The sequence below is a fragment of the Lotus japonicus genome, chromosome 3 (assembly GCF_012489685.1).
Source record: "Lotus japonicus ecotype B-129 chromosome 3, LjGifu_v1.2".
Taxonomy (NCBI): Eukaryota; Viridiplantae; Streptophyta; class Magnoliopsida; order Fabales; family Fabaceae; genus Lotus; species Lotus japonicus.
Genome location: NC_080043.1, coordinates 22985799 through 23057887, shown reverse-complemented (window position 1 = coordinate 23057887; position 72089 = coordinate 22985799). Strand labels below are relative to the sequence as shown.

Sequence of the window (72089 nt, the reverse complement as noted above, 5' to 3'; positions counted from 1 at the left end):
TAGTATATAGCTAGTTTTCACTTAAAGTCACGATGGAAATTAATTCCAAAAATCTTCAGAGAAATGTTAGAACTTCTCTTATTCCTTATACGACAATCGTTTCAAGGAGAAACTCTAGAATCTACGAACGTCCGATTCCAATCATCGGAAGTTTGCCGAAACTAAAACCCTGATAGTTCGAAAACCCTAGAATCAACCGACGATGAAGAATTTTTCTATTCAGAACATCAAATGAAGATTCCACACGCGTACACCCATTTCTCTTGATGATTTCAATCTTTCTTCCGAAGGAAGTTTTCTATTTCGACATCCGATGCAAAAAGCAACTTATCGGGTAAAATAGTTTTACACCGACTTTGCATTAGTTACCAAAAATACAAGGAAACCTCTTTTGAGTTTTGGATTTATGTCGCCAAAACCTATCTTAGAATTCACGGAGAATTAAGCCGGAAAAATCAGATTCGCGAAACTTTCATTTTCCCGCGTTTTGCCAACCTCTATATATAGCAAGAAAATGAGGAAAATATCACAAAACTCACCCATTTGCTCCCAAGAAGGCCGTGAGTTTGCTAGGAGGAGGAGAAGAGAAGATTTTCTTCATTTCTTGCTTGATCGTTGATCCAACAGTTGCTACTTCAAGGTACCGAGGTATAGTCGCTAATCCTTACCTCTGATCGCTTTTTCCAAAGCTTTTCTCTATGTCTTTCCGTGCTCATAGTTTTGAGGTTTTGCAAAACTATCCTAAATACTTCATTTTTGATTCTAAACATCTTCCCTACATGCCCAAGAGCACTTCTGTCAGATTAGTTTTTCCGTTATGTCGCCGAAATTCCGCCGGAATCAATTTTTGCATCAAATACCCATTTTTAAGCAAAGTCGCAACCTTTGGGCTGAAAACTATCGCCCTAGCTTAGTGCTAGTAGGATTAGTTGTCTTAAACTTCGTTGGTGACATCCCCATCCAATTTTCTTTTCGAAATTTCAGTTTTGAATTTCTGAGCTAAAAATATGACCAAAATACCCCTGCGACAGTTTTTGATCCGATAATTTTTCCGAGTTTAGAATACCCTTAGTTACGGCTAATAATAGCATAGGAACCAAGTTTGATCAAAGAAAAATCGACCCACCTATTTGTGAATAGTGGCCGAGAGCTATAGAGGAGGAGGAGGAAAATTTCTTTTTCAAAAACTTGTCCTTTCGTGCTAGATTATCGTACCTCGGAGTATGTACTACTTCGTGTAACCTTAGTGAGTATTGATAGCTTAGTTTCCGATAGATTTTGATAGAGTTCTGTGGTTTTACTTTAAAGGTTCATTTGAAGAGTTTCCCGAGGAGCAAGGCTTTGCTTGTGAAGAAGAGTTAGAGGACCATCCTGGAGAATCTACAGGTGAGGGCTACTCACTGAATCGTTAGTTAATGCTTAGGGTCGAATGCTTTCGACATTGATTTACTGTTTATGCACTTGTTTGTGTTTGATTGAAAAAAAATGTTTTCTGAGGCTTCGGCTGACAATGTAGATGATTCATCTACTGAATGTTTTTGAGATTGAATTACATGGAACGTGCTAAGTGGGTAATCTAGGATGTGTGATGCATGCTTTATATGCTAAGTGCTATGTGGTTATTTTGGAATGCGTTGATATATGACATGTTTGTTGACTGTGCTAATTTACTTATGCCTTTTAATGGTATCTGTGATTCTGAGTAGTGAGGATAGCGGGCAGGTCATGCCGATTTTATTTTGAGAGTTTTGAGAGAGTTTGATAGGACGAATGAGATTCGGGCCTTGTCATGGTGTTTCATGGATCGAGACATTCTCTGGAGTCATTTGGGGATTAGGAGATCCCGAGAACTTATAAGATTTGCGATAAGACAAAAGTGGAAACTATTTTGCAAGGAAAACTCATAAGACATTAAACAACCTTTAAACCGTTTAAGTAATGATAACAATCTCGAAGGGAAGCTTGGAAGTCAAATCTTAGTTTTTGGAAAACGAGAAGTGTCGTCGGATCCAAGTGTTGAGAAAGTTGATAAGTTTTGAGTATGTTGATACTCTTGTGCTCTGGGAGCAGTTGTGTTGTTGGGCTATCCGGGGGATAAGTCCGGGAAACAGGTAGTTTCCGAGTATGTTGATACTCTTTGCTCGTTGAGCAGTTTTGACCATCGGATGGAGATGAGTCGGATGATTTGGAGATCATCATGAGTTATCGTGTTGTTGAGAAGAAGTGTCTTTTGTCGCAGAATCGACTTTACCTTAGGGTAAGCTTTTAGAGACATTAATTTAGCTAGAACACGTGGCGACGTGTCGAGTGAGGTCGGAGACGTTGTTTGGCTAATCACTGCATTGCATGCACTCGTTAAGTGGTTTAAACACGGTGAGATGCCGGACCACGGCGGATTCCAAAATGGTTATAAGACCCGGATTTCCGCGTAAGAGCGCTGCTAGGTGACTCTTAGTAGCAGACCGAAATGGCAGGCCTTCGGGTTTTATGCTGATCTGACTACCGTTGTTGTTGGTATAAGAGGCACGCGGGCCGAAATGGTCCCACCGTGGCTGGTGCTAGGGCTGATCCGTTGATGTCCATCCGTTCCAGAATGCATATTGGTTGACTGGGTTAACCTGCATTGCATTTCATGCAACATGCATACTAACTTAGTTGCTGAGTGTGATTGTTACTTGTTAATCCTAATTGGAACATGTTATTTGTTATTACTGTCATTTATGTTCATTATGGAAATATGCAACCCTAGGATGTTACCTCTAGCTATAAGCCTAAGTGGCTAATCTCTTGTATGTATCTATTGGTGGTATTATTTACGTAATTCTTTGGAGTTGACCCTCGCGTCTTCTGTGTGTGTTTTGGCGGACAACGCCTTTTGTCAGATGTCCATTGCGGACTGGTTCACAATGGTCCACCCTTCGGGGGGGATTAGATACGAGATGATAGATCAGGACGACCCCGGTTCGTGGGTGGTAGACCCCGCTAGCCATCGTGCGACCTATACGGGGCGGATCATGGAGGATCGTGTGGATAGTGGAGGACACTTGGTGGAGGGAGTGTTGAGGAGGTGCACCGTCAGTTTCAACCTGCCGCCCGGCGTGTATTGCGGACCAGGAGCAGGAGGACCACCACCACCACCGTTATCTTCAGATGAGGAGGACCCCTCAGAGGAGGAGCCGGTGGGAGTGACTTCTTCAGAGTCTAGCTCACCTGCCGTTGCGATCGTTGATGATCAGGGTTCGGGCCCTAAGCCCGTGAGTCCAGCACCGGAGCGTATCGCTGTGGCGAGAGGAGGACGGGTAGTGTACCTAGACTTAGTCGTTCTGGATTCAGATTCAGACGACGATCATGCTAGCACGTAGGTTTTGTGCTGGTGTGAGCTCCTCGAGATAGGATTAGTGTAGGAGTAGAGTCTTAGCTCTGACTGTCATTTGTTTCTTTGGGGACAGGGTAGTTTCCCACCTATAGCTTTTTGTGTGGTTTCTTTACGGGAATCACAGAGAGTTGGTTGGACTTAGAAAGCTTTTTTTTAGGCCGATGGGCCAACTTATTCTCATTTTTGAAGGTTTGTGTTGCGGACACTTAACCTTACCTTTTGGGTTGTACATATTGCCTACGGGCGCTACTTTTCTCACTTCCCGTCACTGGAGGTTTACTCGTGACGTGGTTAGCTACTTACAGCGGGGGCTGTGATTTATATTGTATATTAGTTCTGATTATCTTTTATTGTTGAGTTTCATTTCTCTCAGTTTCTAATTATCTTATAAAAAAAAAATATTCACGTTTTTCCGCATTAAGTCATTTTTGGTTACTAAAGTGACGCCACCGAAATCGGGGTGTTACATTCACACAAGGAACCAGGATGCCAACGTGATTGGATAACATGCACCAACAAAGAGGATAACACAGATTTAGCTAAGCACGCCCTTTCGGCCCTATTCAAAAGCTTATTCTTCCAAGGTGCGAGTTACCCTTGTCAATTATTGGGGCAAAGTGCTCTTTAGTGACCCGAGCCTTTAGTTGTGGGAGATCAAGGTACTTCCCAAGATAACTAGCTCTTGTAATACCTACAATGATGGATAGTTCCTGTTGCTTCCTTTGATCTACAACATTGGAGCAAAACATCCTTGATTTCTGAAGATTAACCTTCATCCCTGACGCTTCAAAAAATTCTTTTAGAGTTTGTGTGATCAGCTGTAGTTGTCAGTTAGACACGGGGAAAAACAAAAGAACACCATCCACACAAAAAAGGTGAGATATACCGATCCCTTCCTTTGTGATGCATATAGCAAAAAGCTTAATTTTTTTCTTCATACTATGTTTTTTTTAGAGATTAATTTCTATGCACCGACGGTGTACATAAGTTTTACACCATTATTCAATCACATCTCTCCATTTTGTTAGCTCACAATTAATTTTGAATTTAATAATATCTAAAATAGAAAAATGGAAGGTTGTGATTGAATGATGGTGTAAAACTTTTTACACCGTCGGTGCATAGAAATTAATCTCTTTTTTTATGGTAATTTTAACTTATATTTGTGAAATTTTGTTGTTGTAGAATCATTAATTAGGCAATTATGTGAGTATGCAATTTTTAATTAATGTTAGTTAGTATTAGTAATTTTAAGAATTTTTAAAATACATTGGATTAAGCGAGCCGACACTAATACACCGGTTTGGCCCGTTATCCATTACTCAGTATCCTGACTGAGTTGCCGACAAGTTATATTGATAAATTAGTTAGTAAATGTATAATTTCAAGCTATTATAATAAAAATCTAACCCAGCCTAAAAATAATAAAATATTTTTATATTAATATTAATATTTAGTTAAATAGACATGTTTGTTAATTATATTTAGATATCTTTTTGAATAAATTAAATATAGTTTTTTTAACTAAATAAATCTGGTCTTTATTTATTAGGTCGAATGGACCTGGTGTATGTAAGGTTATTGGCCCTACGAGAGGTGTGTGACACATTTACCTACAACAATATTGAGGTAAATGCACTCACATCTCCTGAGGTTTATCATTATTGCACTGACCTCCCTCTATTAATTAACAAGACATTAATCACTCTTTTTTATTTGAAAATATTGCACTAACCTTCCTTAAAGTTTATCATTATGACACTGACCTCCCTGAGATTTATTTTTTTAACACCCATGACCCCTCTATTTTTCAAATTGATATATGAAGGAGGGGAGATCAATGTATTTTGCAAACTAGAGGGAGGTTAGTGCAATAATATTAAACCTCAGGGGAGGTGAGTGCAATTACCTCTTTATTTTAAAATGATATTTAGCCCACACTACAGTAACGATTTATGCAAATATTGCGCGCTTGTGATGGTTTAAAATTGTCATAAAATAAGTGTTTCAGAGATCAATTTTTAGAGGGTTAGGGTGTGACTTATCTTTCTGATTTTTTTTTTAATAGGCTTAAATACTCTGTAGGTCCCTAAAATTGTACCCCGTATCAAAATAAGTCCCTGAAATTTTTTTTCCGATTCCGGGTCCCTAGAAAAATTTGTTTGATCAAAATAAGTCCCTACGCCGGAGAAGACAGTGGTTGCCTCCTCATTGTTTCCACAAACCATGAAATAACATGTTTAAAACACTCCTAGACCTTCATATATCTGATCTGGGCGAAGAAATCGCAAGAAACAAAGCTAAAACGAAGAAACCGAGAAGCTCCATAAATTCCGGCGAGAAGAAATCAACTTGCGACTGACCTTTTCTCTTCAACTGTGACGACCCAGCCCACGAGACCACCACCACTGAGTTCCTGAGGACGAGACGAAGCCGGCCCAACACCCTGGTCGTAGCGCCGCCATGACCGCCGTCGTCAACCACCGTCTTCTCCGGCGTAAGGACTTATTCTGATTTAAAAAACAATTCCAGGGATCCGGAATCGGAAATTTTTTTTTCAGGGACTTATTTTGATACGGGGTACAATTTCAGGGACCCTTAAAGTATTTAAGCCTTTTTAATATGCAAATGTTAGTTGTTAATAATGTTAGTAAATTAGTTCTCCTCAGGGTTCGAACCTTCAATTCTTCACCATTGATTCCACATAACCCTTATGTATATAACTCTTATCATTTGAGCTATTATCTTTCTCATGTAATAAACAAAATGAGTGTTTAGACACTATAGTGATGTGCTAATTGATTTTTTTTGTTCAAACCGAATCTGAGATAATAATTAAGAAAAATGACAATTCTGCCACTAAAATAACTACATGTGGGTAATTTTAATTAGTTATAGCAAAATTGATCAGATTTTCAAATTAAAATTGAAGGCGCGTGCTTAAATATGAAGAATATGGATGGCACGCAGAGGGGGCGTGTGAGACAACAGTTTGAGTGACGCTTACACGTGCCTCACTCCTTCATCTCAATTTTATTTCCCACGTGCCACAGCCAACAGACCCATCCACGAGTAAGCTTCATATAACACAAATTTTATATAATAATAGGAAATATATATTGAATTTCTATCTCAAGCTCTAGTTCTAGAAACAACAAGCAGCAACCATATCCTACAAATAAATAAATCGATAGAGTAGGTAGGGTGATATATAAACTATTTTATTTTATCCATGTCAATGTCTGTTAAGTTTCATTTGACGTATGCTGCTGCAGCGTGCACCATTCCATTCTTCTTCTTCTTCTTCCCCATGAGTCAACCCTAGCTCTGTCCATTCTCAAACATTAATCCGTTGGCAACTATGTGAAAAATAAGGTATATATAAACGAGTCAAATAACATGGGGTATTTGGAAAACCGTTAGCTTTAACAAAAACCTAAAAAAAATAAAAAGGCTTTCATCAACCCAAATTTCATAAACAAAATTCTTTAACTTTAGTGCATTAAAATTCATGAAATGAAAATAAAAGCACTTTCACCCTCAGATGCAAAAAAAAGCACATTTTACAATAGAAAATGTGAATGGAGCTTCTTAGCTCCATAAAATGAAAGGGCTTCTATTTGAAATAACACAAAAGAATGTGTTAGTATACTTAGAGGTGATACAAACACATTCAAATTTTCGGTTGGATCTTTATTTTTACTTTTGTTTTGTATGCCTTATGTGGCTGATCGGGGGAACGACCAAAAACATCCGGGAGTGGGTGGAAGTGTGATGGGGAGCGGTGGAACGCTGAGCTGAGAAAAGTGGGTGGTGCAGCGCCTGAAACTGGAAAAAGGAGGGGGGTGGGGAAGCTGTGCCCGAGCACTGTGGTTGACCCCTGGAGCGAGTCCTACAAAGGCACTCCAATGCTTAAGTTAGTTCAGGAACCGGATGAGAAAATCTCTAAGTGTTGGAGTTAGAATATCCTACCTTGGCTCCAGGTGAGGGAGTCTTTTTATATCAATCTAACGGGCTAGGGTAGTCTCAGGTAAAGCCATGAGTGCCTAGGCCCTAGGCGACTCTCTGTCGTGGGACTCTCTAGGGCTCCTGCTAGCCTCAAAGATCTGACAGCTAGGGGTTCCTAGTAACCAGGGGCTAAGCCTCAAACATCGTTCCTAGCCATCTGCAGTTGGAGTTTAGGGTCAGCGATGAGATGGGTGAGGTGATGCAGATCTTATTCTCAACTGTAGTTAGTCGACCTTGACACGATCGTCTCATGGAGTAATTAGTCGAGAGCGATCGTCTCGGGGTCGCAGTCGGGGTATGGACTGGTCGGGTGAAGGTGGTCGGTCTTCCCAACTCCCATAATAGTAGTCTCATAGTTCTGGTCCACCAGGATTGTAGAGCTTGAACTAAGGTGGTGGCCGGTCTTCCCGACTTCTAGAACAGTGGCAGTTGACAACATTTTCAATCACATCATCACTGCAACATTGAAAAAATTAATGATGACTCATGAGCATTACGTTCATGCATAAGTTCAATACCAAGGTTAGCTCGATTAATAATATCAGCCCCAAAAAGTTAATCATAAATTGTTCTCTCCATGGAAGTGCGTTTAACCCCCACTAACTAAAGAAAAAAAATGAATTTCAAGAAGCTTATATTACATGTTTGTGGAGGTTTTAAAACCACTACTAGTTAAAGAAAATTGTGATCACCCTGAATGCATCCACATCAAGAGAATTAGAAATAAATGAAAAAGAAATAAGTGGCATGATATTAATATGTAATGCTAGAAAAAGAGGATAAAACGATAAAATGTATGAAAATGAAATAATAAAAGAAACTGAATGTGAATGAATCAAAATCCACAATAAACAATAGTATAAACTCACATCAGATCACGATCAAAACTTTTACAGTAGATAATAAGCTGATCACTTGTTTTTCAAGTTGTAAACAAAAAGATTATAAGCTCATAACTTTTTCTGTTCTATTGAGAGCCCAAGGAGGGAGTGCACCATCACTCTCATTCTTATTCATTTATTCTCTAATCAATTTAGTGCATGTTTAGTTCCACATTTGGAGTTCACATTACATCTCAAAATCATGTTAAACTAGAAGCTACAATATGGGTAATGTGTTTTGGAATTTGGAGTGTGTGCCCTGGACACATCCAAACATGTACTTGTAAGTATCAGTGTGCCTTTTGTTTTCTATATTAATTCCACCCAAAAGCATTTAACAACTCAACTTTTAAACAAACAACCTTATGCAGTTGTAAGGGACCCAGCTGTACTTTACTTTTTCAGCACCTTTTAACCTTGGAGATGCAAACAAAGTAGCAGGCACCAATTTGAGACAAACAAAAGCGGCGGGTGCAAAAGGAAATAGCAGCTATATTTACAAAATAAACTGAGCAATAACACTTCATTTCAGAGCAGTCCTTGTAACCAGCACATAAGATTCAATTTACAGAGAGTAATGGACCATAGGGACCACACCGGCACTATTAGCCCCCCTTTGCAGTGAGTAACCTGTCATTACATTTTCACTTCGTAGATTTACAGAATATATCACATGAATATGTGTAGATATATACTATCATGTTGCATTCAAACAAAAGCTAAAATGTAGCAATTTCCCTACCAGCATGTTTGAAAATGAGAAAATCCTTCGACTTTTCCAGAATCAATTCTGACATGGGCAGCTTCTCAGTTTCATAATTGATTCAGAGAAATCATTCCAAACATGCTATTGATTCTAAGAAAATAGAAATTGATGTAAATATACTAGAAACATGATTTCTGATAGCTATTGGAAGCTGTGTCACAAGATGGTTTTTGATTGGATTATAACTCGAGCTCCGGAAGCAAGCCTGTTGAGTTAAAATCAAACTTGTCAACAACCAATGACTGAAAACGGAAGGGCAACTGAAGCAAAAATCAGGTGAAACAAAATCAAGTCGTACTTAACTTTCCTCTATTCTGATCACCTTCTCAACTTCACCAAATGAGTTTATACTCTTAGATTGAATTTTCTTTGATGAAGGTTCAGTGATTCTTTTGCTGCCGAACAAGTCACCAATTCTATCCATGGAGTTTCTTCTTGATCCATCAGAAACAGGAGATCTCATTGATTCAATTGGTGGCTGTTTCTTCAATGAAATGCGTTTAGAATTTCCTAAGGATGATGATTCCGCTATTTCTTGTGATTTCAGCTCTTGATATGTCCTGCACATTTGTGCTAAGGTTTTGTTATGCATGAAGTATTGGCTAGGATTTGATGATTAACATGTTCCTATCCTATCACATGACAATCAAAATCAATTACAAAACTATAAAACATGAAACCACAAATGTAGCCACAATAATTCTTGATCCCAAGCCATGTTTAGCAACATATGATATAAGAATACAAGATAAACCTCTAAATAAAGCAAGATTGATCACATTAAGATGAAAGGCTGGACAATTATTGAGGAAAAGAAATCCTTAAAGTGCAATAATATACAAGTTACTACTTATTCCTATGGAGTTTCAACATCAACTCTTTGGGTTGCGGACTGCGAGTGTGTTTGTATTTGGATCAAGTTAAATGCACTGCTAATGGAGCTTGAACGCTCCTTTCATGTTTCATGCTTAGGAAAGAGGGATTTCACTTAAACTAGAAGGACTTTCCATGTAAACCAAACACAGCACATGTCATCAAAACATGATATTATTCTCAACATTGTTTCAGGAAGACAGCTATAAAACCTGGATGATAAATGCTAATAATCTTTACTAGTCCACATGACAACATGAAACAGGTTAAAAAAAGAAGCCACGACAAGATTCAAATCCCCATTGCCCAGCCTTTGGCTTTTATTTTTTATTACTTTAATTTATTCCCCCACTGTGGAGTGGGTTACAGTCTGAAATTGGATGTTCTAATGAAAGCTTCATCATAAAGAAATAAAGCCCCTTCTTCAAGGCTTTTGAAGCTTCTGTTTCCTTGTGAGATCTTGTCATACAATCATTAATGAAGATCTAAACAAGCATATGGCAACACTTGCATGTTTAGAAAATTTTCTACTATAGATTCTAAAGCCAAAATCAAATTTGAGGAGAAGCAAGTAGCTTTTAAGTGTCAGAATTGATCTTGAAGATACAAACATGCTAATATTCCAATATTCCTTTAAATAATGTTTAGCTTTAAAAAGCAACTTGCAAAAGAAATAAAGGCAGTGTCAGGGCATAATTTTAGAATCTTTTACCTTAAAACAAAATCAGTGCTGACAAAGTGATTGGAGGGATAGAAGAGCTTCAACTGATTTTTTTTTATCTAAAATCAGTGCTTAAGTGATATTGTTTAAATCTTACAATCAATGAAAGGATACGAAAAATAAAAAAGTGAGCAGCAAAGTTTAGACATTGCATCTGAATTTTGAACTGGCAATAGCAACCAGCTCAGTGGATTGTTGTGTTTATAATAATGAAATAATTCATCAAATGAAGAATTTAGCTCACTCGGGACAAAATTCAGTCTGGCAGAAAAACTAATAGTAGCAGAAGCATTCTAACACCAAATTCAAGCATTTTCCACCTATCTGGTTATTTAGTCTAATCTAACAGTAAAGAAGGACTATATGCCAACAATGAGTCCTACCTCTCATCACTGAAAGAAGAAGAGCGTTTCTGAACATTATGTCCATCCTCTTCCTTCAGCATTTTAGACTCAACTAAGCTCCCACTAAAACATTCTTTGTCTTCCGATCTGTGGCCCATCACCTTTGGATTCTCTGCTAGGTAATCAAATTCCCCCAACATAGCAGATGTTGAGAACAATGGGGAGGGGAATTTTGAATGTGAAAACCTCGCCTTATAGGAAGAAGGAATAAGGTCCAAACTGTGGTTTTTCACTGATAAAGATCCGCACGAGATCAGTTGCATCAGCAAATTTGAGGCCTTCGTCCTTGTGTTGGTCTGCATTGCAATGCTCTCCCCTTGTAGGATCCTAAAGCTGTTCATTTTACTCGCATCGGCTCTAATCAGGGATTCTAAAGTTTCAGTCTTCCCTCCAGAAGAGGATGGACTAGAAATTGAGAGAGGTGGAGAAACAGTATCGCTACAGATTTCTGAATTATCTTTGACTTGTGGCACTTGGGTTTGACATGTTTCTTCGATTTCAGGTTCTAATGATACATCCTCAGTTGATACACCCCTAGTACAAGTTTTCTGGATTTCGTGTCCACTAATATTGACTTCTGTTTGGGTTGAAGCATCTGCAAACCCATCAGTCTTGTGGATTTTGTCATCTGTCAATTGTGAACTTAGAGAACCTCTGTTTCCAGCTCTAGATTCTGGAGAAACATCGGAGGAACCAGCGCGTTTTCCCGGGGAAGGATCATCTTCATCGGAGTTTCTAGTCTCTTTCTCATTCATGCTAGAAGAGGAGGAAGATTCATCATTTCTCCTAGAAGAAACTGGCTCCGGTAACTTCTTCAGCCTCTGTGTTTTCACATTGTTACTGGGACTGAAACCATCTGTAAGGCAAAATCCACAAAGATTAATATTTCATTCAGGGCCTACAAAAACACAACATTAATAAGATAAACAATACAAGCTTCATTTTAAATTCTTGACCTGAATTCGATTCGTGAAATAGCTCTGAACCTTTGAGGACATACTCATTTCCATGTGCAGGTAGAATTATATCATCTTCAGAGAGATCATGCCACACAAATCCGTTCTTGTAGCTTCTGAATTACATTACATAATCAACAAAATACATAAATATACAAGGTCAAAACTCAATACAAAGTACAAACAATTTAGTCACAGTCTGAAACAACACAAAACTTAACAATCTTGATTGCTTCATCGAACTTAAATAAACAAGGGATGGCGAAATCAATGGCGTGTTTGGATCATCATTTTTATCATTAGAATAAATTCTGAGACCTAGAAGCTACTCAAACAACTTCTCCCCAAAATTGATTCTGAATTTGGAATAGAAGGATTTCCAAATATCACTAAGAAGCTATCAAGTCTAATCATTTGCTTTTCCTTCTCTTCATGTTTCTCACCATTCAAATTGAACACAAATAGGAGAGAAGATGGTATATGAAAAACTTCCTGACCTCTTACAAGACCATGAATACATGGCAGCCATGCCTCTACCTCTCAAAGCATCAAGTTTATCAATCACATCTGCACACAAAACAAACAATCCCTCAAAAAACAAAACACCCCACAAACATTAAAACATCAAAAACAAAAAAACAGTTTTGGGTTTTGGTTGTTGTTGATTTTCTCACCTCTCAAGGATAAACCATGAGGTGATGAAAGTGGAACCTCCATGAAATGAGGATGCTCTAGCTGCCTATTCCGGCAAAGATAATAAACCACCGGCACCTTGCGGTGCTGGTGATACTTGGGTGACTTCTCCGTCCACACTTTGGCCCTCTCCGGACTTAGTTGCCGGTACTTCTTCACTCTTGCTTCCATTCCCAATAAAAATGGAAACTCTTTCCACAGACAACTTTAACAGCAATGTTTCTGGGTGGGAATTTGTATCAAACATATAATATGCATTCTTATTGAAGGAAAGAGCTTTATTGAAAAACGAAGTACCCAGTTGAAGGTGGTACGAGAATCTATGGAGGGGTTGCAGATTGTGAGAGGGGTTGAGGTTTGGAGAAAGTGGGGAGGTTTTGCGAAGTTTGAAATGAAAGAGGTTGAAGAGTGTGAAAAGGAGACAAGACAGGAAGTGAAGAGAAGCTTAGAAGAGAACAGAGATTGTTGTACCTTGTTTGGCGGTAATCCTTTGGCTTGGTTGATTTGATGGAGAGATACGCAGTTAAAGCTCACTCGAGCTTCTACCTTCTTTTTGCTTTTCCCTTTTTCACTCTTTATACTTTTTAGTCTTTTTTTTTTTTTTTTACTATATAGGAAAGATAAATTGCGCCTGCCAGGATTCGATCTCTGGACCCCCCTACCTAACTCATATGTCTATCAGGCTCTTACCACTTGAGCTATAATAGATAGTTAGTAATTAGTTTGACTAGGTCAGTAATTAGTTTCCTACTTTCATGCCAGTAACGTTAGTGGAATAGGTATTGATTGTTAGTTCCACTCCTTATTATTAGCATTCAGTTTCTCAATTCTTTGATGTATATATTCGTGTATATTGTTTTACCAAATCAATACAAGGAATTATCAATTCAATTCCCTTCTCTACAAGCTATCATACTAGGACAAATGCATGGAATATACTTTATACTTTTTAGTCAAACCAACATAATATTTTTTCTCCCAAATAAGTTGTGGTTGACATCTTTTTCGTTACGTCACCCGTTCAGTTAAGAGTTTTTATCTTTCTCTCATAGTATATTGTATGAGAATCAAACTCGGTAGCTCTTCTCACATACTTTGTCTGTGTTGCCAACTGAACTACCTCTCTTGAATTTAACACTCTTTCACCCTGTTTTATAAGAGTAAAATTAGACTAAGAAATATATACCTGATATTATAAAAAACTAAGAGATAGAAACAAGAAATGAATTTAATTGAGATTGAAGAGAAATGAGAGTTGAATGCATCAAAACTCTTCATTTTCCATACAAACAATCTCAATACTAGTTAGTGTTTAATATTTTTATTGACAAACGGTATATATTTTAACCCTAATGAGATCACATTAATTAAAATATAAGGTCTTTTTTGTAATTTTGGACTGCCAGTAATGTGCATTGCCTAAAAAATAATTGTTAAATACTAATTTTCATATTGTATTTTTTAAAATACATTTCAAGAAACTAAAATATGGAATGTATGACACTTGAGGCCCACGTGGGTGGAGAGTGATCACAGATGCAATGAGAAGACACGAATAAGAAGCGACTTCTGACAATGCTTCAAAGAGAAAGGGTACATGAATGAATTGATCATGCACCTGAACTTAGGTATTTCGAGACTATTTAGGTATGAGGCTATGTAACTATGGATGACATAAAAGATTTGATTGATACAACTCATGACAATAAGATGCATCTCATTTTTCGGGAACACAACTCATAAAAACTCAAGGTTATGATTTCCTTGAAGTAATATTCAAACGAGTGTCCTCCTTGAAAGTTATTTCGGGAAGCGCGTCAGTAATGACAAAGCGTGTTGGAAAGACTCTTGTTGTTAGCGTAATGTCTGTCAGATGGGGATGTTTAGAATGTATATATTCATGCATTTAGTTTCTAGTATTTTTAAAAACACATTATGGAAATTAGTTTTCGACATCAGCTTTTTACTACTTGAACCAGTATATGTCTACTGAATATTGACTTTGTTAGAAATATAATCATTCATGTCATTTATCCAATAATTTAAGTTTTTGAGATAATTTGTTTTTAACGTGGTATCAAAGTTTTTATGACTAAGTAATATAGAGTTCAATATTTGCCACCCTCAATTATTCAAATAAAAAAAAAGTTGAACTTCAGCACATACTAGATAAATCTGTGTACTGTTTCTAGGTCGATCTATGTATCATTCACGCTTCAAATCCAAATAAATTATTGTGTGAGAGATATGTTAGAAATATAATCATTCATGTATCATTTTTATGGAATAACTTACATTTTTGGATAATTAGTTCTTGGTATAAACGAGTTCAGAATTCAGATGCAGTACAAACAGGAAAATGAAGAAAAGGGGATAAAGAAGAGGAGTAGTGTTCATGATACGATGGAAGACACTTGTCAATGACTCTTTCTAGCTAAAGAACAATTGGAATATTTTGTGTTTAGTCTTCTTTTTATCACTTTATCTTCTTTACTAAGCAAACATAGCTTGGACTAATTAATGAAGTTTAATCTATGTGTATAGCAAGCTTTCACTTTGTTCTAGTTTAGTAATTTCTAAAAGTTGTTTGCTGTCTAGTGACTAGGGAGCTCCTTCTAACTTTTGGTAGTTTCTCGATGGGCAATAGGTTTCACTTCCCTCACCTACTCTGTTCCCCCCTTAGCAGCACAGTTAATACCATTAAACACCTGCTGAACTTCATGGTAGATTGGGAAGCTTAGACATAGCATCCACAAATCATGAAAATATCTAAATTTTAAAAGTGCCTACACTGATTACTTAATTGACTTGACTAAAAGTAAGGCTAATTATATTTCAACTGATTAGAGATAATGCCATGGCCTCATGAAGGTTGTTCCTCTTTGCTTAACAACTTTTTGCATCAATTAATTTGATAAATTACTTGCTTGAACATATGCAGATTGTATCAGGTAAGCACATCTGTCACAAAGTAACTAACCAAATGCAAAAGGAGAATTGGTTATGTTGTGTCAACCAATTGAATGAATTGATTAGATATTTATAGAGGTGCAGATTTAGAGTTATATTCATTACTTTTTGAGTCCTCAATAATTTATAGAGAAAGAAAAGTATATCAAAGTACCCAAAAGATAATGGTTTAGTTTTAGATTATCTTAGCCAATTGTAAAGAATTTATTTTTTACTAAGATGGTTTTAGACATGTAACAGGGTGGTGAGATATCAAGGGTTGAGATTTTAATAGCCAGGTAGAATAGTTGTTTCCTAGTCACTGCCAAAGGTTCCGCATATGGTGCTGAGGAATCTTGATTGTGACTATGAAGATCCATATATAGCAATAAGGTATCGGTTTATGCAGATCAAAACCATTAGTAGCTCCACAAATGGATCACTCTGATGGTATGCTTTCAATTCAACCACAAGTGGATGAACATTTATTCTGTCTTTATTTTATGAAAGAACAACGTTATACTATAAAAAGCAGGATTAGTTGTTGTCCATTCGGCTATTCCTATTCAATCTCTACTCAAGTTTCAAAATGATCTTAAAACTACTATTGCTGGACTCTTTAATGCCGAGCATAGTTCCGTTATACAGCCAAAGCTTATACAGCCAAAGCTTTCCTGAGATAAGAGAGTTAATTATGTTCGAGCTAGAAACATCACATTATAATAGGAGTTAGTTCTCTCAACGGACTTTTTCTATATGCAAAACTCAAATCAGAGACATTGTTAAAGTGGAAACAAACATGTATCACTTGAACTGAGTCAAAGCTTTCGTGCATAGCATTAATTCGATTTGATGTGCATATGCCCAATTCATCAGGGCAAAATGAAGTAAAGGTTATGTAACAAGCCCTGCTTAAGCAAGGCCCACAAATCAATTCAGGCCATTAATTCCTTTGAATAGCCAGCAAACTTTTCAAATGGGAGATTATTCAGATTATAAGCTACACACAATTGCATCAATTATACAATCAGGAAACATGATCCGCTACTTGTTTCTAACTTTTTTGCTTAGGTGTGTGACATTAAATTCTGGGGCATACCATTATGAAGATGTAAGTCTTTGATGCATCATACCAGTTGCCCACGTTAATGGCAACTACACCAACAAGGACCTGTGCGTGTTCAAAGAGACAGATAGGAACCCGATTGGCTCATAGACAAGGAGGGCTCTTCCTTTCTTCAAGGGCAAACAATTACAATAGAAGTTTGAATGGATCTAGCAAGCACTAATTAACTTTTGGGAATAAAGGAAGATAGCTAGAGATTAACAAAGTTAAGAGGAAAGACATGCACGACTGTAAAACTGTACTGACACATTTATGCAGTTTTACAACACTTGGGAAATAATTGCCATATGGGAAATAATTGTTATATATACTAAATTTGACGACATACATTAGACACACGCATTACTGTGTTTGTGAAAATACAGAATCTCTGAGGACCATTTACTGAACATAAGTGGACAGAAGTGAAGTATAGGGACTTAGTTGTAAACACTGATAGTTAGTGCTCATAGCTGAGCTGGCAAGTAGCTGGCAAGTAATTAGTGTTAGTTAAAACTGATTAGCAGTTAGTTACAAGTTTGTTATTCTGTTTTAGTATAAATAAGCTTTTGTCTTTCTTCTACATTGTAACGAAAATCACATTCAATCAATTAAACTCAGATTTCAACTTGTTCTTCAAGCTTCTTCTACAAGCTTGTTCTCTCTTTTCTTTGATGGTATCAGAGCCCTAACCAGGGTTCTGCCATCACCGATTTCCGCTGCTATGGTGCGACAAGCACAGAACAACAACAACAATGGAGTTCCTCATGTGGTTCTTGATCCGTCGCAGAATCCAGGATCGCCGTACTACATTCACTCGAGTGATAATCCTTCGGCGACCATGGTGAATCCACCTTTGAATGGCAAGAACTACAATGCTTGGGCAAGATCGATGAAACGCGCGCTTGTGGCGAAAAACAAGTTCCGATTCGTCAATGGCGAAATTCCGGTGCCGGTAGCGACAGATATGAACTACGAAGCCTGGGATCGCTGCAATAGTTTGATCTATTCATGGATCCTTAATTCGGTAACTACTTCAATTGCAAATAGCATTGTTTTTCTTGAAAATGCCTGTGATGCATGGAGAGATATGAGAGATCGTTTTTCTCAAGGTGATTTGGTTAGGATTTCAGAATTACATAATGAAATTAGTAATTTGAAACAAAATTCACACACTGTGGATGAATATTACACTGAGTTGAAGATTCTTTTGGAAGAATTGGAGCACTATCGCCCAATTCCACAATGTCGGTGTGTTGTTCCCTGTAGATGTGATGCAATTGAGAATGTAAAATTGTTCAGGGAGCAAGATTACACAATCAGGTTTCTTTTAGGTCTGAATGATAATTTTGGAGTGATTAAGTCACAGATTTTGATGAGTTTTCCATTGCCATCAATTGCTAAGGTTGTGTCTTTAGCCATACAACATGAAAGGCAGATTGCTACTGAGGATAATGAAGATTCACTAGCAATAGTGAATGCAGCAGATGGAAGGAAGCCATATGGTAGAGGAAAATCTGGTAGTTCTAGTTACAAGACCACTGGAAAATTCTGCACTCATTGCAAGAAACCAGGTCACACGGTGGAGATTTGCTATAGACTACATGGATACCCTACCACTTTCAATTCCAGAAATGGTACAAGTCATGCTAATAACACAGCCAGAAATTATGACTCTACTGATGATCCAGAGGATGACAATTACTCACAAAAGGAGGTTGAAGAGCCTTTCACTGCCGATCAGTACAAAAGAATCATAGCCATGATCCAACAAGTTACTACAACATCAAAGAAAGCTCCAGATAATAGCAATACTTCTGTGAATCATGTGGTGAAGGCTGCAACTTATGAAGGAGATGCTTCAGGACATGGTAATCACATGGCTTTATCTTGTTTTCAACATTATGATAGTAGAGATTGGATCATAGATTCAGGAGCAAGTGATCACATTTGTTTTGACAAATTGTCTTTTAACACACTTGCTGAAGTTAAACCTATTAGTGTTAAGCTTCCTAATGGTGCTATCATCAAAACATGTTATGTTGGGACAGTTAGAATAACACAGTCCATTCTACTAACACATGTTCTCTTTGTGCCTGAGTTTTCTTATAATTTAGTTTCAGTTCATAAGTTAGCAAAAGGACATGATGTTGATGTAGTTTTTGGTAAATTTCACTGTTTTGTTCAGGAGGTGCAAACCATGAGGAGGATTGGTTTGGGTAGTTTGCAAGCTGATGATCTCTATCACTTAGTAGTTAGTAGTCCTTCTAGTACATGTTTTTCTGTTCAGCATAGTTCATCTGAAATAAGTGGCTTAGGTCACACTATCCCACCTAGTGCTTTATGGCATTTTAGGTTAGGGCATTTATCTCATGATAGATTACTTGCTTTACACACTGTAGATAATTCCATTTCTGTTAGTAAGTCTCTTGTATGTGACATTTGTCACCTAGCCAAGCAGAAAAAGAAAATGTTTTCCATTAGTTACAGTAATGCACAAAAGTGTTTTGATTTGGTTCACATGGACATTTGGGGTCCTCTTGCTCAAGCTTCTGTCCATAATCACAAGTACTTCCTCACAGTTCTAGATGACTATAGTAGGTTTGTTTGGATTGTTCTCCTCAAGACCAAAGCAGAAGTACAACAACAAGTGAAGAACTTTGTTACTTTGGTGAAGACACAGTTTGGTCAGTCCATCAAAGCTATTAGAAGTGACAATGGGCCTGAATTCCTTCTACCTGATTACTATTCTGCTCATGGTATTATTCACCAGAGATCTTGTGTTCATACACCACAGCAGAATGGGAGGGTGGAAAGGAAGCATCAACATATTTTGAACGTTGCTAGAGCTTTACTTTTTCAGTCCAATTTGCCAAAGAAAATGTGGAGTTATGCTGTCTTGCATGCAGTCTTTCTTATGAATAGGATACCAAGCAAGGTCTTAAATAACAGGTCACCTTACCAATTGCTGTATCAAAAGAAAGCTGAAGTAGATAATTTGAAGGTCTTTGGTTCACTGTGTTTTGCAAATACCATATCTGTAAATAGATCAAAGCTGGAACCAAGAGCCAGGAAGTGTGTTTTCTTGGGATTTAAGCAAGGGGTCAAGGGTTTCATTTTGCTGGATATTTCTACTCATGAGATCCTAGTTTCCAGAGATGTATCTTTTCATGAGCTTATTTTACCTTACAAAAGCTCAGCTTCAGTTTCCTGGGAGTGCATAGACTTGCAAGCATATAACAGTGGATCTAGTAGTTCTGAAGTTACAGGGGCAACACAATCCACACCTGCAGTAGAGTTGCCAATTAATGAAGATAGAGTTGATATCATCCCAGAAGTACTTCCTAGTGATGTTCAGGCAGAAGAATCAATTCCAGAAGTAGCTCATAGTGATCCTCAGGTAGAGAAATCATTTTCTTCTCAGATTGAAAGTCCAAATTCACATCATGCCACTGATCATTCTGTGATTGAAGAAAATTATGACATTCCAAGGACATCTAGTAGACAAGTCAAGAGGCCATCATATCTACAAAATTTTCAATATGGATCTTTACCTACAAGAACTAGTACAGCACACAGTATTACACATTACTACTCCCATAACAAGCTTTCTCCTACACATCAGTCATATGTGCTTAACATTTCTACAGATAAAGAGCCAACTACATTTGCTGAGGCAAACAAATATCCATATTGGCAAGAAGCAATGAAGGCAGAGATATCAGCTTTGGAGAGAAATGGAACCTGGAAATTAATGGATTTACCACAAGGTGTCAAGCCCATAGGTTGCAAATGGGTCTATAGAGTAAAGAGAAATGCAGATGGTACCCTGGCTCGTTACAAAGCAAGATTAGTAGCTAAGGGCTACAATCAAGTAGAGGGACTAGATTATTTTGACACTTTCTCTCCCGTTGCCAAACTTACTACTGTCAGAGTTGTTTTAGCACTTGCTGCTGCAAAGAATTGGCATTTACACCAACTAGATGTAGATAATGCTTTTCTACATGGCTCTCTAAATGAAGATGTGTATATGAGTATACCAGCAGGGGTCCCAACTGAGAAGCCTAATCAAGTGTGCAAACTTCAAAAATCACTTTATGGTTTGAAACAAGCAAGTAGGAAATGGTATGAAAAACTCTCTTCTCATCTCATAGATCTGGGCTACACACAAACAGCTTCAGATTATTCCTTGTTTGTCAAATGTGGTGATGATAAGTTCACAGGGTTATTAGTCTATGTAGATGATGTCATTTTATTTGGAGATAACCTGACTGAATTTCAAAAGGTTAAAGACTCTCTACATTGTGCTTTTGGTATTAAAGATCTGGGAATCTTAAAATACTTTCTTGGTCTTGAGGTGGCACATTCCACTACTGGAATTTCTCTTTGTCAGAGGAAATACTGTTTAGATTTACTTGAAGAAACAGGCAATCTTGGCAGCAAACCTGTCTCAACACCTTTAGATCCAGCAGCTAAATTGAGTCTTGATCAAGGTGAACCTTGTGCAGATGTTTCAGCATACAGAAGATTAGTGGGCAGATTGTTATATTTGACTCATACAAGGCCTGATATTACCTTTGCTACACAACAGTTGAGTCAGTTCATGAGTAATCCTACTGATATGCATTACAAAGCAGCTCTCAGAGTTTTGAAGTTCTTAAAAGCCTCTCCAGGATTAGGCTTATTCTTTCCAAGAAACTCTTCCATTAATATTCAGGGTTACTCAGATGCAGATTGGGCTGGTTGTATGGATACAAGACGATCTATTTCAGGATACTGTTTCTATCTTGGCCATTCACTTATATCCTGGAAAGCTAAGAAGCAAGTCACAGTCTCAAGGTCATCTAGTGAGGCAGAATATCGAGCTTTAGCCTATGCAACTTGTGAGCTGCAGTGGCTTCTTTATTTGTTGCAGGATTTGAAGATTACTTGTTCTAAGACACCTGTTCTGTTTTGTGACAATCAAAGCGCTTTGCACATTGCTGCCAACCCAGTATTTCATGAGCGGACCAAGCACTTAGAGATTGATTGTCATGTAGTCCGAGAGAAGTTACAAGATGGTGTTCTCAAGCTTTTGCCCATCCCAACAGCTCTTCAGGTTGCAGACATGTTCACTAAAGCTCTCCAGCCAAGATTCTTTCAAGGGTTTGTTTCTAAGCTTGGTCTGGTCAATATCTTTCCACCTCCAGCTTGAGGGAGGGTGTGAAAATACAGAATCTCTGAGGACCATTTACTGAACATAAGTGGACAGAAGTGAAGTATAGGGACTTAGTTGTAAACACTGATAGTTAGTGCTCATAGCTGAGCTGGCAAGTAATTAGTGTTAGTTAAAACTGATTAGCAGTTAGTTACAAGTTTGTTATTCTGTTTTAGTATAAATAAGCTTTTGTCTTTCTTCTACATTGTAACGAAAATCACATTCAATCAATTAAACTCAGATTTCAACTTGTTCTTCAAGCTTCTTCTACAAGCTTGTTCTCTCTTTTCTTTGTTAGCGGCGATTTTTAACTGCCATTAATATTTATGACGGTTAAAAACCGTCCAATAATATGTAAGTCAAATGTACGACTATCAAATTTTGTATGTCGATATATAAGTGCTCTAACCTTATTTGAATTTGAGCTTACTTTTCAAACTTTAAATTTTATCTTTTGCCTTTAATTTATACATTTTTTAATTTAATAAAATTTCAATTTAGGTAGTCACTTGAAAATCATGTATTCATGAAATGATGAAGCAACTATTAGCTGCTTTTAAGAGACTGAAATTGAAATTGATCGGGATGAGACTAATACTGATTTGATTGTGAATTTGTGATGAGGGGAAATGATTGAGGGCTGAATGGTAGCTAAACTGTGGTTCTAATTTTTTTTAATTTATAATTTCTAAATATATAAAAATCAATTATTTGATGAGGAAATTTGACGTATTATATTTTTTTTTTACAATTTAGGGAATTAACTTCCGCGTTAGATAAGTTCAAAAAAAAAAACTTCCGCGTTAGATTCAAACTTGATATATGGACATCTGAAATAAGAAATAAAGCTTTTTTTGTCAATAGAAATAAAGCTTGTTACTTAATTTTTCTTTTGTTTATTTTTTTTGGTCAATTTTTGTTTTGTTTTGTTTTTTGGTCGAATAAAATTTTCTGTTTTTACCAACGCTAGCATTTTGCAAAGCCAAATGTGGGCTTTGTATTCAATTTTGGGCCTTTTTATCTTATCAACTTCTTTGTTTACCTTGACCCAGGTTAGCTAAGATTGGATGAGGTTTTGACAAAAAATAGACATATATTCTCATCATATTTCCATTACTTCCCTAAAATACCTCAAACAATGTGGGCATTTTGCACACCCTTTTTTACTATTTATTATTTACACACTCGTTTACTTTAAAATTAAAAATATGAGATTGCAATGTATAAATAAAAAAAATGAAATGAGTGTGTAAAAACTAAAATGTAATCCTCAAAGGGGAAAAAAAGGGGTAGATTCATCTTTTTCCTTGAACGTACACACAGTAAATAGGGCTTGTTTTAAAAAACTGTAGAGTTGGGCCTCTTTCACCACAATGGAGCTGGAGTTTGTGAGCTCAAACTTTTATTCATGATGTCACGTCAACTTGTGTCCAAAGTCACATTTTTGCGTCTTATTAGGCCTCAAATTGATTGACCAAAGATCCAATATCTCTTGTCTATACTCTCTCTATTTAGTTTTCTTGTGATGGCACGAGGGGCACCATTTGCGGCCAATTTCACCGTACAAAACGTGCCTAGCATGTTTTCCGGTCTTTGAAATTGTTCCCTGCCAAGCATCATTGACAATTTGACATATAATATTTAGAAGAATTAAGTCCTTCAACCTCCGCCATGGCCGAGCAGCCCACCCCTTCCATCGTCAAAATTATGATGGTGAAATTTCGCGCCGACTCGCACTAGTGTAAACGCTCCAAGAAAACCCCACCCCCGCCATAATTGTGAAAAGGTCGAGTCCATTGATCTTTGATTACATTGAGTTTCTCACCGACAATATTCAAACAACTTAATTTATATAATGATTTAAGGATAAAAGCCTACTTAAAATTAAATTTATAACCTACTTAAATATTTTACCATCAAATTTGATTTTTGTTTAAACAAGTCCCATATGAAATAAAATAAGGGGGACAATGATAGTGTATCATTTTAGGTTCTTCAGGCCCACTCACCAAAACCTAGAGCAATATTTTGTGCTTGCGCATCCAAGCCCAATGAATGTGTACGCCTAGGTGTATCTCATTCTCATTATTAGTATATCATATAGTGTGTTAGCATAATTAACGGTCTAATTCTTATAAATACGATGATCTCTCTATTGGGACAGAATAATGTTATGTTCACACCTTTCATAGAGGTGGAAAGAGGTGAAAGGAGGAGAGAGATAGAAAGAAAAGAAAAAGTAAGAGAGAGAAAATGTGAGATGTGATAGATGATAAGAGGAGAGAAATAGAAACAAAAATAAGTGAAAATGAAGTATTTAAAAAATGATGTGTTTATATATCATTGTTGATTTGGACATAGATGATGAGCCTATTATATTATTTTATTACAAAAATCTTGTGGGGTATACCTAGTCACTGCTGAACGTGGATCCATCCTTGTCCCATAAATTACTGAAGCTTCTTTCAAAAATTAATTTTAATTTTAGAATAAAATCTATAGGAACTTCCAAACACATTTATTTCCACTAGAAAAGTAACTCACTGCTAATTAGTTTTGAGGCTCTTGATTATGGACAACAAGGTAGACAAAGTTAATAGGTTGCATGATTTAGAAAACTTTCTTGTAGTCTAAGCATTATTGTGACCAAAGACTTACACCCTCGTTAGTCTCCTCAAGAGACCACAATCCATGTGTGACTTCTTCCATGTACCTCCCCTTGGCCCTCTCACCATGGCAGTGCACAGTTGTATTAGATGGATAAGCTTTTGATTTTGCACACACAAAAATACGTTATGAGCCATTGATGTGTGGTATTAGATAAGTAAAACAAAGAAAAATAGATAGTTGTAGTTAGATACGTGTGAAGTCCGCACATACCATTATTGCTAGCTTTTTGTGTTTACATCCTTGCATTGGAGAATCAAAGTACCCATTTGGGGCTCAAAACAATAAGGAAAGTTTGGTAACAACAAATGTTATTTATATATGTGAAGTGTGCTAGTAGAAGCAAAGTGGCATACAAAGAAAGAGAGGGATAAGGTACTTGATATATTAATTAGAATTGTTTAGTGACTATTATTAACCTCTTTTTTCTTACATTATCCAACCCCCCCTTTTTTTTATCATGATGTAGCATGTTTCATTTGTCTGTGGAATCTCTCATTTATTTTTCCTAAGTCCATGCTTTTACTGTACCTGATTGGAGTCAACATTATCTGCTCTTCCATTGGTAGAATGTAAGAGTAAACAAGATCAGTGGGAACAGATGCCAAAAATGGACTTAGGTGAATTGGTAACACAAAAGAAAAATAAACTTTTTTCTGAAAAACAAAAGATTAATTAGACCTGCATAATCATAACTTCCCTAAGAAAAAGCTTGAACATAATCATACATCACGCAAGTAATAGATGCTAATTCTAAATTTGGGTCCCTCTAACCCGACAAGCAGAGCTCAAAGACCTTCCTTTGGTTGTTGGTCACACTCACCTCCCAAACCAACCACTCCACACCCAATCCCTCACTCACTCAAGTCACAAACACACACACTGACACACACACACACTCTAATCACATACAGTATCATTGATTGTTACAATCAGAGAAATCAAGGATAAATCAACATAAAGTAGAATGTGAAGAGGGGAAAATGCCAAGGATAAATTCTTCACCCCAAACATGGCCTAAATCAAGCACTTCCTTAGTTTCTTTTCTTCCTCCCTTAATGAGTTAACAGCATGTTTGTATTAGTTTCTCTTCCATCATCGGAATTAATTCTGAAACTCAAAAACTGCTCAGACAAACTTCTCACCAGATTTGATTCTGCCTTCAGGATCAACTGTAGAAATGTTTCCAAATATGCACTAACTTGTGTCCTAAAACAAACCACTGTACAGATGCTAGATTAATTGCATATCATCTTGCTACTCTTAATCCTGTGAAATTGCTGATATATAAATTGAAAAACTATGGGTAAAAATCTGACTTGGTAGAAGTCAGTGAAGTACAACCCTTTGGAACTTGGTCTCTGAAGGAGAGTCAGAGCCATCACAGAAGATCCTTTTTCTACTGACTCTTCCACACTGGGAATGAGTACTAGTGCTGCTGCTACCGTTGAAAAAGGACTCTTGGTGGAGGAGCTGCGGTGGTTGTTGTGGTGGCTGTAGTGGTGGTGAGGGTATGGTGACAGGGGGAATCTCAAAGGACTCAAGTGGTGGTGGTGGGTGTCTCCATTGAGGAAGTGGCCCTGCCAGGAGCAGAGTCTGAAGCAGAGGGCCAGCTTTCATCACTGCCTGTAAAAGCTTACCCTTTTCTGGTAATGGCTTTTCTGGTGTTAGCTCAATCATGGATTGTGCCACTGATGGTAATGGTAGTGGAAATTGTGGTTGAGGCATGTTATCAAAAACTGGAGAGGAAACAATGCTTTCTTCACAATCTGATGAAGAGAGGCCATTGTTGGAGTCAATTCCTCTTCTGGGTTCATCCTCAATGCTGGAAACTCCAGAATTAGGATCTGCTTGTTGCTGCTGCTGCTGCTGTTGGTGTTGGAAAAGGAACTTTTCCAAGAGAAGTCTCTGGCATTTCTCTTGTGCTTCATCTCTTTCTCTTATGGTATTGTTAAGAAGATCCTTTAGATTAAGAAGTTGATCATCCCTCTTTCTTAGCTCTTCTTGTACTGCAAATCTTGTTTGTTCAAGCTCCAGAGTGGTGTATACAAGGGACTGTCTCACTTCCTCCATTGACTGTATCAAAAAAGTTAAACAAACACAAAATGAAGAATTAGTCCTCAAATTTCAAAGATTATGAGCCCCATTACAACTTACAAGCAATTAAGCTGAGTTGATGTGTTTAGTGAACAGAAATAGTTACCTTTCCTTGGAAGAAGTAAGCACAATTTAGAAGAGAGGTGCGCTGATAGTCCATGTTCTCAAGTTTCAAGTGTGAAGGAAAGAGAGAGGGAAGGGAAAGAAAGAAAGTAGTAATAGAGAGAGGAAGAAAAAGAGAGTTAGAAGGTTTGGGTGGAGGGCCAGTCTCTTTTTATAAGAACCAGTCCAAGTCACTGTTGGCTCTTGTGGTTTGTTTGCTTTCTCACTGGGGTAGAAGAAGAAAGAAGAAATGCATGTAAAAGCCAAAAGGTCAATTCCTAGTACCCTATGCTCTTTACAGTCTCTTTGTTTTTACCCATGATAGAATTTATGTTGAAAAACTAGATTACAAGAATTGATCAGGTAGGATAATTTAAATGCAAATTTAAAAGAATTAATCTTATTGGAATGATAAAATTAAGGGTCCATAAAATAAAATCAATTTTAAACTATTAGAGTACCTACATGTTCTTCAAGAAAATAAAATGAGTAAAAAATATATTTTATGAAAGTATGGTGGTGTTTGGAAGGGTACACAATGGTGTGTAGAACGTCCACAGAGGAGCACGATAGAAGGTGTAGCTGCAAAAAATTATTTTGACGCTTAAATCAGTTTCATATTATGATGAATGTGTTTACCCTTAATTTAACCCTTGTACAATTTTTGGACTATTAATCTTGCCAACTCTGTCTTTTTGTCGGGTAAATAGTCAAGTTGGTCCCTGAATGTGTCAGCCGCCTTCGAATTCGTCCCTAAACTTCTAAAATGTCTCCCGCGGTCCCTGAATGTGGCAAAAGTCATTCAAGCTAGTCCCTGGGGTTAAAATCGTTAACGGACGTTAACAGAAATGTTGACCTGGAATTTTTTTTTCCCATGGTGGAGTATCCACGTGTAAAATGAAAGTTAGGCATAAAAATTAAAGTCAATTTAGTCCCTCTTTTATCATTATTCATCTTCTTCATCCCAACTCCATGACCAAAATGCAAACCCAGCAATCTCAATCCCCATCATCTTTTTCCCCTTCCTCTTCCTTGTCGGTTTCCCTCTCCAGCCACCAACGATGCAGTTTAGAACCGCGCGAACTCTGTTGGAATCGCCGCGCCCGATCTCGCCTGTGAGCGAGTTGAGGGGCTCCGGCAAGACCTTGAGCTTCTCTACTAGATCCACCTCTTCAGCGCGCCGCCGCCGCGCGCTCCGTCGTCGAGAACAAGAGCTGTGGTTTTAGATCTGGATCTGGTTCGCTAAACCTCCCTCCTCACCCATTTGTGTGATGGTTTCGGTGGTGCTCTGGTTCCTTGAGTTGAGACTGAATCAGAAGAAAGTTTCAGGGGTGCTCTAGTTCTGCAGACTTCTAGTTTTATTTCTAAGTTTTTTCCTCAATTGCAGGTGATTATCTCATTTTCAATTTTAAGGGTAATAAGATCAAAAGACAGTAAATATGTAGAAGAGGATCTTGTTGTGATTCCAGCTGCTCCTATAGTTGAGTACAGTATCATAGCCTCCTTTGAGACACGTAGAAAAATTGATGGTGAAAGTGGGAATTCTTTCTTCTTCTTTGTGCATCACAACATAAAAACCGAATCTTTTTCTTCTTTTTGCATCAAATTGGAGGAAGGAGACTTGAGAATTGAAACCAGGTTTGAAATCAATTTCAGAATACTTGAGACCCAAGCCATTGATTCACCGAAGCCACACAAGTCATGCCTTGAGAATTTGAGATTTTCCCCCAAATTTTAGGGTTCATCTTCATATAAACGAGATCAGGGACTAAATTGAAGTCTTTTTAAACATTCCCAAATTTCAAATGCCACGTAAGCTTCAGCCTTTATAAAAAAAAAATCCACATCAGTCTTCCGTTAACGTCCGTCAACGATTTTAACCCCAGGACTAACTTGAATGACTTTTGCCACATTCAGGGACCGTAGGAGGTATTTTAGAAGTTTAGGGACGAACTTGAAGGCGGCTGACACATTCAGGGATCAACTTGACTATTTACCCCTTTTTGTCTGACTACATGTTGGATGAGTTATGTCTCCATTTTGATTTTTCCCGCGGGTACCATGACATTTACTTAACAATGAATCTTTTAGGCCGACCATGACACTATTGAATATTATGATCATTTAGATCGGTCTGAATGCTACATGTGTTTTACCTTTTAAGCATGATGTATTTTTATTCAACTTATATTAGTAACTAATTATAGCTATGGTTCCACTTAAATACAATCACTTTGAAAATAATTGACTCGGGATTCTCATTTTTTAGTTTCATAAAATTTTAACCAAACGAGCACCTAGTTTTTAGCTTTATCCATCATATGAAAGTACCTTGTGAGTAACTAATGACTAAAGACTATGGAGGGGTCAGCATTGAAAGGGAAAGGGATTCTGTTGAGCGCGGGCACGCAAAAATCAGCAGTAAAAAGCGGGAACAGGAAACCAGTATCTGGGACAAGTCCTCTTCATTTTATTTTTATCAAAGTATTTTCATAACCGATAGTGATGATATTAATAATCATTTTAAGACTCTGAGATCATATTAGAGCATCTTCAATGTTAGTTATTATTTCTTAGTTCTTAGTTCTATTCATGTGGCTCGTATTGTCACATGTGCTTAAGCAACTCTCAAGCAATTTTACTCCAACCATGAGTTCTTAGTTCTTACAACTATTCATTTAGTCTCACCAACCACATTATTTATACTTTTTATTTTCATAAAGTAAAAAATAAAACTCATAAAGTAATAAAGTAATTTGGATGAGAGAGAAATAATTAATATTTTAAGTTAAGAACTCAAAAAGTAAAACTCCTTATATAAGAACTAAGTTCTTATTTTTATTTTTAAGAACTAAGAGTTCCATGTGAGCACCTCCAATAATAAAGTTCTTTAATCTTAGTTCTTAACTCAAAAATAAAAATTAAAAAATTTGCATTGAAGATGCTCTTATATAAATACAACCCTCCAAATAAATTCTTTTTCATATACATCGTTCAAAACTCAAACTCCTCCAAGAACTCAACTATTTAACTATTTAGTTGTGTTAAACCTTCTTGCTGGTCCTCTTCACGTCTATTACTTAGCTTTTCTAGCCACTTATTGAGCAATAAAATATAGGCTAAAAAGCATTTTTGGCCCCTGATGTTTCAAGTTTGTGCAAATTCTGCCCCTATCTATTTTTGTCGATGTTTCTACCCCTCATGTTTTCAAACAGTGCACCGTCTACCCCTCACGGAGGGGTAGACGGTGCACTGTTTGAAAACATGAGGGGTAGACGATGCACTGTTTGAAAACATGAGGGGTAGAAACATCGACAAAAATATAGTAAGGGCAGAATTTGCACAAACTTGAAACATCAGGGGCCAAAAATGCTTTTTAGCCTAAAATATATAAGAAAATGACCGTGAAAAACAGTGATCCCCTTTCAACCATTGATATAAAACTATAACAATGATAATAACGAGGATGAATTGCTCGAAGCCTTGGATTTTGACATTTAACTAAAAAATGACCATTATACTCGAATCATATTTCTTAGTTTTCTTTTTGAAAAACAATATTTGTATAGACTAGAAATTTGAAGGAGTATATGGTCTCCGATAATATTGAAGAGGTGTGGTCAATCAAGCCCCAGGTGAAGTCTATTGGTAGGATCTATTGATATCTTTCTTATAAGAATATGTATATTTTACATCGTATCTGAAATTATCATTCATTCTATACCTTTATAATTTATGTTTGGTTAACACCTTCCCATGAGTAGAAAAGACGTGGAAGGAGGAAAAACATAGAAAGAAAAGAAAAGACAGAAAATATGAGATATGATATATGTAGGGGTGGAAATAGGCCAGGCGGCTCGTCAGGGGCCTATGGCTTGGCTCGTTAGAGGCTCGGCTCGACTTGGCTCGTTTATTAACAAGGTCAGGCTTAGGCTTTTTTAAAAGCTTGATTAACTAAAAAGGTCAGGCCCAAACTATTAAAAAAGTCTATTTGGCCTAACAGGCCGGCCTATTTATATATTATTTTTATTAATAATATAAATAAATATAAATAATAATATATTATTTGATTTTTTTTAAACTTATGTATACTTTAGTATAAAAGAAAACCCTAAGTTCCTATTCTAACCTAGATTAGAAAGGTTCCAGACATATTCAGCATAGCACATCATCAGCCGCACAGGACGCAGGCTGCAGCCAACCACCACTGCCAGTCTGCCGCTGCCAAGTCCACCTCTCCTCCAAACCGCAAGTCACCACTCACCACCACCGTTTTACAAGAATTGCATGTGTCTATTTTTATTTAAAAAGAAAGTGCAATGATATATAAAAGGCTTATTAGCCCGCCAGCCTAATGACACACTACAAAAAAAACGTTATTTAGTCGGGGTTTTTTTTGCACTTAACGGGGGTTTTCAACCCCCGCGAGTTACTTAGCGGGGGTTTTGAAAAATCCCGAAGTTACACTCCCCACAAATTATTAACGGGGGGTTTTTAGCAAACCCTGGTACCTGCATATGAATTTAGCGGAGGTTTTTAGCGGGGGTTTTAAACCTCCCTTATCCATAAGCTTTTTTTAACGGGAGTTTTCAACCTCCCTTAATTGCAAGAGATTATTTACCGCTTTAAACCTTCCTTGACTACTAGAGTTTATTCTAGGGACATTTTTAACCTCATTAATTGTTGAGTTTACTTATTAACCATAAGATAAGCTAAAGAAGAAATAGGATAATAGAATAATATCATAAGCTAATTGTCTATATAAGCTTATCAAGACACTTCTAAAATTAATGAACATAATAATAACTGCAATTTCACAGAACACATGAACAACAACAGAGCAATTCAAAACAAGGTGAAGTTTTATGGACCTCAGCCAATTATATCATGTTTCCAACCGTATATATCAGTACATGTTGACATAAAAAATATATATAAGCCACATGGTTGGAAAGATGATAAGAATATGTGAACATTTTGCTGCTGATACTTACAGGCTTACCAAGTCTGACAAAAGACTAATCTGATTGCTTATGAGACATTTCAAACCTTGACTGCCCAGATCTCTGAAATAAAAATTGGAATAAGATAAACTCAAAACTTCAGGGGAGGAAAATAAAATAAATTAACCAGAAAATAACTGAAGACAATATGCATTTGTGGAACAGCAGCTGAACCCATAATCCACGACCTACCCAAGCTTTCCAAGGGAAATAGTGTCGATAAATTATTTAACTCTAAGTCCTTCTTAAAGATTTGATATAAATTATAATCCAAAGAGTACTTATTGTAGCCAAATGGGCTCTATGTCCTACAGACAACAGCTATATAAACTTAGGCCATTTGGATCTGATCTATATCTGCCAGGTGATTATTTGAACAATTCTAAGCAGTAAACAGAAGCATTCAGAACAAGTAAAGGATTTGTATGTGGCAAGTGTCTTTGATTCTTCTAGGTTATAACAATCCCTAAGAGCATATAAGTATGCAGGAGCAACTATATACAGTAGAAGATCAAACCCAAGTGCTCATGACTTTTACAATCTGAAAGAAAAAGGTTAAGTATAATGACATTATCCAAGCCAATGAGTATCTACTTATACTTTAGAAATTGAAAGAAGCTGGTCATACAGCATAAGCAGGCCTATTACTTTTTAACAATCCCCGAACTTACTGTATTAAAGTATAATTCAAAGAAAAAAGTACGATTTAAAAAAGAAAATCATTCCCTGATTATTGGCATATATAATTCCAACACAAGATAAAAGGCAAAGATGTAAATGGAAGCAAACCATCACAAAAAGAAACCAAATGCCCCAATCCAAAATAGCCAGTTATATAGATTAATGAAGGCATTGAATAGTGTAGATAATATTAATGAAGCAATCATCAAGGTACTCCCCAGGACTAGTCAGCCTCATTCAATCTTATCATATCTAAGAAGCTAATGCATTAAGACAAGGATCAGAAGCATTTTTGAACAATTCCTTGCTTTAGCCATACCAATCCAATAGTTCACAAAAATAATCAACATCATGTTTATAAAACGAAAATGGTCCAGTTTACATCATGCACTACCTAAACACACATCAGCTGACCAAATCATGAAACCATAGGTAGGTCATAATCTTACTCAAATACTACCTAAACTTATAAGCACTTAATTAAGTTGTTTACCGAAACGCACACATAGTCTTGAACAATGAAAAGCACTTACAAATGTGACATTGCGACTCATAAGCTAAAGCTATTAAAAAAATAAGCCAAGCAAAAATATTTCAAAACATTTTCTTGAAGTACTAAGTTTAAATTGTTCCATTCACTCACTTTCAAGGAAAAAGAAAAAAGCAGTCAGATATCAGCAAAAGAACAAAACTCATAGCAATGAATTATGACCTTCAAACTCGGAAAGTCTATGGACAGCTCTTTTGTGTAAATTGAGCTGTTTCTGACCCGAGTCAAGGGTGGAGGATTCTTTCACCAAATTCTCACATGCTAGGAAAAGTGCCTAAGAGAATTATCAAAATAAGTGAAAGTGAACTTGAAAAACAAAGAGAAACATAGAACTTAACCAATAGAAAGAAATCTGCATTACTTATACTGACCTGAAGATAGTGTTGAGAACGGATGTTAAGAGCTTTGGGCATATAGAAACGTGAGTTGAATGGTAAACACACACCAGGTAAAAGATTCTGAGCCTCTTCACTATTAAGTGTTTCTACTCTGCAGTTAGGGAGGCAAGTCTTGACATTCTAGTCACATAAAGACAGATTATAAGTAAGAAACCAAGTTCAATTACCAATATTTCTGGTATAACCCTGAAGGCTAGTGGTATGTAACATAAACTAATAATAAAACTGCATCCCCTAGTTGCAAAACTGGTATATACCATTGTTAATAAGAAGACACAAACTAATAATAAGAAAGCATGAACTAAATCAGCTCAAACTAGTTCTACCTTCACCACTTAAGAGGACAATCCCAATGGCCATCAGCAGAGGATGAAGAGTTTGCAGTTAAAATACACAAGAAAAATGAGGCAAACAATTTCACTCCACATATTTACGAACAATGGAAAATCTAAATCATCCAATACAATGTTATCAAACAAGAGAGGTTCCCATCAACTTCAAAGTAAGGACCCTTCCAGTATTCAAATAACTACTACAAAAAGAGGTTGCATGGGCACAAGTAAATCAATTAGAGCAATGAAGCATGAAATTGTACACTCACACACATTTAGATCGAGAGTACCATGTCTACACTGACTAATTTTCCATCCTGAGCCAAAATCTTAGTGCAATCTTACAAAACAAAAAGTTAGAGGAATTAGCAATGAGGATGAAGAAGAAACATTATTCAAATCAAACAAATTCAGCAGTTAAATTCACAACAATCAATAGTAAGAAGAAACAATAAGAAGCAGAGTGGGCGCAAAAATAGGAATTGAAAAGGGAATTAGGGTTTGATGGAACACTCAATCATGCTCGTATAGTGGAATCGAGAAACGGCGAGTTCCTTCGATCTGTGGGGCCTAGATCACCGCTGCGACATAGGTTTCTAGTGGGCAACGAGGCATGTTCATCGGGGAAGGGAACAGTGTGGCCGCAGCCGCCACAAACGCCGTCGCCGCAACCGTCGATAGCAGAGGGAAATAGGGGTTCGGAGGAAGAAGAGTGAGGGCAAAGAGAAGGGAAGAGAGAGCGAGGGTGAGAAATATTGGAGGGAAACTGGTTCGCAAGAGTGAGAAAGAGGAATGCTTCGTGGCACTGTAAGCCTTTTTTGCGGTAGTGCAATGAAAATTTTGCGGGGGTTATTAAAACCCCCTTAACTAATAAAAATTGATGACATTTGCGGGGGTTATTAAAACCCCCGCTAAATAACCCCCACTAAATAACGCTTTTTTTGTAGTGACATTCTTTTGATATAATTGTCTGTTAAATAGGCTTTTAAGCAGGCTTGTAGGCCAGGCCAGGCCTTAGAAAAGGCCAAGCCAAGCCATAAAATTTAGCCTATGGATAGGCCACAGGCCAGGCTTGGGCCACGAAAAAAGAATGCAGGCCATGCCTAGGCCACGCAAAGCTCGGCTCGCTATATGATATAATAGGAACTGAGAAGAGACAGTGCATAAAAATGAGTGAAATTGAAGTGCCTAAAAATTGGAGTGTTAACATACTAAAGCTCTTTAGACGGTAGAGATTGAAAAGAGATATGTGATTTAAGTTACATGTTTACCCTTCACCCATAAAGAAAATAAAATTGGTCAAAAATAAAAAAAGTCATCACCACCACTGTCGAATGGAGATGGGGCGGCAATAGAACGAAAAAGTGTGGAACATGAAGTTCCTCAATCTAGAAAAGTCGTGAATTCTTCATTTCTCAACATCACCAAGGAGAATAGAAAGAACCCAACATCGTCGTCATGTGAAGGCCAAGGAGAACATAAAGAACTGATTAAGTGTTGTGGTCGTCTAGAGTTTGAAAAGGACATGGGAGGCTGAGACGAGAACAGTGACAAGTGAGAATCTCTTTGATGGGTTCGAGTTCATCCTCCAACGTAACTAGTCTCAGTTCACTTCGAAACTCCTTAAAAAAATTGATTTAGAATATCGAGGAAGAAATGGGGACGATGATTTTTAATGGCTCGTGACGCTGTTGGAGTAGCTTGGTGGTGCGACATGAAGAGAGGTTTGACGAGGCTTGCAAATAGTGGTTGGTGGCTCCAGCTTATGGTACTGTGATGGTGGTTGGTTGCTTTGTGTCATTGATGCACGAACCAACTCCAACTTCACCGTAGTTTCTTCTTCATAGTTCTCCGCTTTGTTGAACTCTTAAATTTGTGACTCAACACAGCAGGAAAATACGTAATTACCAATGCCAAGGCATAAAAAAATCTTGTTATTATCGACAGCCTGACCATCAGTATTGTGTTTTCTTTTTAAATGTTACTAACGGCCTAGGTCAATGATAATTTGACGACATGTAATTTTTTTGGTGAGATTAGTTACCGTCAAGTTACCGACGACTTTGTCAATGCCACAACCGTTGATAATTCAAAAATTGAAATTGCATTCCATCGTAAACTTGGCGAGCTTAAAAAAATTGGACATCGGCTTAGGCCGTCGGTAATTTCAAAAATTGAAATTCACCAATCGTTCACTTGACGACCTTTTGGAAAGAAATTCATGGACTACTAACGGTCAAAACCTTCGATACGTTATCGACGGATGGTTGCCAACGATTTTAACCAAATTCGTCGATAGTTTTGACCTTTTACCAACGGTTACCTTTTGACCATTTTTTGACCAAAGTCGTTGATGAAACTTTCATAAAGGTAACATTTTTTTCATAGTAAAAGGAGTTTTTTGTGCACGTAAAATCAATTACCAAGGGAAAAAAAACCATGGGTAAGTTATCGACGGAAAAAGTCATCGGTAAGTTATTGACGACCTAGATCGTCGGTAGTTACCAAGGGTTCTTGAAAGTTGTTTGAAAAAATTAGCGAAGAGGCTGATACCCACGAGTTTTTGGTTGTTGGTTGGCCTTGGTAATTAAACATGACTGACAGTTTTTTCTAGTTACTAACGACGATAATAAACTATTTTCTTGTAGTGCAAACAAGTTAGAGGTGTGGTGGGCAGGTTGAGAATGTGCTGATGGAGGGAAGAATATTGTAGGAGGTTTTTTGGTGGTTAGGATTGGTGCTGATGTTGGTGCTACATTGTTGGAATGGTGAAGGAGGAATGTGGGTCTTTCGTAAATGTCGTTGTGGGGAAAGGAGATCGAATGGCAAAGGAGAAGGAAGTGATGCATAAAAAAGAGTAGTGGAGGAGTGTAGGTTTGGTGGAAGAGGAAGGTGGTGGACCGGTGGGATCGGTGAAGGAGAAAGAGGAAAAATGTTCAAAAATTAAGGTTATATTTGACATTTAATTAGTTTGGCTTCTTTGTACCACTTAGTTTGGTGGTAAAAAAATACACACATTTTTTTTGTAAATAGTATTTTACATCATTTTTGTAATCAGACTTTTAAATAAGCATATAGGCTAGCTATATCAGACTTTTAATAATGTTAGTTAAAATATACCTTGAAAAAAGTGTATAACAAATAACAGATGCTTGAGGCTTAACTTTTTTTAAAGAATGTCAGACCTAATCATACAAAATCTCACTTGATCTAGCTTATTTCTACCACGCATCGACAACGAATAAGGTGGAATGAGGAGAGAGATAGGAAAAAAAGTAAGAGAGAGAAAGTATGAAATATGATAGATGATAAGAGGAGAGAGATAGAAACAAAAAGAGGTGAAAATGAAGTGTTTAAAAAATGAGGTGTGTATATATCATTATTGATCGACAACTTCATCAATAATGATATATACACACCTTAACTTTTAAATACTTAATTTCCACCTATTTTTATTTCTATCTCTCTTTTCTTATCATTTATCACATCTTATACTTTCTCTCTCTTACTTTTTCTTTTCTTCTTATCTTTCTTCTCATTCTACTTCATCCGTTCCTATTTATCTGTCCAGGAAGAGAAGGTTCACACAAATTAAGGAAAGCAATTAATTATGTTGATTTTCATTAAAGTATTATTTGTTTTCCTATATCACCCTTTAAAATGTATTTTATCTTTCTTCATTTATTGTTTCTGTAAAGGTATTTCTTGGAAAAACATCAATTAATGCTCTCTTGAAACACTAAGTGGACAGATATATATGAACAAATTTTTTTCTTCAAAGTGAACAGTTAATAAGAAATGGATGGAGTACCTCTTTCCACCTCACTGTGAGGTGTGAAAGTAACATTATTTAGAGGCTTAAAAGCATTTGTTGCCCCTGATGTTTCATGTTTGTGCAAAAGACACCCCTCATCTATTTTCGTCTATGTTTGTACCCTCAATGAAACAGAAAAGTGTAGCGAGTACCCCTCCGTTAGAAAACTAACGGAAGGGGCTGACGTGTTTTTTTTTAATTCTCCTATTTTCCACATGGCTTTTCTATATAGAAAAAAATAAAAAAAAATAAAAAAATAAATGGTGATTATGGGTTTGCGATTAGGGTGGGGGATTGGGTGCTAGGGTTGGGTTGTGTGGGGTGGGTGGATTGCAATGGGTTCAGTAATTGCAGGCACTAATGGTGTCAACAACCCCTTTGCTTCAATTTCAAACCCATCAACAACTTATAGCTTCGTCATGCAACAGAGCTTGAACATCGACTCTTTCCCTTTGGACCCATCAACTCACAAAGTTTCTTCAATAGCAACAATTTTGACAGTGGATTTGAAAGTGGGTTCTTCATGGGTGGGAGAAGCAACGCTTCAAATCCCCCTGCTTTGATGGGGTTCGGCGGGTAAGTTGTGGTTCTGGATCTTGGGTTGTGTTCTGGGGTTGGGTCTTGGGTTTAAAGTGGGTTGCAGTGGTGGTTCTAGGCGGTGGTTCTAGGTGGGTTGGGTCTTTCGTGGGTTGGATCTGGGTGGTGGGTGGTGGTTCTGAGGTGGTTCTGGGTGGGTTGGGTCTTTCGTGGGTTGGATCTGGGTGGTGGGTGGTGGTTCTGAGGTGGTTCTGGGTGGGTTGGGTCTTGGATTTATGAGGGAGGTGCATGACTTGCAGCGGAGTGGGGTGTAAGGGACGGCAACACTGGTGTTCTCCGCCTCTCAATTGCAATTTTTCTTCCTTCCATCCACCATCTCTATGTGAAATTGTTAAAATTCTGAAGCAGGTTAGATTTTTGGAAGAAGAGGAACAGTGGCGAAAGGAGAAGGAAGAAGAAGAGAATTTGGGATTTCTGGATACTTTGAACCTTATCTTAATTTCATGAACTGGTAGATTGCTCCTTAAATGTATTTTTTGGTTTTGTTATTGTTTTTGGGTTTGGAAGTTTAATTTTATTCGGTTTTTGTTCTTGATAAAGGTTTTGAGATTTTGATTTTTGCTGTTTTGTTCTTGAAGAGGAACAGTGTTGTGCTTGTTTTGGGTTTTCTGGGGTTTGATTTCTTGAAGATGGTAAAGATAGGTGATTGAAGAAAGATTGAAAGAAGAAGAGGATATCAAGTTTATGATGGAGAATGAAGAAGATAAATGCTATAAATAAAATTGTGTTGCTTATTTTAACAATCCTACATGTAGCTCAGCTGGTTGATAAAATCCACGTGGCATTAGAGAAAATAAAGGAAAATATAAAAATAATATCCACGTCAGCTCCTCCGTTAGGATTTTAACGTCAACCTGACGGAGGGGCATTCGGTGTACTTTCTCAAAACAAGGGGGGTACAAACGTTTACAAAAAAAGAGTAGGGTTATCATTTGCACTTTTGAAATACATCAGGGGCACCAAATGCATTTAAGCCTTATTTAGAACTTCATAAATGGAGGTTTATTGTGTAGTAGCTAGTTTCAAAAATGGAGGTTTATCACTGGTTGCTGGGGTTAAATCATAAATGGAGGTTTATTGCCTAGTAGCTAGGTTCAAAGTGAAATTGTTAATCATATAAATTTGCATTTATAGGTAAGATTCTTCAAACTTTGACTTGGGACTTCGAGGGAATATTTGTTTGCTAGTTTAAATAAAATAATTGGTTTCCGGTTGAAAATACTGACTTACCTGTTGTCTCCACATTCCCCATTAATATTCTTTCTTCCTTATAAAATGACTTTGAATTTTCACATGGAAAAAGTTTACCATCCAGAGCTAGAGATGAAACCCACTTAATAAAAAAAGGTATTTCAAATTTGAACTTTTTATTCATTAAAATTTCTCACGGTCAGACTAGTCAACATACCTACCCTTTTTACGCATTTCAATTTCTTAACCTGCATTTTTGTATGTACTCTCCAAGTCCTTCTGGTGTGACTTTCTATTTTTATTTTAAAAGCACTATTTTAATTCTCAGCATATCATTTTTGACAAACCAAGTAAACCAAAGAAAATATGTAATTATCAAACGTCTCATGGAACTCATGGTTTGACTTAATTGATGATAATAGAAACCTACATAATAGATATTTACCTATTTCAACATTTGCCTGTCTCCCTCTGGCATGGTAATATCATATACAGCTTCAAGGGATATTTTTATATTGGTCAGGAAAAGGAGCTGGTAACCAAATTTTCCCACCAATATTTGCCCAAAGAAATGTGATGGACCCCTTTGAAAACAATAAATTCCTACTAGAAGGAAAGGAGTAGGCTTCCATTTGACTTAATTATTAACACCCCTACTGTAGAAGTTTGTAGGAACATTCGTGACATTTTTATTAAGCTAGCTAGGGTTATAACCTACACCTTCATTCTTCATATATATCTCTTTAGGACAAGACACGTGTACGGTTTCAACCTTTGATGACAAACAAATTTTGATGATTTATAATGATTGATGGCCGTTGAATATATATGATGATATAGGTTAGTTAATTCATTGATGATTTGTTCCTGAGGGTTAGCTCAAGTGTTAAGAGTTATGAGAACATAAGGGTTTTGGGAATGAAGGGTCAAGGGGTCAAGGATCAAGTAATTCAGGTAAATGAATTAATTTACTCACAACTAACATTTGCATATAATAATATTGATGATGTTTTATAAATTTATTTATCAATATAACATAACCATTGGCCGCCTCTAAACTTGCTAGCCTCAGCGAGAGAAAGTTTGCAGCTTCAGTCTGCGTGGAGTCGCCGACCAAAGGGGATTGAGAAGGGTTGTAGTTACAAATCTCTACATGTTCTAAACTGCCTCAAGGTTGTTACTTAAATAATGAGAATTTGTTTTGTAAGCTTAGCTATTAGCAGTTGCATAATGTTTCCTAGATCAGAATATGAATTAAGCACACTCGAAAACTTAAGTAGACAACTTAATGAAATGATGAGTTTTACAAAAGATCGAGTGAATGAATAAAATAATCGGTAGCTCTCTATTCTTCAAAGGTTTGCTTATAGTTTATTTTAGAAAGAAAAAGATATATTAATCAAAGCTTTGATAACAAAGCTGAAAATGAGACAAAGTAGGAAAGGTGATTAGTAGCAACAAAAAGCTAACCACCCACAGTGAAAGACAGTCTCCAAAGAAAAAGGCCATAAAACTATACAATAGACAAGAATCCTACAACCAACCAACCAATAAGAAAGGAACCCGGCACAAAGTAAACCAACCTAAAATATTAAAACCTGAAAGACTAGAAGATCACAAAGGCCCAAAGGTATACCATTGCACAAATACCATAGGAAAATGCAAATTGGATTCAACCAAAAACACCAAGCCAACAATCATCAACCATAGGGACGTCTCCGCACAACGATCTGGGCCACAATTTGGTTCATAGCCACCTCATATGTACAATCATAAATCATGCCCAAGTATTTCCCCATCAACAAAGCACTCCTCGCCCTAGTCATAACACCATGTGGTTCTAAAAACTCTGCCGGCAGAAGCATCAGCTGATTCCCTTCGTGAGGCTCTAGAGAGGTTGGGTATTCTACTACATCCAAGTCACATGAAACCTCATCTAGAACCCCCCCTTCTTCCTACCCATCTTCTCAACTTTTCTAGGCCTCCCCCTCGGCCTAGGGGTAAAAGAGGACATTAAAGCCGACTTCTTGGGTCGTCCACGACACCTAGGGGCTAAGGGTAGCCAAGGCCACTCGAAACCAGCAGGGGAGACAAGGAAACAAGTCACCACTCGAAGCCTTCCCAAGTCGTAGAATTTAGGCTTACTCGATTGGAGCTTACACCCACCGAAGAGGACAGGTCGAATCAAAGGAGTCAAACAAAGCAGCCCAGAGGAAGATTGGTCACGAAATTAGCGATTAGGGGCAGAGATGAATAGGGGCCGGAGCTAGAAGAACGATAGAGCCTCAAGCAGGGGAAGTCGCGGATCAAGCATGGAAGAATATCTACAACATGAGTTCATCCTTTGAGATTCGTAGAGGCAGTGCAACTATGGAAGAATATCTTGGTCGGTTGCTTGAGGGTATCATGACAGTGGGAAATAGAGGCAGTGCAACGGTGGAAGAGAACCGTGAATTTTGGCGTAGAACGAGAAGATTGAGCTCATAGCTTGCAATATATGCAAGCCTCATGTTCATTTTCAGAAACACATGACCTATATCAGTAACTTGATGATAGAAGGGGACGAGAGAACCCGTGAGAGGGAGAAACAAGGGGTAAGAGGTTGATTTGATGGAAAGGGAAATGGGAAGGTAGGGATAAAGTAAGATTGAGGTAGAGAAAGGGAAAGACGAAGGAGAAAAGCGGAGGAAAGGGAAAGGATGAGGAAATTAGAACTATCTCATTTTCATCAGATTCATTTTGTCCTCCTCTCAGGCCATAACAATTAGAGGTGGAACCACCTGGACCTCATCGTCATGTCACCCTATCATTCATCCTTCACCACCTATCCTTCTCATGTCTAGAGGAAGATCAAGTTGCAATCATCGCAACCTCTGCAGGGGCCATCTATGGATTAAGCTCCCCTCTCCACCCTAAACTGGAGCAATAACCCCTAACCCAAGGTCAATCTTCCATCGATGCAGAGCTCCCAACAACCATGAAATCGCCAGTTACAGTTTGATTTTTCTAAAACGATCGAACAAAAAGGATGTAAAAAATTTAATATTGGATTAGTATTATTCAACCTTATCTCAGATGAACTTGAATTGCATGCATTTCCCTATTGCAAAGCCATCTTGATTGGTGCAGTGAAAAGAATAAAAACCATTCAGCAAAAATTATCATGGGGTCTTCCCATTTCTTTTGGGGTTTGGCTAAGGTGGTTATTCTGTAGGCTTCCGGCATCTCCGCCATTATGTAATAGATGGAGCCAAAAGTAACAAGATGAAAGTGGTGTTTTACGGTGGAGGAGAAGTGGACAAGGGTCGATGATATAACACGGTGAGGTTGTGACAAAGGGGAAATTAAGGTCATAGAGCCGGTGGAGGGAGAAAGGCGAAATAAATTGAGGAATTAAATGTGTCTTCTCACTAAAAGAAAATTGAATTGCACATACGTCCCTTGTACATATCATAGGAATCATCAATATTTATTCATTTACAATAAAATTAAACAATAACAATATTTACATAAAAAAAAAATTCTATCTCTTTCTTTTTATCACCTCACATAATAATAACATCTAGTACAGTGTCCACAAAACATTATTGTATAGAATAGAGAGATATCCCATGCTAATAGCAACATATGATTCTTTTACTTTCTAGAAGTAAATCCAAATCGATAATACAAAACTCAATCCTAGAAGGAACAAAATGGGGCGCCGCATCTTTATGTCTCGTCCTTGTTTGGATTAAAAATCTCCCTGCAATTGAATTTGTCTTAATTAACTTTTAACTTTCAAATTAGTTGCCTGCATGCTGAAGTATGTGCCAATTAATTAGTGTCAAGGAAGCGGCAGGTTTAAGCATTGGAGGCACTGGTGATAGCGCAAGGACAACTTAATTCGTGAATAAGTTTTCTAGGTAGGGAAGATGCCAGACAGGAACCACCTTGTAACCCTACTTATGTTTTTAAGACTTTGGTTTACTATGATACTCATTGGAGAATAGTGAGATTGAAATCTTTTTCTTCCCCTCTCACAATTCAACATTTGAATTAATATAATATTTATAGAAATGGTACAAAGAGATTGCGTTGATATGTTGTCCAATTGAAGGCTTAAAGGATTAGAGTAACTTTTCCCTTTATATATGTTGTCCATTACGGGTCTTGTAAATATAATCTCATTGATTAATTAGTGTGTGACATGACAATCATGCACCTTAACAAGCATGCAGGGAGGCCATTTTCCTACTCGTATCCACAATCAATGTTTCTTATTTCACAACCTTTGATTAGTATATATGTGCTATAAGAGTTTATAATTAATTACTTTAGTTAGCATGCTCAATTTGCTCTTAAAAAATGAGTATAAGAGCTAGAAGTGGCATTGCACTATTCCAGCAGGGGATTCTTTTCAAAGTCAAATAATTGGATGTCTAAGGCATGTTATGTAGCCATAATTTAAATTAGTGATAGACATAGCATGGTACTAGCAAATATGATTATTAATCAACCCAATAACCAAAGGGCAAGCCATGTTCAAAAAAATTTGAGACTTCATATCTAGTTTATCTTCGTAGTATATAACTATATATGACTTTAGGAAAGTCATCCCACTATTAAAAAACAATAAAGATTGGGATACCACCAAAAACATAATCTACCACTTTAAATATATCCACTTTTGTATTGGTTAAAAACCACCTAAATTAAAAATGTTCTCTATTTCTCACTACGTGGCTGTTGAAATCGTCATAATTGCTTTTTCTCTATTTCTCACTACATAAAAAAATTTCTCTATTTCGGCAAATGACTTTTATGTATCTAAAAATAAAAAATTAAAGAGAGGGACATCAATATATGTACACAATTGCTTTATCCCCATTAGTACTAAATAATTGTTTTTTTATTATTAATGTATTTTCTCAGTCAACAATTATAAGATTAATCATCTACTCAAAAATCATATTAAGTGACTATATTTCTCATAGGGGTGGAAATAAGCCAAGCCAAGCCAAGCTTGGCGTGCATTGTGTTTTCATGGCCCAAGCCTGGCTTGTGACCTGTTAACAAGCCAAATTTTAAGGCTTGGCTTGGCTTATTACAAAGTCTGGCTTGGTCTAGTAGCCTACTTAAAAGTCTATTTAACATACGTTAGATAATTTCATCTAAAGAATGTCGATAGACTGACGGACTAATAGGCCGGCGAGCTAATAAGTTTTTTTTTTTATATATCATTGCAATTCCTTTTCAAATAAATAAAAAACATATATATCATTGCATTTCAAAAAACAAAATCTCAGTTATTTAAAACAAACAAAACTAAAATTAAACATAAACAAATCATTTAATAATATGTCTCAAGTCTTAAACATATAAATAAAACCAATAATAATAAGTCTCAATCCCAAATAAATCCATAACAAGCAGGTCTATCAAGCCAAATAGGCTTTTATGATAGCTTGAACTTAGCCTTTTTAGTTAATTAAGCCTTTTAAAAAGCTTAAGCCCAACTTTTTTAATAAACGAGACAAGTCAAGTCAAGCCTATGACGAGCCAAGCCACAAGCCCCTGTTGGGCGGCCTGTCTCATTTCCACCTTCTCTCATAACAAATCTTAATTTGTAACCGCTCCAAAATTAAACTATTAATTAAATGTTTAAGGAAGTCAGCTGTATATATAAAATTGTTTTAGTGGATATTTTAATATGCTGAATAATTATATATATGAAGTATTTCAGCATTAGCTCCAACTTGGCCCCATATTTCCGTTAATTAGTCCTCTTGAGTGACCACATATATAGTATACTGCTCATGTAACAGAAAAGGTTATGATCCGGTTGGCAATATGGAGTGCAGGCTTGTAATGGAACTGATGAGAATCAATGAGTTTGAACCCTTCATAAGCCTACAAAGTATTCCAATATGCTTCCAAATATGGGAATCTAGAAAGAAAAATAATACAATCAGGGTTTCCCACATTCGTATAATCATATTGCAAATGGAGATATGCTTAATTAACACCACTTTAATTTGTCGGCCAACTATGTTGATCTCTATGTTATTCAGGCACGGATACGAAACTCACTCTAAATTAAGACACAAACATGGGAGAGGCAAGTGGATAATTATTTTTTTGGCATCAATGTCTTAGGAGTGATATTTACTCCATCTCCATGTCCAGGGACATATTTAGGGAGGGACTGACAGGAATCACGGTTCCCGCAAGAATTTTCATTTTTTCACCAACTATAAGTATTTTTATGTAGTTTTATTTGTGGTCTTATTCCGGCTCCTGCATAGTTTTGTTGTTGTTGTAGAATTTTAGTCGCATCCTTCAATTATCACAAATTGGTACTTTACAACGTCCTGGTGAAACTAGATGGAGTTCTCATTTTAAATTAATAACAAGTTTGATAAACTTATTTGGTGAAATTTTTAAGGGCTCGTTTGGTGGTCAGGATAGGATAAAAGTAGGATATGATAAATGATTGGATAAGGGCAGGATATGATAAGAGCAGGATAGACTCTTATCCTATCCTACGTTTGAGGTTGACAGGATATTGATAGGATATGATAGAAATAATGAAAAACGTATCAAATTTTCCTTTGAAATAAAAAAAAATCTTAATATTCATAAACTAATATCCTATCATGTCAGGATAATTTCTATCCCGCTCAGGATAACTTTTACATATGATAGACATGATAGGATAAATGACAATATAGTGTTATCATATCCTGCTGGCGCAACAAACAACATATTACAACAGGTGTCTGCTTATCATGTCCACCAAACGAGTCATAAGGTTCTTGAAATTATAAATGAATATGCATTTAATTCTTCTCAATGAAGAGATACGAGAGCAACTTCTCAAAAAATGTTGAGTTTTGAATTTGCTTTTATGTTAAATGTTAATGAAAGAAATATTGGGAATCAATAATACCCTTTGTCAGTCCTTACAATTATGAAAGAAATTTGTCATATTAGCTAAGAACTCAGTTCTTAGTTCTTAACTCAAAAATAAGAACTAAGAATCTTGCATTGGAGATGTTCTAAGTAGACCAAAATTGACGCTAAAATTAATCTAGTATCTTCCTCGGGTCTGATATTTAAAGACTTGAAGTTAATGTTTAACATTGTTCATGCGGTCGATGCTAAAAGTTACCTTCGGTTTGGCCAACACTACACACTTGATGAGTAGATGAGCAACGATATCGTCCTTCCAATAGAATCAATCGTACGTATAGGTAAGTTCTAGTAGTAATGAGTTAGCATCGGCCAACAAGGAAAAAATTGTAAAAAAATAATAATCAAATAATCAACCCACATAATGTGAAATTTGTGTATTTAAAACTTACTAAAATAGTCTTAGATGTATGTCAATAGAGGAAAGACTCCTCAAAATGGTCTGATCAAATGCATTTTTGGGTATACGAACCTTGACAACAGCTGATAAAAAAACCTTGATAGCCAGTATACTTCTCAAAAAAATCTTATGCCTCATCTGACTTTCAATAATCATGAATTGAAAATGCTTCATAATGACTTATGAACAACTTTTTTTTTTCACTTTAGAGCTATTAAGCATTCTTCTTATTACAATAAGTTTTGCTTCTATTACCCCTCACACTTATGTCAAGAAGGCTAGGCCCTTGCCAACCTTCTCATCTACCAATGTGATGGTTTCTTCTTTCAAGGGAATAATATTCCTTGGAGAAAAACAACCTTCATATTGGAAGACAAAAAGGTTTTTTCGGGGGTATTATGTTATGAGATTTCCTATTTCTAGCCCTCTTAAGATAAATATCATAAGGAATATAAACAAAACAAGTCGGAGTTTGAAGAATGTTTAATAGCTCTAAAGTCATAATATTTGTTCATAAACTGCTATGTATACGAAACATTTCCTGATAAATGAAAACCAAGTGGAGCATGAAAGTTTTTTGGGAAGTATATTGATTGTCAAAGTTTTTGTTCCTTACAAATGCATTGGAAACCATTTTGAGAGTCTTTTTTCTATTGTCACACATCTAGACTATTTCGGTAAGCTTTTCACTTCATCAGTTTCACATTATGTTGTACAATTATTTGATATTTGTATACAAGTCATATTATAAGTTTATCTATACCGTAGATTAATAATTATCTTATAGTTTGTACTTCTAGCTTCTTATTACTTATTTGAGTTATTATATACAAATGTCAGGAATTATTTTACTCGCGACTACTGTATTACAAATGGACTTGAGAACATCACCCAACATCATGTTTACAACACCTCGATATAATCAAACTAAAACAATGCAGCAACACACTTATATAAATATCACACTTTCATACAAAAAGATGAATTTGTAAGATGAAAGAATGCATTTATAAAGTCCATAGTCAAATCCTTCCTATAACTCATATATAGTACTTCCCACTTTTGGATACAATCCCTAGGTATTTCAACACTAAAACATGAGAGTTTTTTTATTTCAACATTGTCATTTTCCCATAGAAGTGAATGATGCGTCCCTTTAATTTTCATATGGTGCATGTGGTCCTTTTCAAGATAATGCAAGTAAATTTCTACGGCTAAATAATTTGGAACTCATATTTGTTGTCCAAGGATTAATAGAAGGTTCTAATTAAGATGTGTGAACATCAATTATAAATATATATATATATATATATATATATATATATATATTCTTCCTTTATTTCGCTTTGACAAACCAATTCATAGCTAGATCAAACAATCAACAACTTAGAAAGTGAGTGCAAAAGGATGTCCTAATTTACATCATTTAAAAATATTTAAATCAGCATATTCTAATACAAGTGTCTTCTGGCAAAGGGGAAAGAAGAAGAAATTAACCTGGCACAAAGATGGTTGCGGCGAAGGCGATGGCGGCAGTGAGATGATAGGACCAGAGGCCATGACAAGTAAATGACAACAACAAAGGCTATGGTAGTGGCGAGACAATACCGAAGGTGGCGGTAGCGACAATGAGGATGGTGGGGCAGTAGAGCAGTGGTGGTGGCGATGGAGATGTGGGGGTAAGGGTTTGATGGGAGGAAAGTTGGGGGAGTTGGGGACAGGGGAGATAGCTGAGGAGAATATGCGTGGTCGGGAGTTGAAGGCAAGGGAAGAGGTGTGGCGTCTACATCAGAGAGGTCATAATGAGGATGTGGGGGCTTGAGGAGGGAGAGTGTGATGCTTATAAGATGATCGAGCGAAGAAACCGCTGAAGGTTAGAGTCGACTTGGGCCTAAGAGATGGACCAGATCTACTTCAGTTAAGCATCGGTATAAGTCGACAGTATGTTGGCTAGTGAAATTAGTGTCGGTGTTGAACAACCTCTAATGAACAGCAGACAAACACTACGTTGGTAGGTCATTTAGCGTTAATTGAGGCCGAAGCTCAACTAGCGCTTATTGACGATGAGCGGACACTAATTAGCTATAGCATCATCCTAGCTAGCGCTTATTGTCGTTGATTTAACGGATGCTTAAGAGCTAAAATTAACATCGGTGTTAAGGCCGACAATAGTTTTTCTTTTTCTTTTTTTACTAAAATGACAAATTCTTATTGTGTAGACAATCTGCACGGTTAATTAAACTTTGAATATATCCAATGGTTAGATCTTTTGACCTACCTTTTACTTTCTTATTAAATCCTCCTTACTAGAGGGACCCTACAATGTCTCATAATAGAAAACAACGACAAAGGAAAAGAACTAACGAATTTCTTTTGGGGCAGTTAGTCTCTGGTTTAGTATTAAAAGGGTTCATGGATAAAAGTTACATGCTACCCTTTTTTTGACTCGTCCACTTTAAGTCCTATACACACACCACATAAAGATTAATTAAGCCATTGGCCATGTCTCAAGACTCAAATTAATCTCAATGATAATATTAATTGCAAATGGAACCTCCAATAACTTTAAAGTAACAAACGCCTTCACTTTAAGCCTGCCAACAAAGTACGTGCTCAACATATGCATAAACGTATATACTTTCATATCTTCAAATTTTTGTGGAAATAAAACTAACAATATTTGGACTCATTTAGCTAAATTAGGAATAGAGTGTTGGTGTTTATGTTGCTGAGAGACCTGCCGTGGAAGTTGAACCTTCCATCTTGATGGACTCGTTTTTTTGTTCCTAGCTTTGTTTTGTCTTAACTAGTTAATTTTCCGATGAATAAAATAAATAAAAAACAATATTTGTTTGTATTTAATAATTAAATTCAACATGAGTATTTTGAACTCTAATATCGTTTTCATTACCGCCTATAAATCAAATTCAAAGAAAGAAGCAGGTCTCCACTTCAAAACCTTCCAATTATATATATATATATATATATATATATATATATATATCAACTATAAAACACTTTGTTAAAAAAAACTACAAAACACCACTATTTCAAAAAAAAAAAAAAAAACTAAAACAACACAAGTTACTTTCAAATACGTGTAGAGTACTATAGACACATATATAGCAAATATCATATTAAAATTCAATGAGCAATAGTAGACATGTGAGGAGATGAATAAATAGCATTTGCAAATTGAGTTATTTAATTCATAATATTAAATCAAACTGAGATTCACTTATTTTCCGATGTACCAAAAAAACTGAGATTCACTTGGGTTTGTGCTAAACAAAGAAAACAAGCGATTATGTATATACACATAACCTTGGAAGTTATAGTAGTATTAAAGATGGAACATAACTAAAGAATATTGATTGCATTTATTTCATTTTATTTTTGGAAAAAAAATTAAAATTTTTGTTTCAACTTTCAGATGTACCAAAAAAAACATATTTGTTTCAACTTATTAAAATATCATTATTTGAAAAAGTTAAAATCAAATTATGGTATATGAGAGAAATATAAATATAAAAACACTAAAAATTAAATTTTTTAAGACAACCAAATACACTCTAATATGTGGAAAGGGATTATATACTTCTATCAATTCATTAAAACCGAAGTAAAAATGCTTAAAACACACTCCACTCTTGTAAGGACACAATTTAATACACTCAACTTATAAAAAACTCTCAATCACACTGAGTTTCATGATTTATTTTTTCAAAACATCAACACATTTTTTTAATAAGTAAGAAAAATGTAGTTAAGTATACCATGTATGAGGGCACGTTTGGTACGTTGTATTAGGCATGATAGTATAAGCTTATACAATACATTATGTACTTATCCATTGTTTGGTGTTCATATTGTATTGTATAACCTTATACATCAATCTCCTCTTATACATCAAAATGATGGATTATGTTATCCACCTTATTGATGATGGATAAGACATAATAAGAGTGTGATGTATAAACTACTTGAATATATTTAATTAACCGCCATCACTGTCGCTGCCACCACTACCGCGCACCACCACCACTGCCTCCACAACCACCCTCCACCGCCGCCACCACCACTACGCTCCACCACTATCACCATCGTTGACACTGTCATCGTTATCGTCACTGCTACCACCACCACTGTCGCCGCCGCCACCACCATCACCACCACCCTTCACCACCACCACCGCCACCATCCACCACCACCATCCACCACCACCACCCTCACTAGCACCGCCTGCACCACCACCTCCAACCACCCTCCATCGCTGCCACCACCACCACCACCACTACCACCATCGTTGATACAACCATCGTTATCACCACTACTACTACCGCTACCACCACCGCCGCCACCAACCTTCACCACCATTGCTACCACCATCCACCACCACCCTCCACCACCGTCGCCGCCGCCACCACCGTCATCGCCACCACCACCACTACCACCATCGTTATCACCACTACTACTACCACATCGCCGCCACCCTGCACCACCACCACAACCATCCACAACCGCCTACTCCACCACCGCCGCCACCACCCTCCACCACCACCACCACCACCATTCTCCACCATTGTCACCACCGCCTCTACCGCCACTACTACCACCACTGTCGCCGCCACCAACATCCACCACCACCACCTTTCACCGCCACCACCCTCCACCATTGCCACCATCGCCGCTACCGTCACTACTACCACAACTGTCGCCGCCACCACTATCCACCACCTCTGTCACCATCATCACCCTCCAATATCATCACTATTGTCATAACCAAATTATATAATGTATCACCAAACGTTGTATAGTATTAAAATTTTATCAGATATTATCCTATCAGGCCTAATACCATCTGGCATTATACCATCAACCATAATACTATACATCATACCAAATGAGCCCTAAGTGAAATCTTAATTAACGGATTGGATAACACATGTAGGGAGGACCCTAGCTAGAGAATCATGGATTCCAACTTTGTTAAAAGCGCGTGGGCTCCATTGAGTGTGAGAGTTAATGAGCAGAAAAAATACTTATAAAAAAAATTAGAAAAATGGGTCGCTTAGAGGCAACCCTTTCTTATTAAAGTCTTTAGGTGGGTCGTCAATTCCATATCCAATCATATCAAGTCTTTTAGATCTTTGGAATCCAAGCGGTCGTTAGTACAAAAGTTGTGGACCCATTTAACTAAAGTTGACCTTAGATGTGCATGATTTTCAAATCAAAATTACTCCAACAAATATAATTGTGGAATAATTTAATCTTTTATAAATCGAAATACTTTATTTTGAGAATACCATAATTAATCATTTTATGTATTTTCTTTCTTTCTTTCTTGTGTGTCCATATTTATAAATTTATACTCATTCCTCCCGTGAAAATTAATAAAAGAGATAATAAGTATATTAAAAAGTTATAGATAATATTTTTAATAAAACAAGAACATTGAACATTATTTCATAATACACGTGTCACAATCTTAAAGTGACAGATATTAAGAAACAAATGGAGTAATCACTTTGAAGTTTTGACACATATATTACTATATTTAATCTATATTTATTGAGGAGGGCTCAATTTACTCTAGGAGTAAATTATAAAACTTACTCTCAATCTCAGCCCTTGTTTTAATTATAGATTTACGGTTGAGATTAGTGTTTAACCTATCTCCCAATTTGTTCCTTTTCACAAGCCAGAATAAACCTTATACATGAAACGGCGCAACTACAGAGACGCCACCACCATGCCCTCCAAAGCCCAACGACGCCATCTCCTTAGATGAAAATAGATCAATCCAATCATCATTTGCATCCCAACCAAAGGATGTATTTGATGACATCACCAACCTACTTATTGACTGAACTTTAGATCTGTATTTTGGTTTTGTAATTCCTTCCCTTTATTCTGTTGTGTGTTTCATTTTAATTTCAATTTACAAAACTGATTGCATCCCTATGCTATATTGGATGGATTCGTTATATGGGACTATAGAAGAAAGTAGATATGAATGGAAGAAAGACATAATGGATCTTTGGAGAGACAGTAGTATTTGCTTGAAGCTCGGGCTTACAAGGATATGGCTAGACAAAGGGGGAATTCTTGGAAGCCTTTGCGTTTTTGCAAAACATCACCGGAGGACATGCAGTTTTACTTATCTGTAAAGTGTAAACACCCGTGAAGAAGAGCAGGAAAAGATAGGAAGAGTGGATCATGTGATGCAGATTTTAAATACCAATCTCAACTGTAAATCTATAACTAACTAAAACAAGGGTTGAGATTGAGAGTAAGTTTTCTAATTTACTCCAGGAGTAAATTGAGTCATATAGAGCTTAAACTGGACATGTCAAAGGCCTACGATAAAATCGAATGGAGCTTTTTGGAGACCGTTTTGATCTCCATGGGCTTCCCCTTGAATTTGGTTAATCTGATCATGAGATGTGTCTCTTCAGTTACCTACGCTCCCTTGGTAAATGGGGAACCATCTCCTTTCTTTTCACCACAAAGAGGCTTAAGACAAGGTGATCCTCTCTCGCCTTATCTTTTTATTCTCTGTGTGGAAAGTTTTTCAGGTTTGATTTTGGAGCATGTGAAGAAAAAAGAGCTACATGGGATACAAATTGCAAGAGGAGCTCCTTCTATTACCCACCTTCTCTTTGCCGATGACAGTTTGATTTTTGCAAGAGCAACGAAGGAAGAGACCGATTGTCTTATGAAGGTGATCAATAAGTATGAGAAAGCTTCAGGTCAAATGGTTAATATGGACAAGTCAGAAATATCTTTCAGCCGAAATGTGTCTCAATCTTGTGTGGAAATGATCCGGGATAGGATGGGTGTAAAGGCTATAGACGTCCATGCCAAGTATTTGGGGCTTCCAACTATTATTGGTCGTTCTAAGAAAGCAATCTTTGCCAATGTTCAGGAGAGGGTATGGAGGAAACTTCAAGATTGGAAGGGGAGAGCAATGTCTCGTGCAGGGAAAGAGGTGCTCCTTAAATCCGTAGCCCAAGCAATTCCAACTTATGTGATGAGCTGCTTTAAAATCCCACAAGCTGTCAGTGAGAAGATTGAAAGTTCAATGGCACAATTCTGGTGGGGACAAAGACAGGGGGAGAGGAAGATAAGTTGGATCCGGTGGAAAACTCTATGTAAACCGAAATGCAAGGGTGGGTTTGGCTTTCGCAATTTGGAGGACTTTAATCAAGCGTTATTGGCAAAACAGGCGTGGAGGCTTCTGCAAAATGAAAACTCATTGCTGTTTCGTATATGGAAAGCTAAATATTTCCCTAGGCATCATGTATTAGAGGCGCGCGTGGGACATCAACCAAGTTATGCTTGGAGAAGTGTCTGGGGTTCCTTGGGGCTGGTTAAGGAAGGAATCAGGTGGCGAATTGGGGATGGTAGTAATGTGAATATTTGGAGAGATGCATGGGTTCCTGGGCATGGGGATGGGAAAATATGTACGGAGCCTCAGCAGGATCAGCGGGATATGGTAGTGGGAGATTTAATTATGCAGGAAACCAGATGGTGGGACTTACACCTACTCAATCAGCTCTTTGTACCACAGGATGTGGCAGCAATTAAGAAGATCCCCCTGAGCTGGAGTGATCATGTGGACAGAATTTATTGGCAGTGGTCCAGAGATGGTAAATACAGTGTTCGATCAGCTTATTTCCGGATCCAGGAGCTGAATGAGGCTGCTGCTGCGAGTTCATCATCTGGCACTCATTTTCCATGGAAGAAGATATGGAGGGCACGAGTTCCTAATAAAGTCAAGCATTTTGCTTATAGAGCAATTCGTAATGTCCTTCCATGCAATGAAAACTTGGCTCGAAGGGGTGTGGAAAATAGGAACTTGTGTGTACTTTCTGGTCAGCAAAACTTGGAATCACAAAAACATATTTTTCTGGACTGCGACTGGAGCAGGAGTGCGTGGTTTGCTCACTCTTTGAATTCCCGTTCAGGACTAATTCAGGGTGATTTCACCCAGTGGATGGTGAAGCTGTTTGAGGATCAGGATGAGGACGTCTGTGCTCAATTTGTACAAGGATTATGGGCTATTTGGAAGGCGAGAAATGATGGGGTCTTCAATGAAAAGAAGATAGAACCTGCGGCAGCAATGAAAACGGCGGTAGAGAACCTGGCGGAGTGGACAGCAGCCCAAACAAATTCTCCAACGCCTCAAACTATCCCAGACCGTGAGCAAAGGTGGAAACCACCTGACTTGGGTTTCATCAAACTGAATATAGATTCAGGTTGGGCAGGCAAAGAGGGTACAGGCTTCGGTTTGATTGCTAGATCTGATACGGCGTCCCCGATGCTTGCCGCGTCTTGTTATCAGGATTGTCGTTATGAGCCGGCGGTGGCGGAAGCATTGGCTCTGCGTTGGGGATTGGAGCTGGCTCTAAACGTTGAGATTGAACGGGTGCAAGTGGAATTGGATGCTCAAGTCGTGATACGGGCTATGACTTCTCCCTCTTGCTCTTCTAGCTTAGAACATATTATTCAGGATTGTAAGGCTTTAGCTAGGGAATTTCAGGCAGTAGATTTTCATTATGTAAATCGAACGGCAAACAATGTTGCCCACACACTTGCTGCTATAGCTGATAGATTTCCAACTTCATTGTGGTGGACTGAATTTCCACTTCCTGTAGATGAAGCTCTATCTGTAGACTCCTCTTTTATCTAATACAATGAAGTATTTTCAGTCAAAAAAAAAAAATTGAGTCATCCTCATATTTATAAGACCTTAAGACATAACAGCTATGATATATACACACTTCATTTTTTAAACACTTCATTTCCACCTATTTTTGTTTCTATCTCTCTCATCTTATTATCTATCACATCTCATACTTTCTTTCTCTTACTTTTTCTTTTCTTCCTATCTCTCTTCTCCTCCACCTCTCTCCATCTCATTTTTGAGGTTTCAACCTATAATTATTCAAGACATAATGATATATAATGAGATCAATAAGGATATTTGATTTTAAAATATTTATCAATCTTTCATGTTTGCCCTTAATTAATGTATTGAACAATGTGGAAGAAAATTAATTATAAGTGTTAGTCAAACTATTGAATTAGAAAAACTAAATAAATACAATGGATATATATATGGAAGAATATAATAAATATTTCTAAACTTTAAGAGAGAGTCTTATATTAAGAGACACTAAAATGATAAGGGTCTTAGACAAAGAAAATAAAAAAGGAGCAGTAAATAGTATTAATATTCTTATGTTTCTTAAAATTACTACCTGACTTTATAATATACCCTTTAATTAATAAAGTTTTTTAAACTTTTAATCTTTTATTTAAAAATTTAAATTTTTAATCATGAACTAATTTTTGAACTACTTTAGTGAACCAATATTTGTTTTAGATAAGCTAATAAACTATAGTTAAGTATAGTATATTATTTAAATAGTTTATGACTAGCTTTATGAAGACATTAAATGAAAATACGTATTTGGTTCTTTAATATTTATGTCACTTTAAGATTTTGACACATGTATTAAAATTAGTTCTTTCGTTTCGTTTTATAAGACCTCCCTAAAGACATTTTTGTTGTTTTTTAAAATAAGACGCTTTATCAAATGTCAGAAAAAAAAATTATGTTTTTCCGTATATACCTCTCATGTTACCCTAACCCATCATGTCATTTATAGGGGGAAAAATTAATACAATGATAAATGGTAAATATATTAATTGAGCTCATTATAAATATTTTCTTAATAAGCGGAATTATCTGAAAGATGTATTATAAAAAGGAAAGGAAAAAGTAGTATTAATGTTCTTGTTTTTATTCAAATTATAACCTAATTTTCTCATATATCATCTATCTCTCTTAATTTTTCTATAACCATTGAAATAAGAATACAATTAGTAAAATATAATTAATTATCTCGATTAAAATTGTAAAAATTATAGATAAATAAGAGCAAACTAAAATTAAAATATTGGCAGATATATAAGAACAGATGGTATTGCACAAGAGATATTTTAGAAACATGTAAATATTTTAACTTGAATTTTTTTTTTGAAATTATTTTAACTTAAATTAATCAAAATTCAAAAACATAAAAGAATCAAAGTGATAGGCCAATTGAGCAGGGGCGGACCCACGTAGGAGTGAGGGGGTTCAGTTGAACCCCCTGAAAAAAAGAAAATTCTACTTACCCCCTGTATTGATTTTTTTTGAACCCCCTGAAAAATTTTATTTGCACCTATGACCCCACTTACACCTCTCTCTCTCTCTCTCACACACACTCACAGACAGACTCACGCTCCTCTCACCCAGTCTTTCTCTCGAAATTCACAGTCTCATTAGGTCTGGCCGCACTGAAGCAGTCGAGCACGGCGCACCGCCGGCCACCAACCCACCACCACGCCACGCCACACCACCACCACCGCGCGCCTCTCAAACTCTATATCTCACGAGAGGGTAACTCTTAGTGCTCTGAGTTGCCAGCGTTGGGAATCTGCACTCAAAGGAGTCAAGGTTTCTTTCTTTCTTATTTATTTTGGTATGAATGTGAATATGTGATGGTCAGATGGTGGATGTGGAGTTTAATTGAGTTGGTTTTGAATTTTGATGTTTTGTAGAGAAATGGGTTTACATATGTGTTTTTGTGCAATGCTAGTTTGAATGGTTTAGAAATTAGATTGATAGAAATAGAATGATAGTGTTCAGATTGATTGGGATTTAGAGGCACCAATTGAGTGGCGAGCAACTTTTGGCAGTTTTGGGTAAGAAAGTGAGGGAGAGGGAGGGGGTTCTAGAGAGATTGGGGAAAGGAATAAGATGATGATGGTGTGTTAGAGGGGGGACGGTTCCAGAGAGGGGGAGGGCTAGAGGGGGAAGGGAACACCAAATCTGGTCTTATTCTGGAGTTCCCAGTTCAGGCACAAGGTAAATTTGAGCTATTGCAGAAATGCAAAGTTTGATGTTGTGAAATTTGAGCTGTTACAGAACTGCAAAATTGGTGCTATAATGGGATTGTGGACTGAGGTGATTAATTCATACTTTAGCAAGGTCATCAATAATTCAATATATATTTGTTCTCTCTCACTTCCTGGGCTATTGTTAAGAAAATTGAAATGCTTTGTTACTGTTGGCGTGTGCTTCTTTCTCCCTGGGGCCCGTGAGTTTGTATTCATGTTTTTATCTTCTCTAAGATGTTGCAGCAACTATCTTGGTGCAGTTTCTCCACTACATCTTTGCTGGTTTCTTGTCAATTTCTATGCTATGCTGGCTTGCTCGCCTTATTGGAGATTGACTAGGTGTTGCTCTTTTCTTTTCTAGTTAGTTGTTGTACTAGATAGATTGGTTCTAGCTTTCTAGTCTTTTTGTTCTTGTTCTGTTTTTTTTTCTGTTTTTGCTTTGTATCTTCCTTTGTTGTTTAACTCACTTGAGAGAGTATGTTCTCAAGATCACTTCCTTTCTAAAATATTTTCATTTTCAAAAAAAAAACAATGTCTAGAATTATGGAACATCTTATCTGCTATACAAATTTTCACAATTATTGTTTTTCTTAACTTCAATGATTTCTTTTGTCGTCTTCTCTGTATACATGGGGTAATCTTCATGCTGTTAGACTTGTGTCTCATCTAATGAATATGGGGATTGAGATTTGGGTTTCTTCATAATTCTATTATATCCATATCCAAGAGAACCTCTACTTGATTCAAATAGCTCCGAGTTCTTTTTAAAATTAAACCTGAGAGTGATTTTTCAAGTGATTTTTTGGTTAGTGTTTTTGTGCAATGTCCCAAATGTTTTTAAGTTGTTTTTAATTATATTTTTATCGATGTGCTCATTTGAAAATTTTAAACCCCTGACCCCGGGGTCCTGGATCCGCCACTGCAATTGAGCCTTCTATGGTATATCCCACTAGGCAAAACTGATCATCAATAAAATTAAGTGGATGTCTCAATATATGATATGAAATATTTAATTTGGTTGAATTGATAGGAATAGAAATCCTAATCAATGTCAATTTGCTAAGGGTACGTACGGTGGTTAGAGAGAGTTAGAGGAAAATCAAAGTGACTTAACATTTCCTAATGAAGAGAACCAAAATGCATAATTGGAGTATTGGACACGGTTTTGGGCATCAAGTGAGATAAACGACGTCACATTTGTGATTTGTCGCATTGCTCCGGCTGGACATGGCATCGCATGTGAGGAATTTTGATGGCTTAGTCGTCATAGTTGCTTGGATTGATACTCCCACTATGTCCTAGCTAATTTCTTCCTTTTATTTTATTTTATAATAATCTTCTGATGTTAACAATACAACTCCAAACAAATCCTTTCATAATTACTACTCATTCCATTCTTTATTATCTATAATTATTTATTAAAAAAACTATAATTATTTATAGGGAAAAATTATTCATATTTATATGTTCACTTACAATTTTAAGATAAAATTAATTCAATGACCTCGGACTTTTGGAGATTAGTCATCAACTATCGCTGAGAAGATAGTTTTAATACCTACCAAAAAAAAATCTTAATAATGCAATTAAATGCCAAAAACCATTAAAGGGATTGGTTTTTATGCATTGGGCACCGTGAGGAATTTCTATATGCTAAGGTCCCCTCACGAGACACAATTGTGTTTGTTTTGGAAAAAGGGTGAAATACTGAAATTAGAAAAAGAAAGATGCATAAGAATCCAGGTGAAATCTGATAATTATGGATATTGTCCATCACAATGACAGTGATTAAAGACGAAACAAGAGAATCCTAATGAGATTAGGGTAATGGAATGCGCATCATTGTCTAAACAAACGCCAAAAAGAAAGGATTAGCACAGTTATCAAGCATCAATATTTGGAAGTTGGAACAAAGTACCTAGGAGGAGGAGGTCCCACACGGACACGGTTTCTCTATAAGACACTGCTTTTAGCTCAATGAAGAACATGGATGAAATTGTGGGATTGACTTTGAGTCACACATATCACATGGTTGGACAAATTTTTTTGAAATCCACATGGTTGCACAATTTGTAATCACTTGTCATGAGAAAGACAAAGGAGGACTAATTTACTAGGGGACATAAGGGTTGGGAGGGTAAATGGTGAAGGGTCCAAGATTCGAATCGGGATGACTAATTTACTAATAATCCCAACAACTAATTGTCTATTAAAAAAAAAACTTGTCGAGAGAAAGGTCACGCTTGGCTTGAAGACCGTTTTTTTTTTCTTTTCTTTATCAAAGTATTGTCAAAATTAATAACACTACAAAAACTGATAAATTGCTCTATGGTCAATGTATTAAGTGGTAGGTGACTGACTGACTAAAGAGTTTTTTCATTCACAAAAGTTGATATTCTAATTTCCAACCACTTACTTAAGGGATAAAGTGTTAAATCACTATGTCAATCCCACTTAAATCAGTTTTGTTTAAAAGTTGAACAATAATTTGTGCTGTCTCATTTTTTTTGTCTTTTTCGTTAATTTTATGTTCATGACTTTTTGGATCAAACGACTTGTCCAAATCGTTTTTGTTTTTGTTTTTGGTCAATGACCTCCAAAATCTCAAACAAATCTTTACTGGCCCATAAGATCAAAACAACAAGAGCTTAGCTCTGTCTTTTGTTATTGCGATGTGGGCTTCTCATGTGGTGTTTGGACCTTCAATGTTGTCCTGCCTCTTTGTTTCCTTGGATGAAGATTGAGAAAAAAATAAAGCCCATATAACTTCTAACCGGAGAATGAGTGATTTTTTTATCAAAAAAAAAAAAATTAAACCAAATTTCTTATATTCTTTCTATGAAGTTCTTTACCTAAGCAATGACGAGTATAGTAGGCTAAATGTGAGAGCCTGTTTTACACTTTGAAGATAAAGATTTGTGAGCTTACAAGATACTAGATCTAGCTTCGAATACTTAAAGTAAGGGGAAGTACAAAACATAAGTGGGTCTAAGGCACTGACCAAGAAGATAAAGCATCATGTTTCTTATGCTTCAAATTAGGGTTTCTACGCGGGAGAGGGAACGATGCACACCAAGAGAAGACGAAAATGGAAAGACATAGAATCTTCAGAAGATTATCCATAAAGCTCATTCAGTTGCCCAATGAAGGTCCTCCTCTTCAATTCCTAATTTCTCTCCTCCACCTTCCAGCAAATTGATTAGGTAACAATAGTCTCTTCCTCTGCAATGCTGGTTTAATTCACTCTTCTTAAATTCTTGGTGTCCCTTATTAGTGTTGTCTTCCGTATAGGAGGGGGAGCAGAGATCCAGATCGAAGGGAATGTTCCTCTTTTGCAGAGATCAGTGGTTGTGTGGGCAGTGTTGTTTCGTTCTTGAGGAACCTCATCCAATTTATACTCTCCCTTCATACTTCAATCAACGTTAGGTTATCATATTCAAATCATGTGACGTTAGTCAAATTAATCATTTCGTTAGTTTAAGTTTCGGTCAACTAACCTTCTTGCATGGCATGGTTGTGTGTCAATTATTTTCTGTCCCTTTTGAGACATCATGCGATGATAAATGAGTCATTAGCACAACACCTAAGCCCATCAAGTGCACACGCTTAAGGATTTGGAAGACTGTGTCTTTCTCGAGCTATCGTGTGACGATGACTCGATCATTTGTCATTGCACTTCTTAAGCCTATCAAGCGCATATGCTTGAGGGTTTGGAGGGTTGTGTCCCTCCCAATCCTTCACATGGTGATGACCCGGTCATTCACTTCTACCAAAGTACATCTTGAACCCTAAGGGTCTGCTTCCCTTAGTAACCTAAGGAACCCTAGAGTTTGGGGATAACGTTTTCAAAAAAAAAGAAATGACAAGGTTGAGATTCAAACCAGAAACCTCAAGCATGGGTAGAGGTGGGTGGGGTAACCGCTAGGCCAAAGCTTGTTGAATAAATAAGTGCATCAATTAATATTTATAACTTCATATCAACTTAACATAAAAAAACATCATATCAAATTTTTTAACAACGATATATAATATTTACTAACCAATGTAACTTTTATTTTCACTAAGGTATTTCACGTCGACAAATCCCTCGACACTTTAAGATCACATACTATTTAATTGGTGGTTTTTTTATTCGAACCGATGGTTTACTTGATTACATAAGTGCACAGCATAATATTTTTATTTATAGGACAAAGATGTCAAAAATAATTTATAATTTATTGATTGTTATTATTTGCATGTTTTTGTTAATTCATTTTGTTGTTAAAAAATAAAATTAGTTGCATGTTTTTGGAAAAAAATGTTCTTATTTGCATTTTTTTATTAATTTAGAACCACTAGACCGAAATACGCAATTTCTTTGGTACTCATTCAAAAGTGAAGGGTTCCATACCTTAAGTCATTTTTCTCTAAACTAATTTTTTAAATATTTAGTCATTTTCATGGTAAAAATTGAATTAAACGGTCCACCAAAATATTATTCTTTATTTGATCACTTAATTGATTTTATCATTTTCTAAATTTCAATTGGTTTATTCTTGTTATCCTTTTTTAATGTGATAATATATATTTATTATATGGATCATTTCACTTAAATAATTAAATAAAAAATGTCCAATGTAAAATAAAGTAACCACTTGAGTACAGGACCAAAAGTGTGTCAGACTAATGGATCCTTTTTCTTGTTCACCAAAAAATATTAAATAAAAAGGAAATTTCCATACATGAAAAGAAAAAAAAAATATATCTACATGTTTTGCCTCAAATGACTTCATAACAAACTTTATGTCTATATCCTCAATGTCTTTTCACCGAGCTGAGGATGAAGATGTTTGTTCCTCTGCATTATTGTTAGGAGGATCTCTAAACCTCTTATAAATATCTCCCTCATAAAATCTCTTAGTTCTTTCCATCAAAATTTGAGAAACAAAACCTCCAAGAATTGCAACCGATGCCAAAACCGTGAAAGAGTCTTTGAAACAAACCTCCCCTGAACATATCATGTTCCCAACACCTGCACCTTCTACTATCAAACTATCTGACATCCTCTCATAATTAGGCTGCACAATCTTCGCATTCAAGAGGTAAGCACCAAGAGGACTCGCTGATTGTCCACAATTGAACAATGTTGAGAAGTGCTTGAGCCCGAAAAGCTCCGAAATGATCGCGTTCACCAATGGCAATTGCGAACCAAATGAGAATCCAATGATCACACACGCCACGTAAATGGACCCGTTAAAGGGAAATGCAATGAGAATGTAGCCAACGCTCGACAAAGCTAACATAAATGTTAGCATCACGGGGCGTGGGATTTTGTATTTGCGAAGCAAATACTCCGAGACGAAGCCAGAGAAAACTCTCCCAACATAGTTCCATATGTTTAGAAGGGATGAAAATGCTTGTATGGTTCTTGAAGGGTACCCCAATGCCTCACCAATTCGCTCTAAGTTGTTTATAGCGGTTAGTCCTGTCCCTATTCCACAAGCTGTTGTTATGAACAAATACATCATGTCCATGCTTAGAATTGCTTGTAAAATTGTGTGGTCTTCACCTCTTCCGGGTTTGTTGAATATTTTGTCGAAAAACGATGACATTTCACTTGAATTTCCATGTTCATAACCATTCACTTTGGGTTGAATCTGAATCGCTCTAGGGACATTCTCAATGTTGGTTTTGTTGTAAGAATTGTTTATAGTCCAATCAAAATGCTCTTCTCTAATGGAGATTAGAAGAGGGAGAACAAAGAGCATCACAAAAACCACCATGGCACATCCTGCATACCCCACTTGAGAGAATTCAACATGTTTTTGAATAATTGTAAAGGCCATCACAAACATTGCCATGGCAATTGAAACATAGAGGTAATGGTAGAACACCCTCATCTCCTGAGGCTGCCTCACAAACTTCTTTTCGCGGAACGCGAACATGAGCACGAGATTAATGACGGCTGGGAACCATGCGATGAACAAGATTAACGATTTCAAGTCATTTCCGCCAAGGGCATGGTGAATTTGCATGAAGATAGGTCCGCTTAATCCAATGTAGCTTTTTAAGAGACCCAGCACAACACCCCTACTTTCTGGGAAGTTTCTGACACTTGTGACAATGGCTCTTGTGCCTGAAAAATTAGGGGCATTGGCTCCAATGAAAATGTAGAAACACATTTGCCATAACTCAGGTCTAGCTACTCTTTGTGTAACAGCCAACCATATCATGAAGTAAGCCCAGAAATTCATCCCTGCACTGAGAAGAAGGAGAAGCCATGATGGGGCTATCTCAGCAAAAAGGCCATTCATGACAGCAAAGTTTGCACCAAAGTCTTTGTAAAATGTCAAGTATCTGAGTTCTGATTGATCATATCCTAGGCTAAGAGCTATCTCTGTTGAATAGATTCCAAACAAGTACATTGTTCCACTCCCTGCCATGATTAGAAATGCTGCATAGAGAGAAAACCATCTACCTCTCATTCTGTGTAATGCAAAATCAGAAGATTGGCCATGGCTGCTGCCTCTGCTAGCCATGGCTAATTAACTTTTGGAAAAACGGTTTTTGAAATTGAATTGAACAAGGTTTAAATTTTCTTAAGATATTGGTTAATGAAAAGGGGCATGCAAAATGCTAAAGGCATTGGAAAATTGGTGCTTGATGTCAAGCAAGAATGAACTGTGTTCAACATTGAAACCTGAATGATGTTTGAAACATTATTAAAGTAGTTAGGATCAGGGTAACAACATAGCAGGATGTTAAGGGGTGTGATGATGCAATGTTAGTTTCAAGTTTGTTGGCACAACTGTGTATCTATCTATAACATTAACAACATAGCAGCAACACTTTTCTTTTTTGGGAGTTCTTAACAAATAACAACAAATAAACACAAAAAATAAAAAAATTTAAGAACAGGCATTCTGCTTCATTTCCAGAGCAAGACTCAATATGGGTTATTAAAATAAAATGTTTTTTCATAATATTTTAAAATTATTTTTCTGCACTAAATTCCCCGGAAAATATCCATTGACCATTCCATTTTGAAAATACTGGTTGTGGCTCTAAGCTTCATATACCAACATGACACCAAAGAAAGACACACATGCAACAAGTGAGTTAGCTGCTGAGGTTGTTGTTGAGATGCAATCCCTTTGGCTTCATAGTATATATCCCTGATTTCCTCCTCCATATAAATGTAATCACAGAAGAAATATACTAATGGAGGCCCCACACAAGCCACTCCCTCAAATCAAAACCCAAGCAAAGGTATAAATTACCATTAATCATTTGCCAGCATCTTTAAGTTCAATTCAATATTCCTCTTTAGTCTTGATCAGCTTTGTGGATCACTCTAATTTCCCACATGCACATATGGGAACATGTTCCCAATTTCCAAAGGCTATTTTCATTGACCTTTTTCCTCTAATAATTGGAGAGGGAGATTCATCTTTATATAACATGTTCAGGTTCAGCATGTGCTCGCACAGCTCAGACCGCAGTGTTGTGGGGTCTATTGGGACCTTTTCCAACTCAAACTCCTCCTCACTAGAGCGGTCCATCCTTTAATAGTTCCTAGTTTGATTATTGTTTCTTCTTAATTCATTGCATCATTTGCATGACTTTCCACTTTATCAAAAGATCCTAGTTCCTTTTGAGGAATATTAGCCATGCACAAATTCTGTATTTAATGGACATTGCTTCATCTCCATCTGCCATAACACTAGAGATTATAATGATTGAACTGTCAAATGGACTTATTTAATATGTGTGACAGTGCTTCACTAAGGCATGTGAGTTTTCATTCAAGGTATCCTAATTGTCAAATTGGACAGTAACATGTGTTTCGGTCAGCTAAATAACCATTTAGTTGATTTTTATTTTTTTTAACAAACAGTTTTATTAAATTGAGAAACAACATTACAAAAGAAAAATGGTCCTTTTGAGGGCCCAAATAGGGGCACCCCAAATAGGACTCTCCCTATTATAATCTTGTTTGGCTAATCCATCTGCAAAAACATTTGCTTTTCTATATATATGGCTAACATCTACATAATAAACTTCGACTTGAAGAAAATCAATGACATTAAGCTTGTTAATTAGCTTCAACGGTCTAGATGAGACATTGCTTACCCACCCCATAGCTATTGAAGAATCACTTTCAGTGGACAAGTTTTTTACATTGAACTCCTTGCAGAATTTTAAAGCACACAAGATCGCTTCAACCTCGGCTTCGAAGGCCAATTTTCTTCCGATTTCTATTGAGAAACATCCCAGTACTAAACCATCACCATTCCTAAGCACTCCGCCAACACCAGTATCCCCGGGGTTGCCTTTAGAAGTGTCATCCACATTGAATTTTAGAAAATCTCTTCGCGGAAAAACCCAAACGGCAAATCTTCACCATCCATTTAGTTCATGTTTTGGTCGGTTTAAATGACTACATGATAAACAAGTTGGTCGATTACAATTAATGACCAAACACATAATTTTCACTTTTCTAAATAACTGACTCAACATGAAGCTAAATTGTTAGAATTGTGATCAAGTCCGTTTAAACAAGGCTAAAACCTCTATACGACCTAAGTGACAGGTTAACAAACAGTGAATTGCCTCAGCTAGATCAGCGGCGGAACAATATATAAACAAGTTTGATCACACTGTAAGGAATAATATAATTCATTTACTCTCGCATTGCTTCTTTTGACTTTAAAATCATTTGTCTGATCTTGAGGTGACTTAAATATCGAAGTATCTTTTGTAAGTATCACTCGTCATAAATTCTCAATGCTTAGCCGCATTCAAGAAGATAAACACGCAATTCTTTTTTGGTAAATTATGTGGTACCCTTAATTTTTGTTGGGTATGATACCCGTATTAAATAATTTAATAGATTATTATCATGTTATTCAAGGTAAATACTACATATTTAGATTTTACTTTACTTATCAATTAACTCCATCTCATGAAATTCATTTTTTAATGAAAAATGAACGATTGGTGGAAACGAATGATGATGATGGTGATGCGCGTAAAATGACTATGGTTGACGGATGAACAATGCTCAGAAAACACAACTCGCAAATCCCACGTCCCTAAGAATGGAACACTGCATTACTAAGATATAACAAAATTAAAATTTTAACCGGTACGTAAGTCTTTATTATCGAACCAACTCATTTCGAGTATCACGTCTTAATCTAGCTTAAGGTACCACAACAAACACCTTTTTTTAAGGAATTAAGATAATTTTCCCACCAACGATGCTACTATATTTAATTATTTATTCTTACCATAGTTTATGAAGCTAATTGTTAGAGTCTCACATTGGTTAGAGATGTGGTCAATCAAGCACTTATAAATGGTAGTGCAAACCTCAACTCTTGAGCTAGCTTTTAGAGTTAAGTTAGGTCTCCCTAATTTTAATATGATATCAGAGCCTATCATAGATCCATTTGTTGACTCCTTGTATTTGGGTCACCCGTTTCATTCCACGCTCCAGAAGTCTAACCCTGGACATGAGGGAGTGTGTTAGAGTCTCACATTGGTTAGAGATGTGGTCAAACAAGTACTTATAAATGGTAATGTAAACCTCAACTCTTGAGCTAGCGTTTGAGTTAAGTTAAATCTCCATAATTTTAATACTAATGAATCATACATATCATAAGAATTGAAATACATGTATTCTTGAGAACCGTGGTTAATTAGCTACAACAAATTACTCTGAAGATATATCACACCATTGTCGTGTGAGTTAGTATATTACAGCATGTCGTTACATTTGTATCAAGAACTTTGCAATATTATATATGTTGATTACTTGATTTTATTGCTTAACAATGTTTATTTACTAGTTATACTAATATTAGCAGCCTTTTTTTTTATTTTGACCTTTTTTAGATTGTAGTAGCCACAATTTCTTTCTTTCATTCTCAAATTTTATTGTTTACTTACAATTTTTTCTCCATCACTGTCAAATTTCTATGTCCTTGAAATGTTTAATCCAAATTCCAATCTCATTTCGAACATTTTCAACTGTTTGTTTATGCATGTTCATGCAATTAATTGTTGCTAGTCTTAATTGGGTTGGGTGTGATAAGAACTACTACTAGTAAATTGAAGCTAGCATCTTATGATTCTTATCCACCCATCACTTATTGATAAAAGAAAAAAGGAAAGGTTTTTTAATAGTAGAGAATTAAAAACCTCCATGTTCTGTTTTATTCTGGAATAATTATACATACACACCTCTTTTTGAGGTGTAAGAGGTGGAATGAGGAGAGAGATAGGAAGAAAGAAAAAAGTAAGAAAGAGAAAGTATGAGATGTGATAGATGATAAGAGGAGAGAGATAGAAACAAAAAGAGGTGGAAATGAAGTGTTTTAAAAATGAGGTGTGTATATATCATTACTCTTTATTCTGCCTTCATAATTGCACAGCATCAAATGCAATCTACGGCTTTCAACCACAGGATTTAGCTTCATTAGCTGTGCTATCTTCCTTTGAGGTCGTGGTAATGGTATCATGTTCCTCTCATTATTATAAACCATAGTGATAAGTCTTATTTTATGTTTGCACTTAAGGCATTCCGCAATCTGCTTAGCTAGCTGTCAGTCATGAATCTAATTCTTTGAGATTTGGAAATTCTATTAAATAGGTAAAACTTTCTTAATAAATCATTCTTCATACATATTATTCAGTGATCAAAATGTGTTAGGACTTATTGTGACTAATAATTATTCTTATATTATGATTCTTATTATCTCATTAGATAATCGTTAATAACAAAGCTACAAACAAGTTCTAAAAGTATCATATTGAACTGTTGATGGCCAATCCGGTTATTTGAGAGGACAAATACTGATCAGAGGACCAAAAGCAGCATAGTAACCGATACATACGCCGAGTTACATTCTGATCCATCACCACGTGACTCAAACATAACCAATCTCTCTTCATCTCTCTTTCTACCCTACCCTGTTTTTCAACATTGATTAAAATTAAATGCACATTCAAAGAACCAGAATATAAAACTCAAAACCCTATAAGAAAATCACTAAATGCTGCAACTGTTTTCGTTTGAACATGGAGTATTAGTTAAGTGAAATCCCCATTTGTTTATTCTAGGTGCAAAAACGATTTGCCAACAAACTTATACCTTCTTCTTAGTCCTTCACTTCTTCCCCTTTCTCTTCTCCTATCACTGTTTCTTTGTCTCCACTTCTTCTCAGACCAGAATCCGAAAGCTCTCTCTCAACTACCACCACTGCCACACCCTTTCACTTTCTTTGGATTTTAAATGCAATGTCGGAACTCAAGAGACCCTCAAAGAACAGAGGCTTCTATGTGAGGATGAAGCTCCTGCAAAAAAATGGATTCAAGCCTCAACAAGACAGCAGAACATGCTGCTTCTACTCATATTACAAATGGATTCTCTGGCTTTCTCTTTCCCTCTATTTCTTCACCTCATTTCTCATCAGCAACGACCCCAACAACACCCCACCACCAATCTCAAACTCCAAATCCAGCGTTGTTCCCTCTCGTACCCTTTTCGAATCCACCAACACTTCAGGTAACTAACAGAGTACAAACCCTTCAGCATTTTCAGTTTCAGATTAACACAGTTTGCATTGTTCTGATTTTCTTGATGACCCATTTCGTTGCAGGGGTGCTGAACGATTTGAAGGTCTTCATCTACGATCTCCCTTCCAAATACAACACCGATTGGCTCGTGAATGAGAGATGCAGAACGCATTTATTCGCCTCAGAGGTTGCCATTCACAGAGCATTGTTGACGAGCAATGTTCGAACGCTCGACCCACATGAAGCTGATTTCTTCTTCGTCCCCGTCTACGTTTCCTGCAACTTCAGCACCGTCAATGGCTTCCCGGCGATCGGTCACGCACGCTCGCTCATCAACTCCGCGGTTCAGCTCATCTCCGGCGAGCACCCGTTCTGGAACAGAAGCAGAGGCTCCGACCACGTCTTTGTTGCTTCCCATGACTTCGGAGCATGCTTCCACACCATGGTGCGTCAATCAAACACAACCCAAAATGCCCGTTTCACAAATGTTGTATAAATCAAACTTTTTGTGCTGATTTTTTTGTTGTTTTTCGTTTTGTGAAGGAGCATGTGGCGATGGCTGATGGGATTCCAGAAATGTTGAAGAACTCGATTGTGTTGCAGACGTTCGGCGTTGTTCACCAGCATCCGTGTCAGGACGTTGAGAATGTGGTGATTCCACCTTACGTTTCGCCGGAAAGTGTGAGCAGAACGCTGGAGAAAGCTCCGGTGAATGGCCGGCGAGACATTTTGGCGTTTTTCCGGGGGAAAATGGAGGTTCATCCTAAGAATATTAGTGGACGATTTTACAGCAAGTAAGTAAATACGACCCCACAAATCATTGATTACCTTAATTATTTGATTTGGAGCGCTGTGAAACTCTCCATTTACACAATTCAATCATGGTGCAGTTGTGTAAATGATTTAAGAAAAACTTATGTTAAATTACCATAATCCTAGATACACTAATGATATTTAAGATAAATGAATTAGAAATTCTCCTTATTTTAAATATCATCAATCCACTTAAAATTTGAGTGATTTAATCTAAATTTTTTTGAATGTGCATGTAGACAAGCCCTATAATAGTTGTCGCTATGTTTTGTTACTTGTCTAGTCTAAGTGATACTGAATTGTGTAAGTGGGTGTTCGCACCATGGCAAATTAGATGTAACGTCAAAATTTGAGGACTAGAACTAATATTTAGTCTATATTTTCAGGGACCAAAACATATTTAAGTCATAATTATAATAGTAATAATAATGCATCTAATCAAAGTTGTAATCATTACTAACTATTGGTGAACTGAATTGAGTAATTGACCCATGTTTTTTGTTTTATGAAGGCAAGTGCGGACGACTATATGGCGAAGGTTCAACAATGACTGGCGGTTTTACCTGCGAAGGCAGAGGTTTGCCGGTTACCAGATGGAAATCGCGCGGTCAGTTTTCTGTTTGTGTCCGCTAGGGTGGGCCCCGTGGAGTCCTCGACTGGTTGAGTCAGTTGCATTGGGGTGCATACCGGTGATCATCGCAGATGGTATCCGGTTACCGTTCTCCTCCGCGGTGCGGTGGCCGGAGATATCACTAACAGTGGCGGAGAAAGATGTTGGGAGGCTAGACCGGATCCTGGAGCGCGTGGTTGCCACGAACCTCAGCGTGATTCAATGGAACCTGTGGGACCCGAAGACAAGGCAAGCGTTACTTTTCAACAATGAAGTCCAGGTTGGCGATGCCACATGGCAGGTCTTGTTGAGTCTGAGTCAGAAGCTCGGTAGGTCCCACCGGAGGTCCATTAATACGGTTTCTGGCGAATTGAAGAGCGACACGTGATGGGTTGTGATTGGAGGAGAAGTTTGGTTCCAGCGTGGATTTGGTGTTATTGCATGGGGAGCAATAATGAATGTGGATGACAGCTGCAACTTTCTTTGGCTTTATCGATCAAGGAATCTGGTAAAGACATGGTGGGGCCCGTGCGGGAACATGGAATGGAAGAGTAGATCAATTTATTTAAGATTTGGTTCCAGTGTTCTTGATGAGATGCCCAGCATTTATTCGATTTTTTTCTTAATTTTTTTGTAAAATCATTTTTTGCTGTATATAAATTAGTACTACTAGAATTAAGATTTTCTTACATGCTTGTAGTTATCTTAGATTTAAGCATCATTCTCTCACACTTAATTTTTCAAAATAAAATAAAAAGAAATAGAGATGGAGTACTGAATTCAATAAATTATTGTAGGGTCTAATAGCTGAAATATGAATAAATTATACTAGTACTAGTAATAAATGGTTTTAATTTATTGGGGTTGCTGGAATTTGGAGAGTGAAATGATTGATTATCGTGGGAAGTGTCAGAACTTGAAAATTGTTTGTTTTGGGAAGTAGTGTTGGAGTCAGTGGTCTAGTCACGGGTATGGTGGTACTATGGTATTTGTAAGGGTGTCAGAAGAATCAAACGCAAAGAGATGAAGAGAATCCAACTGTGCGATTGGGAATGGGAAGGAAGTACGCACTTTTTTTTTTTTATAAGCAATATGAACTATATTGAAGCGAAGCACAAGGGGTACTTTGACCCAACACAAAAAGGAAGAGAATAATTCTCTCCGGTTAATTAAAATGGGAGGTTTTGGGCTCTTGGCTTTGTTTAAAAATAATTGCTCGGGCCTTCTCTCAAATTTATCTCCCGTTCATTATACCCAAAAAATTAAAAAATTTAGTACCCTTTTACTAAATTATATTTTGTGAATTAATTAGATAAAAATAATTGAATATTTTTACCCATTTTCCCACGAGTATAATTTATTACTATGTCACATAGTATAAATAATTACATTATTTTAATTTAAATTAAATTTTATTTTTGGATGTGAAGAAA

General features: G+C 36.8%; 4 protein-coding genes across 6 annotated transcripts; 1 reads left to right on the top strand and 3 right to left on the bottom strand.

Annotated features, from left to right (window-relative positions):
- Positions 1-8774: 8774 nt before the first annotated feature.
- On the bottom strand, positions 8775-13310 carry LOC130748074 (protein SOSEKI 3-like). Of its 3 annotated transcripts, none has more exons than XM_057601167.1 (6): positions 12660-13310; positions 12483-12552; positions 11986-12101; positions 11009-11885; positions 9354-9591; positions 8775-9236 (listed from the first exon to the last, which is right to left on the bottom strand). In XM_057601167.1, exons 1-6 carry the CDS (start codon positions 12847-12849, stop codon positions 9099-9101), a joined length of 1629 nt encoding a protein of 542 aa, XP_057457150.1. In that variant the 5' UTR covers positions 12850-13310; the 3' UTR covers positions 8775-9098. The 3 variants fall into 3 exon arrangements, with proteins under 3 accessions (XP_057457150.1, XP_057457151.1, XP_057457152.1); XM_057601168.1 differs by having other exon boundaries at positions 9335-9591; positions 12660-13307; XM_057601169.1 differs by having other exon boundaries at positions 9023-9236; positions 9330-9591; positions 12660-13304.
- An 11961-nt stretch (positions 13311-25271) lies between these two features.
- Positions 25272-26957, bottom strand: LOC130749118 (uncharacterized). The gene is made up of 2 exons (XM_057602414.1): positions 26800-26957; positions 25272-26672 (listed from the first exon to the last, which is right to left on the bottom strand). The coding sequence occupies exons 1-2, from the start codon at positions 26851-26853 to the stop codon at positions 25926-25928; spliced, it is 801 nt and encodes a 266-aa protein (XP_057458397.1). The 5' UTR covers positions 26854-26957; the 3' UTR covers positions 25272-25925.
- A 35519-nt stretch (positions 26958-62476) lies between these two features.
- On the bottom strand, positions 62477-64189 carry LOC130743781 (uncharacterized). The gene has a single exon (XM_057596010.1). It carries the CDS (start codon positions 64187-64189, stop codon positions 62477-62479), a length of 1713 nt encoding a protein of 570 aa, XP_057451993.1.
- A 4479-nt stretch (positions 64190-68668) lies between these two features.
- LOC130748781 (probable glucuronoxylan glucuronosyltransferase IRX7) lies at positions 68669-71345 on the top strand. The gene is made up of 4 exons (XM_057602026.1): positions 68669-69222; positions 69317-69678; positions 69777-70027; positions 70558-71345. Exons 1-4 carry the CDS (start codon positions 68955-68957, stop codon positions 71042-71044), a joined length of 1368 nt encoding a protein of 455 aa, XP_057458009.1. The 5' UTR covers positions 68669-68954; the 3' UTR covers positions 71045-71345.
- Positions 71346-72089: the final 744 nt, after the last annotated feature.

Bases quoted from the DNA above. Each gene is read 5' to 3' on its own strand.
- LOC130748074 (XM_057601167.1), bottom strand. From the start codon at position 12,849: ATGGAAGCAAGAGTGAAGAAGTACCGGCAACTAAGTCCGGAGAGGGCC. The intron at 12,553-12,659 runs GTGAGAAAATCA...TTTTGTGTGCAG, and splicing joins TCATGGTTTATCCTTGAGAG to ATGTGATTGATAAACTTGAT. The intron at 9,592-11,008 runs GTAGGACTCATT...ACAAATGTGCAG, and splicing joins TCTTCTTTCAGTGATGAGAG to GACATATCAAGAGCTGAAAT.
- LOC130749118 (XM_057602414.1), bottom strand. From the start codon at position 26,853: ATGGACTATCAGCGCACCTCTCTTCTAAATTGTGCTTACTTCTTCCAA. The intron at 26,673-26,799 runs GTAACTATTTCT...TTTTTGATACAG, and splicing joins CTTACTTCTTCCAAGGAAAG to TCAATGGAGGAAGTGAGACA.
- LOC130743781 (XM_057596010.1), bottom strand. From the start codon at position 64,189: ATGGCTAGCAGAGGCAGCAGCCATGGCCAATCTTCTGATTTTGCATTA.
- LOC130748781 (XM_057602026.1), top strand. From the start codon at position 68,955: ATGTCGGAACTCAAGAGACCCTCAAAGAACAGAGGCTTCTATGTGAGG. The intron at 69,679-69,776 runs GTGCGTCAATCA...CGTTTTGTGAAG, and splicing joins GAGCATGCTTCCACACCATG to GAGCATGTGGCGATGGCTGA. The intron at 70,028-70,557 runs GTAAGTAAATAC...TGTTTTATGAAG, and splicing joins AGTGGACGATTTTACAGCAA to GCAAGTGCGGACGACTATAT.